Here is a 69,749-nt window from a genome sequence, read left to right as displayed (position 1 = left end):
CGTGTTCTCAAACTTGAGCACCTCTCTGAGTCCAGACCCATGCTCCAACCAACTATTGAAATATAGTGGGGGTCTCAATGGCACCTCGTTCCTAGCAGGTCCAAATCTGAGCTCATGCTCTTTCTCCAAACACAGTCCTTTTCCTCCTTCCCTGTCTCGGTGGAGGGCCCCACTATTCATTCTGATGCTTGGGCCAAACACCTGGCGGTCTGCCTCAACTGTCTCTTCCTTTTAGTCAGATTCTGACCCATCACCACAACCTTTGGGATCTCACTTCCCAAAGAAGTGTTGAGTCCATCCTCTTCTGTCTGTCTCCCCCACAGCCACCTTCCTGCATGAATGGGACTCCTCCTAATTGGTCCCTGCTGCCATGCTGGCCTTGTCATCCTTTCTCCACATGGCTGCTGGAATGATCTTTTCACAGTGCAAATCCGATAGTACCACCTTGCTTCAAACCCGTCTGTAATTTCCCATTGCTCTTAGCATCCAGGTGACAATACTCCTACAGCCCCTGCACCATCTGGTCCCTGACAGCCCAGCACCCACCACCACCTGCCAGCCACAGTGGCCTTCTCCAGCCCTGGCATCACCTGTCCCTCCTGCTGTGGGGACTGTACAGGTGCAGACCCTCTGCCTGCCACATGCTCCTCTCCGGGATCACCCCTGCTCCCTTTCAGATCTTGACAGCTTGTTCTCAGGGCAATTCTGCTCATCTTCCCCTCTGCATCCTGTGGTGCACATTTGAGTAATAGTTTCCCAACTTTTGTTGTGACTATTTGAGTCAAATCTATTTCCTTCACTAGACTGTAACCCACTTGAAGGTAGGAGCGATCTTTGCTCATCGTGGTGTCAACAAAATCCAACCTTCTGCCAGTCACGTAGTGGACACTCAAACCTCGCTCAGTGATGGTGTCTGGAGTGTTGGTGACAGTCGTGATGGCGATGGCAGGGCGGGGGTAGTGTTGGCATGGTTATGAACCATGAGGGTGTGTTGGTGGAGGTGAAGGTGATGGTGGTGGTGGCAACATGCAAGGGCAGTGGGAACAGTGGTGCGGGAGGTGGCTGAGGGGATGACGATGATGATGACAGGGATGATGATGGTGATGCTAGTGACGGTGGTCACCTTCCTCCACACCAGCGTGGCTGACAGACCGTTGAGCAGATTCATGTAAGGAGGGGAAATGGGGGGCTGATCTGTTCCAATGGCAGCAACCTAAGGAGACCATCCTTTAATCCAGTACTGCCTGGCCTCCTGGCCTCACCACACCTGTGTGATTTCTTCTCCTTTTGACTCAGCTTGTACCCATTCAGTAGTGTTCCTCCTCCCGTTTAACTGAAGTTGGCTGGGGTTGAAGTCTGTCCGTTGTAGCCAGAGAATGCTAACTGGCACAGATGAGATGAGGAACCGTGGGGTGAGCTAGATGGGGCCCGTTCCTTCCCACCTCCTGCTGGCCTCTCCTCCTCTCTCTGGCCTCTGAATGTCTGGATTTTTCTTCATCTCTGTTCACTCTCTGGGTAATCTTGTCCACTCTCATCCCCTTAATACCATGCTATAAGCTAATAAGTCTTGAGTATCCCTCCCTGGTCCTGACTTTTCTCCCGAAGCCAAATCCACATGTCTGGCTATTTACTGGGGGCTATTTACCGGGCATTTCTTACATGGCTGCCTGTCACACCTCAAACTCAGCCTGACCCGCGATGCATGGGACTTTCCTCCAGGCACCTGCTCCCTGCACCGTCCTGTGAGCAGCATCTACAACATGTCTTACCAGCAACCTTGCAGCCATCCTTGACTCCTGTCCCTCGCCCCTACATCCGATCCACCAGCAAGCCTCATCAGTTCACTTTCCAGATGTAGCCTCCCAATCTCCGCCTGCATTGCTGTGCCTCCCCACGCCGGGACCCCAGCAGTCTCCTCCATGCAGCAGCCAGAGCAGTCCAGAAAGAACAGAGGCCAGCTCTTCCTCCACCCGCAACCTTCCAATGGCTGCCCATCTCCTCCACAAGGAACACAGCTCTTCAAAGGGCCCATGAGTCTTCTGACGTGGTCTAGCCCCTACCACCTCTTCTATACCTCCTCACCCCGTTCAGCTCAGGGGATGCTTTGCTTTTCGGGAGTGCTCCTGCCCCAGGGCCTTCACACTGGCTGTGCTCTCCACAGGGAATTCTGCCCCGAGCTGCGCCTGCTTCCTCACTGCCTTCAGGTGGGTGATGATGGAGCCTCTGACCAGGGCAGGGGCACAGGGCCTGGAGGGAGAACCCACAGGATGTGGTGTCTGAGAGGGGGCATTCAGGATGACTCCCAGGTGCCTGGGAAGGGACACAAGATGGGATTGGCTTTGGAGAAGAAGATGCCAAGTGCGTGTGAGGCATGGGGAGAGAGGGGCCATCAAGGGTGGAGCACGCAGGACACTGCCTGGTAGACCCATCACCTGGAGCCCAAGGCAGAGACCAGACTGGGAGGCAATGCCCCGCCTGGTGACGGCCGCCTGGGGAGGGCTGACCCCCACCCCGCCACCCCCAGGGCAGCCCCTGCAGTGAGCAGCAGCGACACTCCACTAGTATCCGCCAGCTGCTAGGGAATCCAGCCCATGCTAGGCCGCAAAATCAGTGGCTGAGCTGGTGTGAGCAGAGCTGGCACCGCTGACCCAGTTCAGAGAGAAGCATGGCCACTCTCCTGGGGGACAATTCCACAGCCAGCCCTGCCTAGCTGGCAGCTGACAGCGGATCAATAAGCCCAATTACTGATTACCTTTTTAATCAAATATCAATGTACAGCAAGTATGAGAATCAGCCTCTTGCAATTACGGCTCCTGCCTGCCTTTCCTAGAGGGATGCTTGGAGGGCCCAGCTCCAGGACCACACAGGTTGGGGGGCCATGCCACAGCCACGCTGTGGGAGAGCCGAGGGGACTTGGCAGCACAGCAGGGCCACGCTGGGCTGTTTCCTCCCTCTCCTATGGCCACAGGAATTCTGGGGCCACCAACCCGATCTCCTTTAGCCACAAAGGGCAGAGCTTTCTCCAGTCACCTCCATGCTCATCTGAGCCCCGCTCTGTGCTGGGCAAACTGGGGTCAGATCAGAAACTGTCCCTGCCCTCAAGAGCTGGACCCAGACCCAGCCAACTTGAATGCCAGATGAAGATATTCAGGAACCTGCAGGTGGAGAAGCACTTGTTCCTGGGATCCCAGGGAGGGAGAAACAGGGGAACCACAGGCCGCAGAAAACATGCAGCTCCAGCCGGCCTTGATAGGGAAGCGTTGAAGGGACACTCCCGGGGATGGGAGCCGAGTGGCTGGGGGATGGCTGCGTGGGTATGGCAAGGCTCAAGGTGGTGGGAGGTGGCCAAAGCCAGCAGCGACCCAGGAACCTGAAGGAGACTCGTGCCCTCACCACCACCCCAGAACCCCACGACCCCAGGGGTTTCCTGACCGGCTGCTCGGGTGACCGCAGGCATAACCACGGCGCCCGGGGGCTTGAGTGACTGGCGGTGCCAGGTTCCTGCTTTGGGGTGTGACAGCGCAGTGTGGTTGGCGGGCAGGCGGCCCCAGCCCCGCGCTGCCCAGCACCCGTGCTCCCAAGCCCCATGGAGGGCAGGCCTGTCCCCAGGCCACACCCCACCGAGCCAGGGAGTGCCAGGCCCAGGGACATGGCCCCAGGGATGGGGAGGGACGCTCAGCAATGTCGCCTGAGGTCACACTCAACCTTTGGTGAGTCCTGGACCCCTCTGAGATGCTGATGGAGGCTGTGATCATATCTTTCCTTAAAACAAAACAAAACCACCTGTGGACCCACATCGCCACATGTTCTGCATCCTGGGTCCCCAGGGGCCAGCTGCTCCTCTGTATCCTCTGCTCTGAGCTGTGATCCTGGGCCCTCCTGGGGACCCAGACCCAGACCATTCCCAGGGTTAAAGTGAAGGGTGACTAATGCCTCTAGATAGACGAGATGCCACAGCCAGGGCTCTGGGACAAGGGACACAGCCTTGGGGAGGAACCGCTGGGAGTGTCCCCAGAGCCAAGGGAGAAAGATAGAGAAAGCCAGTCCCAGAGAGAGGCAGGGACAAACCTGAGGTCTCCAGCAGGGGGGCCAAGCGGGTCCTGCACCCTCCCAGCCTTGGCCACATGCAGGCACTGGCTCTTCTGCTCAGGAACCCCCAGCCCTGCCCCCACATCCCACCTCCCAGGTCCTGCTGCCAAGCTCCTGCCACATGGGCCTCCTCCCAGCCCTGCCTCTCAGCCCTAGCCTCCTGATCTCTCCTCCTTTGCTCTGCATCCCAGGCACAATCTACCTCCTCCCCAGGAGGCTCCCCTTCAGGGACGGGCCCTAGGGACAGGTCCTGCCCAGGGATCCAGGCATTCGAGTGCCCCTCCCTGAGCAACCTGGAATATGGTTCCCCCAGGCGGGAGGCCATTTGAGGAGTAGGTGACCTTGAGCCGGCCTCTCAACAGCCCCTCTGTCCAGCCCTGTGGGGAGATCACCTCTCCTCTCTGCATGCTCTGTGGTGGGTGGAACAATGTCCCCTCCCCACAAAGATGTCTTCTTCCTAATCCCCAGAACCTGTGTGTTCCCTTAGATTGCAAAAGGGACTTTGTAGATGTGACTGAGTGAAGGATCTTGAGACAAGAAGACTATACATGATCATCCAGGTGGGCCCTAGATGTAATCCCAAGGGCACTTACAAGAGGAAACAGAAGGGTCAGAGTCAGAAAGGGAGACTGGAGGATGCTGTGCTGTTGGCTTTGAAGATGGGGGAAGGGATCACCAGCCAAGGAATGCAGGTGGCCTCTGGGCTGGAAAAGGCCAGGAGACGGGTCCTCCTTTGGAGACTTCAGGAGGAAGACACCTTGATTTTAGCCCAGGGAGACACATTTGGGACTTCTGGCTTCTAGAACTGTAGGACAATAAATTTGGGTTGCTTTAAACCACAAAGTTTGTAGTAATTTTCTACAGAAGCAATAGAAAATGATTGCAGGCTCCTTTTCTGAAAAACCCAAAAGACAGTGAAAGAGAATTGCAAAGAAGAGGACGCGCTGGGGTGAGGAGAGACCCAAGCAAAGCCCAAGCGTGGCCTCAGAGGCAGCAGGAAGCAGGTGGGCTGCCCACACCCTTGTCCCAGCCCCCAGGCCCCTGAGGTCCCTGGAGTAGTCCACTTCACAGAGACAGAGAGTGGAATGGGGGGCACCAGGAGCTGGGGGGTGCAGAGTTAGAGGTGAGTGAGGACAGCTTCCGTTTGGGAAGAGGAAAGAGTCCTGAGACGGATGGCAGTGAGGGCAACGGAGCAGTGCGAATGTGCTTCATGCCTCTTAGTTGTCCACATAAAAACAATGAAACGGTAAATCGTGTTGTGGGTATTTTACCACAATTAAACAAATACAAAAATAGCCCATTGATGGTAAAAGAGAGAGGTGGGAGGTGGTAAAGGATGAGGCTGGAGAAGAGGTTGGACCCCATGCAAGCCTCTGGGTCCCAACTGGGGTTTGGGCTTTGTCCAGGATCTTGGTGAGGAATGTGGAGGCTTCCACCCGCAGACACAGCGGGCAGTTTGAATTTGTCCTGAAGGCCTTGGAGGGGATTTTATATTTCCCTGTGAGCCACTCTGGGGAGTTTGGACTTCAGACTCATGACAATGAATGATCCATGCCCTCAGCAAGAAGCAGAGCACCTTGGTATTTTCTGAAGGCTGGAGGAGATGTGCCCAGGTTGGAGGATGGCTCGGGCCCTGGGGAGGCCGCCTCTGACAGGCTGGTGCTGGTGCCCAGGGCCCAGGGAGGAGGCTGGGGCAGGGATCGGGTACATTGGAAACTGAGCACCTGCAGAGCCCGGGGGCCACCAGGGAGGCATCCAGTGGACAGTGCTGTGCAGACCTGAAGTCTGAGTCCCAGTCTTATGCTGAGGTTGCCAGTAGAGGTGTAGCCCTGATTCATAGCCTGTATTTTGACGACCACGTTGTGAGCTGGGCACTGGGAACAAAGCTGTGAGCAGCACCCGCCTCCCAGGGCCTCGACCTAGCTCCTGGTGGATGCAAGGCACAGGCAGAATCAGGCTGTGGGGGGGCATAGGCAGGGTGGCAGTGGGGTTAGTGCAGGTGGCAGGGAGTCGCTCCAGGGAGAAACAGCATCTGCAAAGGTAGAAGGGCAGGGCTGAGGCATGCCAGCCCGAGCCTGGTGAAGAGTTCTGAGCAGTGGTGGCTGGCAGAGCAGAGTCCAGACGTCTCGCCTCCTTCTCTGCTGTCTCCTGGCACCTTCCCAAGTCCCAGCACACAGAGGTGATGATAAATGCTTGCTGGGATAAGTTAGATGGGGGCTCTTGTTCCAGGTCCCTGTTCTGGGAGGGATCGGAAGACTCTGTCTTGTGAAATGGGCCTACGGATGCCCACCGGGTAGGGCTCCCTGGAAGGTAGATGACAGTGAGTGGACAAAGCCCAATGCAGGCACTCAGTGCCACCCTCCATTCGCAAGATGAAGTCAGTATTGGCAAATTTCGATGATGTGATTGTTGTAAAAGCCATACCAAGGGCCCTGGGAGTTGTCTGTGGAAGCAGTGGACATCCCAGCTCTGAGCTGAGCTTGGTTCCCTGTCTGGCCAGGGAGGGGTCGTGAGGTCTGTGACCCTGGCATGGCAGAGTGGGCAGACTGGGGAGGCCTGAACTTCCTACCAAGACCCTTCCCCAGCAGACAAGAGGAGAATCTCCTGCTCAGTGGCAGGCTGCCGGGGGAGAGGGGGCAGACGGGCCACCTGGGGCCGGGTAGGCAGCGAGGCGGGAAGGCGGCCGTCTCACACCCTCCCCCAGCCCCCTCCAGGGGCTCTGTCTCCAACCCTCACCTGGGCACCTCGAGCTATCTCCCTGGCTCCTTGGCATCTCTGTGTCTCTATGGTCCCTGGGTCCCCGGAATCCCAGTCTCCCCTTCCTTCTGTGTCTCTCCCTGTCTCTGTCACCGTGTCTTGTTGCTCCCAGTTCTCCTGCCCTCCCCGTCCCGCCCACCACAATCCCCTCCAGCCCACTTGGTGCCCTTATCTGGGTCTGCCCCGCACAATTGCTGGGAGCCCATCCCCATGACAACGGGGCAGATGGCGGCTGCGATTAGCCACTCTCCCTCCCTCCGCAGCTCAATCCGTCTTTGAAATTAAATCAGCTGCGATAACATCGACTGGCCAGAGGGAGGGAAGGCGGGCAGGAGGCTGCCTGCGCCCCACCCACCCCACCCCAGGCCCAGTGCAGAGGGAGAGGAAGAAGGGGGCAGAACTGGTTCCCACTGTGGCCCTGTGACCTTGAGCACTTCTCTCACCCTCTGAGCCTCAGTTTCTGCATCTGCAAAATGGGGGTGAACAGCCATATCTCTTGCTTGGCTTGGTGGAAGGCGTGGGGGAGGTTGTGCAGTAGGCTGAGAACACTGTACCTGCCCACCCAGTCCATGCAAAAGCCTGAGCCCCAGTGGGCAACCCCTGCCTGGCCAGGCCTTAGGGGCCAAGGCCATTTGAGTAAACCAGCTCCTCGTGGCTGAGAGGCCACAGGCCTGGCTCCCCACCTGCTCTGCAAGCCCAGCGCATCTCCCAGGGCCTTGACACTCTAACTTGTAAAATGCTCCAGCGTCATTGAATCCTTGCTTAGATGCCATCTCGTCCACTCCTTCCACCATAGCATTTTGGTCCCTTCAGACAGCCAGGGCCCTCACAGGATGTATGGACCCAGGAGTGGAGGGTGAAGAAGATGGAGACCTGCCCCGGTTTGAGGCCCCCCCCAAGGAAGTAGTAATTGATGGGGTTCGCTGGGCGGGCTGTGGGTCCCAGGCAATGGGGTCAGCATGTTCGAAAGCTGGAGGTGGGAGGCAGGGCGGGGCCAGAGCCCAGAAAGCAGGAGAGAGCGGGGAGGCGCGCCTGGATCTGAGGCGAGGGAGGGCTGCATGAGATCCGGAGCAGGGCTCTGTGTGGAGGTCACAGCCAGCTCAGAGGCCCCATGCAGGAACACGCCAGTGTGAGTAGGAAGGGGAGGAGGCCAGGGGGCTGGAGCAAAGAGTGATGGGGAAGCCGAGGTGGTCACTATGCCAGCTGGGGAAGGGCCTGTGGGCCGCCGTGGGGACTGCAGCTTCCACTCCTGAGTGTTTTGCAAAGCTCAGGCTTTCACAGCATCCTTCTGGCTGCTGGGATAAAAACAGGATGAAAGAGGGAAGGGAGGAGGCCAGGGAGGAGGCTGGCATGATGTCCAGTGGGCGCAATGACCCAACTGTGACACGGCCATCATCTTCGCGGGGAGCTACCCTCTGCAATGTCCCCTGCCCCTCTGCTGAACCCTGCTTGGAGAATCCACGCTGGGATGGGGCCTGGGGCAGCAGAAGAGCCTCAGCAGACTCCGCTTAGTGTGCCACTGCACAAGGCGTGGCCAGCCTCTGCCTGGCTCTGAAAGTAGCTCCCGGACCCCTCGCTGCCCCACCTGGCTCTGAAAGTGGCTCCTGGACCTCTCACTGCCCTGTCTGGCTCTGAAAGTGGCTCCCAGGACAGCTCGCTGCTTCAGACTTGGCCCCCAGACACACAGCCCAGCATAGAAGAGACTCCAGGAAAGGCCAGAATGGCCTGCCACAGCAGTGCAGCTTGGCAAAGCCTCCTCAAGAAAGTGACACAGAGTGGGGGCCTCCTGGGATGACTTTAACAAGCCGAAGGAGATGGGAAGGGCGGCCCATAGGCAACAGCGTGATGCCGCAGCAGAAAGGGCCTGGAGCCGGCAGTGCTGTGGGGCAGGCCCCGGGCCATGAGTGCCGCGTGGGGGTTGGACTTTACCCCAGACGTGCTCCTGAGGAAGTCACTCAAGCTGCCAGGCTTCAGCTTCTCTGTCTATAAAGTGGGGCTAAAGGTGGACACAGGGATTCCACCAGGTTTCACATGCTTGGCTGGGCGGGTCAGTGGCTGGGGTCCCGGAGGCATTTGAGCAGGGGATGCCGTGTCGGGTCTGGTTGGAGAGAGCAGGTGCCAGCTCCAGGTGTGAGGCTGGGCAACAGGAAGGAAGCAGAGAGGGGCGACAAGAAGGAAGCAGAGAGGTGCGACAAGAAGGAAGCAGAGAGCCAGGAGTCCTGGGGTGTTTGGGGACCGGTGCTGTGCAAGCACCCAGATTTCTGCTGTGCAAGCACCCAGATTTCTGCTGTGCACCCAGCGCCAGGACTGTGGCCGCCTGGGCTGCCGGGCTGTAATTGGATTTGCTCAGCAGCTGCCTGTGCTAAGCAGGCCCACTTGACGCAGCCACAGCTGGCCAGTAATTGGTGAAATTAGCAAGTCGGCGGGGACAGAGGTCAGGTGGTTAATGCTGTAGTGGGGGCTTTGATGAAGTTAGTCCCAGGGAAGGACTGGGAGCTGGGGTTTGACCTTCTGCGTGTCACGGGGCTCTCCTGCCCTGCCTGTAACGTGGTTAGGGGACCTCCAGCTGCCGGCTTGTCCCAGGGGCTCTCAGAGGCAGAACCCAGGGAGCCACAACCTGGCCTGAGCCTCAAGATGCAGCCGCAGTGCCAAGTTGCCGACTGTGTCCTCTAGGCCAAGACACATGCAGAAGCCAAGGGGGCTTTTCAAGCCCTAAAGATCTTGGGGTGATGCCCCTTGTCTTCCTGGAAGAGGACTTAAGCAGGTTTCCCTTGGAGAAAAGCAGCAGGCCTGCCTCCCAGCCTCTCCATCTCTCGTGAGTGCCCCTCAGATCAGCTCTGCATCTGGAAATGGGATGAGTTCTTCACTGGATGTTCCCCTTATTCAACCAAGCCTCACCCTCCCCTCTAGGTTAAAGGCCTCCTAGTGTCTTCTCCTGTCCTGAGCTCCAGAGAGTGTCCTCTGAGCAGGCTGCTTGGTCCCCGCTCTTCCCTGGCACAGTGCTCCTCCCTTCTTTCCTTTCATATCATTTATTGGGCACCTACTAGATGCCACAAGCTGGGTTGGGAGTTGGGATGCAGAAGTGAGCAAAATCTGACCAGATCCTAGTCCACTTGGTGCTACACCTTCTGTGGCCATACCACATCCCCTTGCCCCAGCCAGGGAGCCAGAGACCCTGTCACTGACCATCCTTTAACCCCCAAACCTGGAATCACCTCCTTTTTGGCTTCTACTCCAGCCCCAAGGAACAAAGAATTGCCACAAGCACTCAAACGCATCTCCCTGGGCTGTCACTGCCAGCATCATCATCATCATCATCACCACCATTTTAAAGGCAGGTCCTTTGGAGTCAACACCTGGGGTGATATTCTAGCACAGCCACTTGCCAGCTGTGTGACTCTCTCCTCTCCAGACCTCAGTTTCCTCTTGGATAATGTGGGGTCAATGACCCCTGTCTGGGAGGGTCGTGGACAGTTGTGGGCATTAAATGGAACCATGTATAGCCACTTTCCTGGCCTTCTTGCTGTTCTCCAAACAGGGGCAGGTGTGTTCCTGCCCCAGGCTTTTGCACTTGCTGTTCCCTCTGCCCAGAACACTTTTTCCCTAGATGGCCTCATGGTCCAGCACCTCACCTTCATTCTAGTTCCTGATGGATGTCACCCCCTCAGAAATGGAGGCCACTCTGTTTTTTTGTTTTGTTTTGTTTTGTTTTGTCTTTTGTTTTTGTCATTTTTTGTTGTTGTTGTTGTTTTGTTTTGTTTTTCTTGAGACGGAGTCTCGCTCTGTCGCCCAGGCTGGAGTGCAGTGGCGGGATCTCGGCTCACTGCAAGCTCCGCCTCCCGGGTTCATGCCATTCTCCGGCCTCAGCCTCCCGAGTAGCTGGGACTACTACAGGCGCCCGCCGCCATGCCCAGCTAATTTTTTTGTATTTTTAGTAGAGACGGGATTTCACCGTGTTAGCCAGGATGGTCTTGACCTCGTGATCCACCCGCCTCGGCCTCCCAAAGTGCTGGGATTACAGGCGTGAGCCACTGCGCTTGGCAAGGCCACTCTGTTGAGTGTTGAGTGACTCAACACTCCTCTGCCCACTCCCTGAGCCCCCTTCTCAGTCAGCTCACCTGCCCATTTCCTCTCCAGCATTCATTGCTAGTGGGGACCATGTTCTGCACACCTGTTTTTCATGTGTCTCTCTCAACTAGAATACTAACCGCATGAGGGTAAGGGTCTGCCTGTTTTGTTCCTTGCTGTATCCCCAGTGTCTAACAGGAGCTCAGTCAATATTTCTTGAATTGCATCCAATTAATAGTGCCTGACACCTCTGTGAGTTTGAGATTGTTTCACAGGAAAATGTTACTTTTTTTGAGGAGGAGTCTTGCTCTGTTGCCCAGACTGGAGTGCAAGTGGCATGATCTCAGCTCACTGCAACCTCCACCCCCTGGGTTTAAGCAATTCTCCTGTCTCAGCCTCTGGAGTAGCTGTGGTTACAGGCACTCGCCACCATGCCCAGCTAATTTTTGTATTTTTTTTTTATTTTTAGTACAGATGGGTGTTTCACCATGTTGGCCAGGCTGGTCTTGAACTCCTGACCTCATGATCCGCCTGCCTCAGCCTCCCAAAGTGCTGGGATTACAGGCATGAGCCACCGCACTCACCCTCAAAGTAAAATATTACTTTTAAAATACACACTTTTTAAAGATTGGCACTCAGCAGGACTCAGGTCATCAGAACAGAGTCCCCTTTCCTTTTTAGCACCGGCACCCTCCCATGACGGGGAGCTCACTCACCCTCCTAGGGGGTCAGCCTGGCTCTGACTTGGGGAAACCTCTGGCTCCACATGGCTGAGACCTGCTCCCTGGGATCCTGCCCCCACCCATGGATGCCAGGCCTGAAGACAAGTGGGCACTCGCCAGGGAGCATGGCCTGTACAAAGGCCCTGGGGCTGCAGGGTGTGTGGTGCAGTGGAACAACTGGGGAGGCCAGCATGGTGGGAGGTCAGAGACGGAAGGCCAGGGGCAGGTGGGTGGGCCCAGGCCACCAGGCCCTCGTGGTGAGGATGAGATGTGCAGTCCTTATGCTTAGAGCAGGGGGAGCCTGGTTTAAAGCTACCAGGCAATGCGATTGAACGTGGGTTTGGCACAGCTGTCCCAGGAAGAACCTATGCGGGTGGGTAGAAAGGGGAAGGCTGAGAACTGGAGCAGCAAGGCCTGTGCAGATGGCAGGGGCCAGCAGTAGAGAGTGGATGGGGGTCAGGGTTGGGTTTGAGGTAATCAGGACAGGGCAGCCACCTTATTTGTCAATCCAGATGGTGGACACGGGAGAGATGACAGGCCCCCTGCAGAACCACCCCTGGCTTCCTGATGGAAACAGCCCAGGCCCTGGAGGCAGCACCCACGCCCTCTTTCATGTCCACTAGGCTGGGAAAGCTATTCTCCCACAAAACATGTCCTCACAAAGCTGGGAAAGCTATTCCATGAACTCACTTGGCACATTTATTAACCATCGGGCTGTGTCTGTGGCCCCATGTGTTTGCTGCCCTGTGCACGGTGCTGGCTGTGGGAAGGCAGGGCCGGGTGGCCGGCGCCTACTTGCTGTCCATCCATTTGAGCTGCTCCTTGCCGTTCACAGTCACCGACTTGAGCTGCCCGTCCTCCTCCACCTCCACGCGCTCCTGCCCGTTCTCCACGATGCGCTTGGTGGTGATCTTGTGGCCATTGGTCATCTCGGTGGATGACATCACCGACTTGAACCCCGAGCTGCCAGAGCTGGATCCCCCGAAGGAGGTGGATGAGAAGGTGGTGTGACTGCCCCTGCTGCGGCCCAGCATGTTGAAGGATGAGAAGGCCTCCATGAAGGCCGGAAATTCTCCAAAGCCCACCGAGAAGGCCCCCCTCAGGCCATGGCCCCGGCCCCCACGGTCACTATTGAATGGGCTGTCCCAGAACTCAAAGGAGAAGGGATCCAGGCCACCGAAAAACTCCCGGAAGATGTCCTCAGGGTTACGGAAGGTGTAGCCGGTGTCGAAGGGGCTGTGGTAGGGCATGCTGGCCCCTCCACCAGCCCGCCAGCTGTCACAGCCGGCGTGGTCATACAGGGAGCGCTTCTTGGAGTCAGACAGGACCTCGTAGGCCTCAGACACCTGCTTGAACTTCTTCTCCGCCTCCTCCTTATTGTCAGGGTTCTTGTCGGGGTGCCAACGAAGGGCCAGCTTGCGGTAGGCTTTCTTGATGTCCTCCGGGGAAGCGCTGGCCTTCACACCCAGCACTTCGTAGTAGTTAGCCATGGCCAGGGGTGTGGGTAAGAGGAGAGGGGATGTGGAGGCCAGGTGGGCGCAGGGGCCCAGCTGGTCAGATGGACAGGGGAGAAGTGGCTGGTGGTCTGGGACCCTTCAGCAGGGGCCTGGCTGGACTCCGCAAGCTCCAGGCAAGATTCTGCCCAGGAGTTCACCTTTTCATAGTACCAGTTCTCAGGGACTGGAGGAGCCCCCACTGAGAGGAGTGGGGGGAGGGGAGGGACACTGCTGCTGTGGGGCCAGGCCAGGGTGGGCTGCCCTCCAGAGCTCCTTTTATGACATCAGCTCCCGGGGCGGGGCATACCCCCACCCCCAGCTCTGCACCAGGCAAAGCTGGGCATATGGGCCTGCCCCTGCCGGTGAGGCGGCCGCAGTGGTGCATGGGAATGGGATGCTCTGTGACCCAGGTGGTGTGGGCTGAGTCCCGGGAGCCAAAAGGCAGAGGCAGGATCAGCCATGGGATTCCAGCCTTGGTGAGTGACAAAGGTCTGTGGCCGTGGTGGGGGAGGTGGGCAAGGGCCTCCTGGGTATGTCCACTCGGCCGATGGCTGGGCAGTGGCTGAGGCAAGAGGAGGCCAAGGTGGGGTTCAGGCAGGCTGGGGTGGGGAAAAGAGCCTGCTTTTTTTGTGCCCATTATCTGGCCAGGTCTTCCGTGGTAAGCTCCACAAAGGCAGGAAAGTCTGTCCCTGTCTAGGACAGTGGCTGGCACACGAGGGCCATCGGTAAACACTTGGATGAACCAGGCTCAGAGACACACAGTGCTCAAGGTCACACAGCAAGTAAGTGAGGGAGGGGGTGTGAAACCAGGGCCAAGGCTGCAGCAGACAGCAAATCCAAAGAAGTGTTCCACTCAATTCTGGTAAGAAAAATAAGGATTGATGATAAATATTGATTACTGAGTGTAGTGGGTTGAATGGTGGCCCCCAAAAAGGTATGTTCCTGTCCTAATCCTTGGAACCTCTGAATGTGAGCTTATTTGGAAAAAGGATCTTTTCGGATGTAATTAAATTAAGGATGTCGAGATGAGATCATCCTGGATTATCTGAGTGGGCCCTAAATCCAGTGACACATGTCCTTATAGGAGATGGACACTGACGCACCCAGAAGCTGGGGGCCAGGAGGGTTCTCCCTGCAGCCTCCAGAGGGAGTGCGGCCCCACTAACACCTCGATTTCAGACCTCTGGCCTCCAGAACTGGGGGAAGAGATTTCTTTTGTATTGAGCTACCCAGTTTGTAATAATTTGTAACAGCCCTAGAAAACGAATCAGGTGAGTGAGGTAACCAAATATTCTTGGCATTTATATTCCTTTAATTCTTGTTCTGGTGTTGGATCATATATAGAAACAGCAATTCACAATACTGATTTTTATCTGTTCCTGCCTTCACCTCACCCCATTCCAATTAAGATCAAAAGCACGCTAAACCACCTACTAACCACACCAGTAAAGAGCCTAGATGTTTGGGTCACCAAGTCTTAACTAAGATAGCCTGCCTGCCTGCCTACCTGCCTTCTTTCCTTCCTCCCTTCCTCCCTCCCTCCCTCCTTCTTTCCCTTCCCTTCCCTTCTGTTCCCTGCCTTCCTTCCCTCCTCCCTCCCTCCCTTTCCCACTCCTTCCCTCCTTTCTTTCTTCCTCCCTCCCTCCCTTTCCCCCTCCTTCCTTCATTCCCTCCTTCCTTCCTTCCTTTCTCCTTCCTTCCTTCCTTTCTCCTTCCTTCCCTCCTTCCTTCTTTCTCCCCTTCCTCCCTCCCCTTCCCCCTTCTCCCTTCCCTCCCTTCTTCACTCCTGGCTTCTTTCCTTCCTCCTTCCTTCCTTCATTCCTCACTTCTTCCTCCTCTTCCTTTTTCTAGTCTTTATCCCTTTGTATTATCCTCCTTCTCTCTCTTTTCTTTCAGTGCTCATGGGTGCTAGGTTTCAGGCTCCTAGCAGGGGACAGTGTGTGTTCTAACCAATCCCAAATGCCAGGAGGAATGGAGACAGACTGTAGAGACACTTTGTAAACCCAGCCTCCAGTGACCATCGCTGTCTCTCTATGCAGCTTATCAAAAGCATGACTCGCACCCACGTGCCGGGCATCCACCCACCTACACCTGCTGACACATGTGGCTTAGCAGAGGAGTTGAAGAGCAGAACTTCTCCGCTGGATATAGCTACAGATGAACCTGATTCTTTATCTCTGTGGCTGGATTTTTGTCACTATGTCTCTGTTAGCATTTAGCACCTGCTGTCCCTTGCAGGCTTGTCCCTGGGGCGGGAGAAAGATGCTTGCCCTGCACAGTTCTCCATGATGGCGGTGGCAGTGGGAGAGGCACTGCTGTTGACTGTGGTGCCGGTGGGGAGAGGCACGGTGGGTGTCCATGGAGATGGATAAGATGTCATTAAATAGTAGAGGTGACCATGGGAGTAGTGTTGATGTAGAGGTAATGGTCATGGTGGGGGTGAGGGGGAGAGTAATTATGGGTGATGGTGGAGTTGATCATGATGGTGGTGACAGCAGCAAGGCTTGTGCTTGAGAGTAATTGATGATGGTAGTGGTGGTGGTGATGGTCATGCCAGAGGAGATGGTAATAGTGAGCCTGTGTTGTAGTTGGCAGTGATGGTGCAGGTATGATGAGGAGGGGATGGGAATGGCTCCTAGTGAGCCATTGGTGTGGTTGGCAGTGGTGACAGTAATGGTGATGATGAAGGTGAAGGTGTTGGAGGTAGCAGAGGTTGTATCTTGTTCGGCTGTACCACAGTGACAGCTTCCACCTCTCAGTGGCTCACGACAAACATCTAGTTCCCCCTACTTCACTCGCTGGTGCCTACAGGCAGCTGCCAGGACCCCGCCTCCCGTAGCTTCTCACTGTGGGTCCCAGGCTGGAGGAGAAACTCTGACCCGCACACCCCTCTGTCATGACGGTGCCACTCAGAGCCAGCAGGAACCTGGGCTGCCTCTGAAAGCTTCTGTTGGGCAATGATGTGTGACAATCTCGCTGCATCCCATGATCAAGGCCAGTATCCATGGGGCAAAGAATGTTTCCTTCAGGAAGGTTCTGCAAATCTCAGGGCAATAGGAATAGAGGCCTGAGATTCCCATGGGGAAGAGGGAGTGAGCAGTTCTCCGACATATGCCAGATGCTCATGGTGGGACTGACAGTGGGGGTGGTAAAGATGGCTCTGCTGGGAGCAGTGTCGGTGCTGCTGGTGCCGGGGACGCCAGTGGTGGTGATGGGGTAGGAGGCAGGAATTGTGCTATTAATGGAGGATGGTGGTGAGGGTGGTTGTGGAAGAGGCAGTGGTAGAGGGGGGTGCTGAGTGGTGAGAAGGACACGGTGGTGGACATGCTGGTGTGAGTGCCGATGGTGATGGTAATGGCACCGAGGTGTGGGGCTCTGTATTTTCTGTTGCTAACTTGGCATTACACCAACCTCTTCCATGGTCTCCTTGCATCCTGGAGAAATCTGAGGGATTTTCCAGAATCCTGTCACCAGTATAATTCCAGATTAGAGCCTGCCAATACAAGGGATCTGGAGAGTGGAAAAGAGAGGCCGTTGCAGGCAGGTGACAATGATGAGCTTTGTAACAGCTCGGGGCAATCTTCTGCGAAGACCCTGCTTCCGAGCCACAGGCTGAGGCATGGATGGGGAGCTTCCTGGAATACTGTGAGCTCCTCAGCAACTCCCAGGCAAGCTCTAGAGAGCCGCTTACCTGGGAGCTGCAGGTGAGCATCTCGATTCCTTGTTCCCTGACCGCTGGTCCCAGACTGTTCAGGGTGCAGCATGTAGTAAATGTCCTCCTTGGTACACGTTCAAGGGCTGTGTACTGTGAGGGTGATGGCGGCTCAGATGAAGGTGGTTGTTGTGATGGAGGTGGGTGTGAGGATAGCAGAGAGGAAGCAGATGGTGACATCAGGAAAGCATTGGAGGGGTAGTGGTGGTGGCAGTGATGATGGTGGCAGTCTAATCAGAGGCAGTGGTGGGTCTGGCTGAGGCAGACCTGGTGGTGGTGATGGTGGTGGTAGTAGAGGGGACAATGACAGTGGTGATGGCGAAGGCGGTGGGAGTGGTGATACTCGTGGCAGAGCTGATAAGGTGATGTCACAGATGGGATGGTGGGTGGAGATGGAGGTGGAGGAAGTGTGGTGACAGTGATGTGGTGGTGATACAATGCTGACACGGGTGGAGAGCACCTTGGTGACGGTGATGGAGATGATAGTGATAGTGGGGCTGGTGGTGGTGGTAGAGGAGACGGGGATGGGACGCTGGGGTGTTGATGGTGATGGTGACACTGCTGAGGGTGTTGGTGGCCTGACATTGTAAAGGTGAAGCCCAAAGTTTCCATGACGATGGAATCAGGACAGTGGAGGGGGGGTGGTGACAACAATGTTAAGAGACAAGGGACCTAGTATGACGAGGCATCCGAGAATCCTGTGGCCGCCTCCCAGTCCCGGCCCTCCTTGCCTTGTTGGAGACCCTGGCTCTGGTCTGCATTGTACTCCCGGGGATCTTTCTTCCAGCCACTGCCCTGCTCCGACCCTTGTTCCTGGGATGGGTCTGTGGGAGTCAGCCAGGATGGAGACAGGGCTGGAGACCCCCTCACTACCACCCATTCAGGGCTGTCTTAGGGCACACAGAACAGACCACTCAGTAGGACTTACAGGAACAGGTGTGTCACCTGGGAGCAGGTCCCGCACCTCAGCATCAATGGCATCCTGAGACGGAGGCCCCTGTGGGGAGCTCCCCATGAAGGGAGCTGTGGACCGTGGAGCCGGGCAATGTGCAGAGGAGTTTCCCTTCTGCAAAGGGTTCAAGCTAGTCTCCTTCCACGCCAGTTTTTGGGGAGCCAATGGGGAGCAACAGGGGCTCTGAGGCCTCCATAGGGCCTGCTGGAGGGACAGGGACACACAGACAGGCATGAGCGCACACTTAGGCCCCACACGCTCCACCCTCAATTCTGTTAGGCCACCTTCCCTCTTCAAGCCTCTCTGTCCTCATTCACCAGTGGGTGCTTTTGGGGCTTTGCCCTCTCTGGGGAGCCAACCTAGCCTTCCTGGCTACTGATGTCCCATGTCCCTCGTCTCAGGCCCACCCTAAAGCCAACCCCAAGCCATGGCCAGGGAGAGAAGGACCTTCAGTGACCAAGCGAGGCCCAGAGAGGGCAGGGCACACCCAAGGTCACACAGCAGTACCAGGAAGGTCTCCCCAGGGCGAGCTGATGGAGCCGATTAAGCAGCCAATTGGTATTCGGAGCAGCCAGAGGCCCCTCTCTGTCTCTGTAATTAATGGAGTGGCTTTTTAAAAGGATTCTAATCACCCCCGATCCTATCTGCTTATCACTAGAGTTCCTAATTAGATGATCCTGGCAGTCACTCAGCTAATTCCCTCCAGCCCCCTGCAGCCCTGCCTGGCCTGGGCAGCCCACCCCACCCCCGGCCACCCTGGCCCGGCCAGATGGGCAGTTTGGGGCCTTCTCTCCCCTCAGGGCCCCTGGTCCTCTAACTGCATTAGCTCCAGGATGGATGGGCGACAGCGATGGATGGATGGACGGGCGGCTGGATGGACAGAGTGGCAGGCGAGTGAAGGGGCTGAACAGTGGGCAGTCACAGAGTGGATGGGCGGATGGACAGACAGACGGGCCAAGGGGCAGATCCCACAGTGGGGAAGAGCTCAGCCTGTCAGGTGACACAGGCTGGGTTCCAACCCCAGCACTGCCACTCCCCAGCCATGTGTCCTTGGGGAAGTCACATAACCTGGCTGTGCCCCAGTGTCCTCATCTCATCTGTAAAAGGGAAGTAATGATGCTCCCCTCTCACAGGGTTACTGTGAGGAGCTCAGAATGGAGAAGGAGCTGTGTGTGCGTGTGCTGGCATCCTGGCAGTGTCGATAACGGGTGGCCAGAGACAGATGAAAGGGCAGCCTGCCTGGTGAGCCAGTGGAAGGCATGGTAGGCAGACAGACCCATGACAGGCTTACATGCAGATTGGTGGCTGATGGGGTGGGAAGGCGGTGGACTACACAACCGTAGAAGGGCCAGTGAGCTCACGTCCTCCCCAGTGGTGCCAGGGCGATCTCAGCTCTGCTCTCAGACCTCTTCAGGCAGCCTTCCTGCCCAGTCCTCCAAGCCAGTGATGACAGGTGCCCACTGGGTTCCCCAGATCCCTTCCCTGCCATCCCAACCCAGGCACATCCTTCCTGGTGGTGGCTCATGTGGTCTCTGGAGGCTCAGATCTAGCCCCAAGTAGGGGTTTACTGCCTGAGTGAAGGCATCATTTGTGGGGCCCTCTGAGTTCCAAGTTGCTTCAGCCAATTAGGGCAGCTCTCCTCCTCCAGGGTCCCAGCACCCAGACCCCTTGGCATGGAGCAACCGTAGGCAGGGCTGTGACCCTGAGTTCCTCAGTTACTCGAAGCCTCCAGGAGGATCCAACCCCAGAGCCTCTCCATTTACCCACGGGGCTCTGCAGTTTCTGGGGTGTGGAGTTTCCGGGGTCTTTCTGGAAAGAGTATAGAACAAAAGAGCCTGAAGTATCTTCCAGAATAAAGGCATGCATGCATATGCACACATCTACACCAGCAGATAGCCACCCATCTCCCCATGCACACACCCATCAATCCACCCACCGAGCCACACACATACCCAGCCACCCACCCACCCAGCACCCACACACCCAGCCACCCACCCACCCAGCCACCCACCCACCCAGCCACCCAGCCACCCACCCACCCAGCCAATCACCCACCCAGCCACCCCCCCACCCAGCCACCCAAACACCCAGCCACCCACCCACCCAGCCACCCACACACCCAGCCACCCAGCCACTCATACACCTAGCCACCCACCCGCCCAGCCACCCAGCCACCCATACACCCAGCCACCCACACAACCACACACCCAGCCATTCACACACCCAGCCACCCACACAACCACACACCCAGCCATTCACACACCCAGCCACCCACCCACCCAGCCACCCAGCCACCCACCCACCCAGCCACTCATCCACCCAGCCACCCACACACCCAGCCACCCACCCACCCAGCCACCCACCCACCCAGCCACCCAGCCACCCAGCCACCCACACACCCAGCCACCCAGCCACCCACCCACCCAGCCACCCAGCCACCCATACACCCAGCCACCCACACACCCACACACCCAGCCATTCACCCACCCAGCCACCCACCCACCCAGCCACACACACCCAGCCACCCACACACTCAGCCACCCACCCACCCAGCCACCTGCACACCCAGCCACCCAGCCACCCAGCCACCTGCACACCCAGCCACCCAGCCACCCAGCCACCCACACACCCAGCCACCCACATACCCAGCCACCCACACGTTTCCTGAGCACTTGTCCATACACGTGCCATGTACCAGGCACTCCCCTGGGTCTGGGGTCCATATGTCAGTGAAGGCACCAGACAAAGCCTTGCCCTTATGATGCTGACATGCAGTTGGGGAGATAGGAGAAACTGATAATGCATGAACATTTAACATGATGGCAGGTGTCATAGATGCCGTGAGAGAAAACAAAGCAAGACGGGGGCTTACAGGAAGCTGGGGCTCTTAGGGAGGTCAGATTGGGTGCCCCACACTTCCACAGGTATTCTCAGGCACCCATGCCTGAGAATGGTCACACATGTGCACACAGGCCCTCCTTGAGGCCTGTAGCCCTGCTGTGTTTCCAAAAGCATAGGCCCTGCCGTCCCTCACTGGGAGGTCTGGCTGCCTCATGCCTCTCTCAGCCTGGGCCCTCCCATGACCCAAGCCAGGCCTGCTCCCTGGAGTCCAGGGCACATCTGGGTTTTACTAGGTCTGCCAGCAAAGGGCCTGGGGGGCTCCTATGCAGTCAACAATTCAGATTCACAATTCTTCCCTGCGCTGGTCTGAGTGGGGGCTGGAAACAGTTGAATTCAGCAGCATCAACCCTGTCCTCCCACGCAGGGAACTCCCAACCCCAGGCTCTGGGAGAAGGAGCAGACACACACCAGTGTGCGAATGCAGCTGCAACACTCGCTGGAAGGAGAGGTGACACTGTCTGGGGCATCTGGGAAGGCTGGTCAGAGGAGGTGACGCCTTGGCAGGGCTTGGAGAGGGAGGTTCCAGCAGGGTCGGCCTCACACACATGAAGGGTCTTGGATGTCAACACTGGACATCCTTCCCCAGGGAGGTAGTTCATTCAGTCATGGAACATTTCAAGGCGGGAAGAAGGTGTTCATCACAGGGCTATGATCATGTGCCCATTGCAGACCACCCTGTCCTGGGCGCATGAGGAGTTCGTCTCCTAAATCAGTGGTTCTCAACAGGGACAGTCCTCCCTCCCCAGGGGACACTTGGCAATGACTGGAGGAGTTGCTACTGGCATCTCCTGGGTGGAGGCCAGGCAGGGCTGCTGCTGAACATCCCTGTCTAGTGCACAGGACAGCCTCCACCACAAAGAATCATCCAGCCCCAAATGTCAACAGCACCAAGGTTGAGAACTCTGTTCTAAGCCCTGAAATTATCATTTGACAAGCGCAATTACAATTCAATGTCTTTTTGATGCACCAAAGCCATTAATGTCTTCAATGTGAATATTTAAAACACACAGGTGACCTGTTTCGTGATTTATTTCTTAATAAAGCAGGAGGAGCCTTGTAACATGGGAGTGGTTCCATGCAAAGGGAACAGCATGCACCAGGCTCAGTGGCTCTGTGGAAAGAGAGCAGGCATCTGTAGTCGACTGCACCTGGGACAGAAGGGATGATGGGAATAGAGCCCAGAGAGGGGCAGGGGCTGCACAAGGCAGGGCTCAGACCCCAGGCCACAGAGCATGGATTGTGTCCTGGGAGGGGGAGACCTTGAGAACATTTAAAGCAAGGGGAGAATGGGATCTATAGCATACCCTATAAAGATCCCTCAACAGCAATGAGATTCAGTTTCATATCCACAAAATTGGTAAAAATGTCAGTTTGACATTGCCAAGTGTTGGCAAGGAAACGGAGCAACTGAAATTCCCACACCCTGCTGGCGGGAACATACATTGGAACAACCAATATGGAAAATCCTTCTAAGGCTTATGCCCCCAGGGAAACCCTCACATGTGGGAATAGGGACAAGAACACTCATTGCTGCACTGTTTATGGTAGTGACAGACAGAAGTGACTGAAATGTCCATCTTAAGGAGAATGAGCAAATACATTGTGTTACAGCTGCACAGGGGACTATGACACTGCAGTGAGAACAAAGAAACCAACTCCATACATGAGCATGGGAGGAGCAGCCCCAGCACGGCAGTGAGCAACACAAACCAGTCACTGAAAGCATCATTGTGACACCATTTATAGAAAACGTACAAACATGCAGAATAATGCGTTAAGGATTTATACATATAGAGTAAAACTATAACAACATGCATGGGAAAATGACGTCCTGGCTACCTCTGGAGGCGGGGAAAGGGGACAACAAGGTCAGGAGAGTTCCTTGATCTCTGTAGTGTTTCCCTCAAGCTGGACTGGGGAGGGTATCAGAGGGACTTGACGCTGCCTCCACTCTCCTAACTCCTGGAGCTTGTGCCCTGGAGAGTGAGCAGGAACGTGACCTACATGCAGCCAATAGCATACGCAAGGCAGGGGAATGTTATCGGGGCCGTGCTTCACCAGCTCTCTTGACGCTTCCGTCAGCTGTGCACTGTGCAGGAGTGAGCTGCCGAGACTCCTGCAGCTGCAGGGAGGTGAGCTCTGCCAGTAAGCTGGGGGGGTGCTGAGATGCAGATCCTTTCCTAGTTGAGCCTCTGATGAGAAGCCAGCCCAGGTCAGCAGGTGGACTGCAGCCTGGTGAGGGCCTGGGCAGAGGCCGTGGCTGAGCTATGCCTGGGATCCTGGCCCATGGAAACCATGAGATACTAAACACATGTGGTTTCAAGGGGCTAGGTGTGTGGCAGTTTGTGATGCAGCATAGAAAATCAATACCAAGGCTACCATGGTGTTGCTTATATTATTAGCTATATTTTTAGATAACTGAAATATTTCATAATTAAGAGGTTAAGAAAAGCCCCTGGTGGCCTCAGCTGCAGGAAGAAGAGACAGAGTGCAGGGCATGAGCCTGGAGGCTGGGAGGCCCAGGAGGAGGCTGGCACAACGGAGAGGGGACAGACAATGCAGTCCAAGGTGAGGAAGCAGTATGAGCTGGTGTCAGGGCTGGTGGTGTGTGTGTGTGTGTGTGTGTGTGTGTGTGTGTGTGTGTAGAAAATCCCCTTCATCCCTAGATTCTGAGGAAAGGGAGGGGCCCATGCCAGCATCCCCTCAAAGCCTGGGAAACCTGGATCCCAGCCTCACAGCATCAGAACATCAGAACAGCCAGACCTGGCAGGGGAGGGGCCGGGGAGAAGGAGCAGAGGCAGTATTTTCCCAGGGTCCCCTGGGGAGCCTGGCAGTGTGGACTGGGGGTGGGGCTGAGGAGGACAGATGGGGATGTGGGAGGGAGCAGCTGCCGCTCCCCTCTCCAGGGATGCCCGCTCCCCAACTCCAGTCCGCATACCAGTGGGAGAGATCGTGAGACCCTCCTCCTATCCTTGCTCCCACCAGTCCTCAGTTTCCCTAGTGATACCGGAGAGACGATCTGTGAGGACCCCCCTGAGTTGGGTGGGATAGAGAAAGACATGAGAACACCTACAAATAGCCTAGGGCACCCCACTGGCACTCCCGCCAGCCCTGGCAGCCTTTGGTTCTGTGGGAGAAGGAGGAACAGAACAGGCAGGCAGTTTGTCCAGGGTCCCCAAACACCCTGGTCTTCTAAGATTGGAGGTGGGTTTTGGGGGCTCAGTCTGAAGCCCATTGGGCTACACAGGATGAGCCTAGAGTGGAGGAATAAAATGGCATTAGAAGGGTCTCCTTGCTGGCTGGCCTCTCCAAGACCTTCCATCTTCCTTGTATGATCCTTCCAACAACCTGCAAGATGTGGTCTTGTTTGACTGATGAGGAGCCCGGGTTCAGAGAACCCAAGCCACTTGCTCGAAGCTGCACAGCAAGGGGGAGTCAGGTCTGTCCTTCGGACGGGGCTTTACCCTGAGTAACCTTGGTTAGGGACCAGGGAGGCCCTGAAGTGCCCCAGGGAAAGAACTCAGGTAAAGCTTCCCTAGGATCCTTGATCAGGGTTTTGAAGCATGAAGAAAATTCTCCAGGCTGATCTGAAGGACAGAACATCCCAGGGAGAGAGACCAGCTAGGAACAAGGCAGAGAAGACAGATTTTTTGAATGACTATGTTTTAAATTACACAAGTGGCATATACTCAGAACATATCAAAACAACAGCCCACAGTTATAAAGGGAAAAGTGCCCCCTCCGCACCCCGGGTCTGCAGCACACTCCTGGGAACTAACAACTATCATCATCCAGGTACATGTCTCCCCAGGTGTTTTTCAATCTCTACACAAATATTTTAAAAACAAAAACGGAGTCCGCTTTACATGTTGTTTTCCAGCTTGCTTATTTTCACGTATCCTAGTGTTTCTGTGAGATGTACGGGAAGAGGCTCGCTGGGCCAGAGAGCATGCAAAACCTAGATCATTTCTGCCCATACAGGCATCTCCAGGCTGCTTCTCCACACCTGCCCAGTCTTTTCCGTTTCTGCTGAGAGGGGGAAGTGGTGTCCTATGTGGAATGGGCATGGATCTGATCATTTGTGAGACTCAACACCTGTCGGGATGTCTGGTGGCTGTGGATTCACATTGCTATTGGGGATGACCTCTTGTGTATCCTTCTGCCTGTTTCCTTCCACAGCTTGTTATGTGAATCTCCTAATTTGAAATCATTTGCAACTCATTCACACTTTGTAAAGTCTCACACCGCCCACACACACTTGCCTGCTGTCTGGACAGAACAGTCAGTGTTCACCAAATGAGATGCTAACCAGCTAGTTGTTCCAACATCACTGGATTGGGTAACCCTCCACCTTTGCATTGATTCAGGACACCTCCTTTATCACCCATTATCTCGTAAATAATAGGGTCTGTTGCGGGTTTACTGAGTCTGTACCATTGATCTGTTTATTCTTACAGCGGAACCACAGGGTTTGAACGATTTTGATAATAGAATCTTGTTTGATATCGGAAAGCATTTCTCTCTCACACACACGCACACACACACACCCCTCACTTTATTTTTCCTAATTTTTGACTTCTTCTGCTGATCTTATTAGTTTTTCCAGATAAAGTTTGGAATCATTTGTCATTTTGCCTTTAAAAAAAAAAACCCAGCAGAGTTTTGATCAAACCATCCTGTATGATAACTCATTTAGGATCTACCCACCTCCTCCCCTGCTGCTCCTCATCTTTCCCGCTGCTCGGGTGATTCTGTCCCTGCGTCAAGCGGATGGCAGGCATTCCCCAAGGGCAGTGTCCATTTCTGTGGCCCTGAGGGCCCTTCCCCATCCTAGCACTGGGTCACCGGGGGGCAGGAGGTGCTGTGGGGAAGAACAGCACTGCTCCCTAAGAGTTGCAAAGGGCACTTGGTTTCTTCCTACAAATGGGTGTCAAAGCCAGGCCTGGAAGTGTCGCTGTGCAAGGCAGGGAAGAAGGGGCTGGGCAAGCTGAGCTGAGTCCATGGCCGGCAGCCCCACCGGGGTGCAAACAGAGGGAAGAAGGCCGACCCACCTTGCCACCCTGGCACCAGGCCGTGGGGAATCATCAAGGCTACCCTGACCCACTCAAGATGGCCACTTGCAGCTCCTGGCCTGCATGCCTGGCCATGCCTGGGCACTTTGTGGCCACAAAATTCAAACTGTTTACCATACACAGTGACTTGAGGAGGCAGGAGTCACTGTTAGAAGTGAATTGTTTTATGAAGGAGGGAAGAGAAGCTGTAAACTGTAGCCCCTGAGCTCGGTTCTTTGCTCTGAAGTGACTTGCTGGGACTTGAATCTGAGGCCCTCACCCCCATCTCTACTCAACACCACCCCCCAGCCTCCCCCAGCTCTGGCTGCTGCCTCCTTGTGAGAAACAGCCTCTGCAATTCAGGCACGGTGGCTCATGCCTGTAATCCCAGCACTTTAGGAGGCCAAGGCAGGCGGTTCACTTGAGCCCAGGAGTTTAAGACTAGCTGAGGCAACATAGTAAGATCCTGTCTCTACAAAAAAAATATACATTTTTTTTTAATTAGCTGAGCATGACAGTACGCACCTATAGTCCTAGCTATGTGGGAAGATGGCTTGAGCCCAGAAATTTGAGGCCGCAGTGAGCTATGATTGCACCTCTGCACTCCAGCCTGGGTGACAGAGTGAGACCCTGTCTCCAAAAAGGAAGAAAGAAAAAAGAAACAGCTCCTGCTTTCCGAGAGTTTCCTGGTAGTGAGTAGAGAGAGCTTGTCATAGGATCAAGAGTCTCTGTGTGTGTTATTCCCCACCCAACACCAAGAACAAACGAGGCTGATGAACATTTGTGGGAAAGTGAATAGATCTAGTCTACAGAGGACTGGGGAGCACCTGACACCAGCCATTGGGGGCACAGGGGACACAAGAGTGACCAGACACAGCCCCTGTTCTCTTGCAGCTGACGTCACGAGACGAGGGGATCCTCTCTGCTTGTTTCTGCTGGCTAGCCATCTCTCAGCACTCATGACAGCACCTGGCACTGTGTGCTCCAAAAATGCTAGTTGACAGGAGGAAGGACATAAGCCAGGGGCACAACAGAGAAACAAGGAGGCCTCATTTGATGGCTATTCTGGGTTATGGGTCTGGATTCTGGCCTCTAAGTCCTGAGCGAAGTTCTAGGTTCGGATATGGGGTTCTAGGTTCTGGGACTAGATTCTAGGCCCAAGGCTGCATGTTCTTAATGCTGAGTCATGGGTTCTGAGCTCCAAGCTCTATGTTGTAGATTTGGGGTTCCACACTCAGGGCCCCAGATTCTGGGCTTTGTGTTCTGAGAACTCGATTCTGAGGTCTGGGCTCTGGGCCCCCGTCTTAGAGATCTTTGTAAGTTCTGAGCTCTCAGCCCCAAGCTGCAGGTTCTGGGTTGAAGGGTCCATGCTCTGGGCTGTATGTTTTGGGCTCTGGTTCCTGAGTTCTGGGGCCTAGGGCTATGGCTCCTGGTTTGGGGATCTAGGCTGCAGGTTCTCGACTCTAAGCTCTGCAGTCCAGGGCTGGCTCTGGATTCTGGACTTTGGGCCAAGCAAGTAGGATGGTTCGCCAGAGGCCAAGTAGAGTTATTATTTATGCTTCATGCCTGGAATGTAAGCTCCTTGAGGACAGATTCTTGTTTGTTTTATTCCCTGCTGTAGCCCCATGCCTACAACAGTGCGTGGCATACAGGAAATGTTCAACAGGCTGTGCACACGTGAACACCCGACCCCAGAAACACGCAATCCTGCCATCACGATCCAGGGGCATAGGAGAGAGAACCAACCCTGCCCTCACTGTGGCAACAGCTGGCAAGAGGAGAGGAGGCCTCCTGCTCTGGAGCTGTAGGGGGTGGAGGCCAGGGGGACCCAGGGCCACTATGCATCAGGTAGGAGGCACGTGCCTACCCTGCCAAGCCCCAGGCTGGCTCCTTTCTGTACTCAGTGTCAACTTCACAGGGAAGGACAGGAGGGGGTACTAGTGGCACACCAGGGCAGAGTCTGGAGGTCAGAGTCTATCCTGATGGGCTGGGGCAGCTGGGACAAGGTGCTGACCTTCCCGGTACTTTGGCCCACTCAGCTCTAAGCGAGGGACCTCCCAGTGTCAGCAGCCTGCTAATGGAAAGAATTAAAGGAAAATCTCCTGGACCAGGTGGACATCAGGGCTGTCAAGGAACAAGGATGGTGACAATCAGAAATACCAGTCCTCAGGGCCCCTGGTGAATAAAGATCCTGGTGGTCAAAGATGATGACAACTAAGGTGAAGAGAAGCCATGGCTGACCAGGGACGTACAATCAGAGTGATTTTTCATTAGGGACGGTGAAGTCAGCCAGAGATGATGTCCATCAAACACAACCTGATCAGGGAGGGGTGTGTCACACGCTGGCCATCAGGAGCCAGTGTTCAGGGGTCTTGGCAACCAGAATTATCATTGAACAAATATGTCATCAATCATTGATCAGGGGCATGGGTGGCTTTGGCTCTGAGTGACCGGGAGCATTAGTGGGGAAAGCATTGGGTGTCCATGTCCTTGGTGGCCAAAGGTATATGAGATATTAGTGACCAGATTCAATGACTGGAGACATGGGGTCCAGAGATCTTGGTGAAGAGAACCAAATGCAGACCATTAGGGATCAAGGGCACTGGTGAGCAGAGGCATCAATGATTAGAGAATTTGGTGATCAGACATTGGTGACTGGGTATTCTGATGACCAGGGATATCAATGACCAGGGAGGTCAGTGATCAGAGGTATAAGGGACTTTGGAAAACGGGGACATTGGTCAGCAGAGACTTTGAAGACGATTCAGCAATCACTGATGTTGGGCATCAGAAACATTGGTGATAAGAGATCTTGATGATCAGTGTTGAGCAATCAGGGGTATTGAGAACCAGAAACACTAGTGACTATATTGGTAGGAAATTTGATGGGGAGAGGATCCTATGATCAGGAACATTGGTCATCAGGCACATTGCTGGTTAGAAATAATGGTGATCAGAAACAACTGACCAAGGACATTGTTAAAGAAACACTGGTGATAAGAAACAGTGTGATCAGAGATGCTGGAGATTACATGTGAGTGATCGGTCTATCACTAGAAAAAACACTGATCGATTACATTGGTGGTCATACTTATTGATGGCCTAGAACATTAGTGACAAAGCGCATTGGCGATCAACACATTGGTGAGAAGAGATACTATGATCAGGCATACTACTGGTGAGCAAAGATGGTCACTGGAGACATTCGTGATCACATTTGGTGGGTGTCAGTGATCAAACTCATGGTTGAGCAGAGGCATTGATGAAATATTGGTGATCAGTTGTTAGTCATCAGGTGTCTCTGATGGCAGGTTCTCATGATTTGACATGTCATTGATCTGGAATATCAGTCATGGTGCCTATCATTGATGACCAACATCACTGATCAAAGATTACAGCATTCAATGACATCAGTGATCACAGACACTGCTGGTGAAGTTTGCCAATGAACAGGAATATTGATGACCAAATATCTCAGAAACCAGAGCTGAGAGGAAGCTCAGCACCTGGAAGGAAGCAAATGGAGATGGGGTTTGCAGGAGCCTCATTGAGCCCTCAGGGGTGGACCACAGGCTGGAGAAACCACAGCCTCCCTGCACCTCCCCAGTATCTTCCCATTCACTAGGACCCCTGGTGCAGTGACAGGAAATCCAGATGGGAGCAGTTCAGGGGAGGAGCCTCAGGACGTCAGTGGCAAAATCAGACCCAGGCCCAACAGAGGCCCCATCCTGGATTCCAGGGGCTTTCCCCTCGCAGCCACCCCAGCGACAAGAGCAATGCAATCTGGCTGCCCAAATTCACACCCGGGACTCAGCACCCTGGGAGCCCACAAGACAGGCCAGGGGCATTCACAAAAAGTATTTTATTATTCTTAACAGTACTCACTTTAAAGGAATAAGAGGATAGCATACATTTTTTACAGACAATACATAAATGTTGTACATAATTAACAATAACTTAGTTCACTAATCCAAAATGAAACAAGCCAAATAAAACATAAAAACAGAAAATACTGCCGATTCTTTTTCTTATGCGGACACTAGTACAAAATAAGTTACTTCTGGCCATGGTGCTCCCCGCAGCGACTGCCCGCCCATATTGCACTTGGTCACTACATCAGCACAATCCTCCTCCTGGGCCAGGGGCCCCTCACAGGCCACCACGCCCCACCATCACCGCATACAGAATCTAAGCTCGGGACACGTTTATATACAGCTGTACCTTGGGAAGGATCCAGACAGCCACAGTAAAGTTGGACCTGAGACCCCAGCAGGGACACAGCCTCTCCCTGGGTCCTGGTCCTGACCTGCCCCCCACTCCTGCCTTCACCCCCTGCCAGGCCAGCAAATGCCAACCAGCCCCCAGAAACCAAGGGCAGCAAAGGCCCCTCCCCACCCCCAGCTTTCATACTAGGGCTGTGGGATCCCAGCTCTTTTCCAAAAAGAATTGCAAAGCTCCAACCTTGTGTGTAGGTTTTATTCCTTTCATAGCAGGGCTTCTGTGGCTATGTACAATCGACTGGACCCAAAAAGAGTTTAAAAATAAAACAATTAACTCATCAGCGAGTTAAGCTTATGCATTTTTTTAATATTTTTTCTTTTGTCTCAGAGTAGGAGGGGAGAGGGTTGAAGGGTTAGCAGAAAAAGGATGTATTTACAGGGTCCACCTGACAAACAAGACAGGCTGTGGCTTGCGCTCAGTAAGGGGACACAGTCACAGCAGCTTCGGCCTCAAAGCCAAGGGAGCGATCTGGGAGACGTTTCCCCTTTCAAGAAAATGTTGTTTCCTTCCTGTGACCCAGCCCTGGCCTGGGAATCTGTGCAGGACCGCCCGTGATTGTCTCTGCCCTCCAGGGCCTGGCCCGTCAAAGCAGGCACCAGCTCACCCTCCCTGGGCCGTGGCCACTCTGGCTTTGGCTCAGCCCAGCCTGGAGTTCAGCTATTTCAGAGAGGGAAGCCAGAGGAGAAGAGGGTGCAGGCTGAGGTCCCCACAAATCTGCCCCCAGAGCCCTGGCAAGTGGACCCGCCAATCCCGAGGAAGAACCGGAGGACCTGGGACAGCTCAGACCACCAAGTCTCCAAGTCCTTGTTAGAAACAAGAGCAAAATAAATTATTTTTGCCTAATCCTTTTTCCTTCTAAAAATGGTTGCCTTCGTCTGTCCCATCCCCTCCTTTTCTCTCCATAAAGTTGTCCTTGTTGTTCTGCAAACAACTGTCCATGCAGGAAACCCCACCTGGGCAGCGGCTGGGTGCGGAGGCAGCCTCTCAGCGGTGGGGAACATTCACAGTAACTGCTGGCAGGCTGCTGGGCGCCCTCCAGGAGAGGGGGTGCTGGGCCGAGCCGGGCTGGCAGGAGTGGTGTCGGCCTTCGGGAAATGCTGGGCAGCTAAGGGTTTGGTCCACCCATCCCGGGAGTGCCCGGTCCTCGACGTCCATCTGTTCCCTAGCCCATGGCGGTCACCATGCTGGACGGGTGGGGGTGGCCGAAGGAGAGGCTGGAGGAGGGGTGGATGGGCGTCGGAGTGGGCAGGATGTGTCCAGAGTGGCTGAAGGGCGGGAGGTGGCCCACAGGTGCCATGTGTCCAGCCAGGGCAGCTGCACTGAAGGGGGACGACTTCTCCTGCATGCACTTTGACAGCTCCTCGAAGCACTCCGCCCCTTTCTTGCTCTTCTTGGACTTGTTGGACATCTTCCGGTTCCGAGTCTGGATCCCTTCCTTTTTCATGGTCAGTGGCCTGTTAACCTAGAGGCAACCACCAGTTTTCAGAGGGCCAGTTCCTTCCTCCAGCAACATTCCTCCCACCCCGCCACAGCGTGGACCAGAGGCAGGTCAAGCTGAGGGTCCCAGGAAGCCAGGAATTGTGCCCGACCTTCATAGTCACATCACCAGATGGCTACCGTTCCAGGAAGGGCGGGTTCTGGCGTATGGGGCTGACCCACACCCTCCCTGGCTCTGCCCACCGCATGCCAGCACTGCCCAGCCAACTGAAGTCCTCCCCTCCACCCTGACCTTTTTTAAGCAGAGAAACCACTTCCCTAGCCCCTGAGACCCTGTCCTAGCCAGCTCCACCTCCTGAGCAGAGGCAAGGCGCCCCCTCTTACGGGAAGCCCTTCTGGCGCTCACTCAGGGCAGCGGCTTCCCAAGCCAAGCCAAGCTGGATATTGTGGCTGAGGCCTCTTGCCTGGCAGCACAAAGCGCAGAGGTCCCCTGGGAGGGGTGGGGTGGCCGGGGCGGGGCGCACTCACATTGTGCAGCTTGTAGTAGAGGCCACAGGCGTTGCAGACAGGGTCCCCGTTGGCGTTTCGGCGCCATAAGGTGGTGGTTGTCGTCTGACAATTTGCACAACAGGTGCCAGCTCTTCTGGCGGCCGACTGGGAGGGCAAGGCAGCGTCAGCAGGCTGGACTCCCACGCCCACCTCGACCCCCCTCCCTGATCCTCGCTCCACCCCCAGTCCCCACCAACTCAGTCAAGGAGGGCTAAATCTCACATGGGATTCAAAGCATCTCAGAACCATGGAATTTTAGAATTTGAGAACGAAATAAGTCAAGACTCACAGAACTTTGGAATAAAGAACTCTCAGAAGCCTGATGTTAGAATCAACGGGATTGCAAGAGCTACAGGGGAGAATTAGCCACCTCCCCCAACTACCCTGCACTCTAACTCCACAAATGGGGAAACTGAGGCCCTGAGAAGGGCTCTCTAGTAGCACAGGCATCCTGAGGCTGAGCCGGCTTGGTACCCCTTGAGCCCCTGGATCTGGGGCCGATTCTGTGTCTCCTTTAGCACGACTCCGCTCAAAATCCATAATCCTGGGTGAGTCAGTGTCGCTGAGGCCAGCGCAGGTTTACAGAGTGCAGAGCTGCACCATCCAACACTGTAGCAGCTGGCCACAGGCAGCCATTTAAATAAGATCTAACTACAAATTAACAAAATTAAAAACCCAGTTCCTTCAATTGCACTAGCCACATTTCAAGTGATCAATGTTCACATGTGGCCAGGGGCTACCACAGTGGGCAGTGCAGACATAGAACTTTTCCATCTCTCCAGCTGATCTGAGTGCTGATCCCCCCCTATCCAGCCCCCCGTACCCCAACCCTTAGAGCTTTAACCACCCCCCAGCCCCTCTGAGTCCTAGTCCCTCAGGAAATGCCTGGCAGAGGTAGGGTCTGGAAATGAGTGCCTGGTCCCTGCAGAGAGAAGCTAGAGGGAGGCTTTACCCAAGAAAACAGATCCCCTCTCCCGGTTCCACCAACGCCAGCCCCACAGTGACAGAGGGGGTCCCCGAACACTTCCCAGAGAACCGCAGGCAGGAGTGCGCCAGGTGGCGAGTGTGGGGGGCTGGGGGCTGAGGCCTGCAGAGCCTGGAACAGCCCCAGGCCCAAGCCTGGTCACAGAAGGGACAGAGGGACTGCAGCCGCGGGGGCAGGGAGGGGTGAGTAAGCAGCCTGAAGCTGGAATTCTGACTCAGGGGCCAACGCCGCGTCCTCCACCTCTACCCCCACCCGGGCCTCACCCCGCCCTCGCTCCAGGGGAAAAAAAGGCCCCCAAAGCAGGGAACGATTTAAGCCTCATAAATCACTTCGCCCTGAAAAAATATATTTATTATTCTTAGCATTTTACGCATTATTTGCAGAGTGCAGGGTATTAGAAATTTCAAAACAGCCCAGCGAGAGGCAGGACTGAGCTGAGGAGACTCTAAAAACTCGCAGAGTCCGGAAACAGATACACGAAGTTTCCTTATCTTCAGGCTGCAGATGTCCGGATAGGAAACTCCGGCAGGAGATCCGAAAGGGCATTTTTTTAAAATCACTCAAATGAAAATACACAGTATAGGTGACTCCATGGAAAAATAATAAAGGGCAGATTTTTTTAGTGGCCGGTGTGAGTTTGTGTTTTATTTAAATAAGCACGAGGAGCTTGTGAGCGGGGCTGTCGGGGAGGGCTGAGCCACAAGGAAAAGTACTTCATGGCCCTATTTTTAAAAAAGAGCTAAGCAGAGGCCAGAGGACAGTCCAGCCCATGGACACTCAACTTTGGGGATCCCGGAGCAGAGTGGGGTGGCGCAAGGGTGCCCGGTGGGCTCCCTATACCCGAGGAGGAAATCTGGCCCGAAAGAATCTGGCCAGAAAGAGACGACCCCAACTGACATCCCAGTGCTTTTCATGATAAAAGAGGATTTCAAGCGGCAAAGCGTCTGCATTTGAAGGAGTTTTTTTCCCCTGTAATTAACCGCCAGCTCCTGCCCAGCAGCCCCCTCCCAGCCACCTGTGCCCGCTCCTACCAGTCTTCGCTTGGGCTTGATGAGTGGCCGGTTCTGCCCATTCATCTTGTGGTAGAGGCCACAGGCATTGCACAGGTAGTGGCCGGTGCCGTCCCGCCGCCAGAGAGGGGTGGCTGTGGCCCCACAGTTGACACACTCCCGGCCTTCTGCAGGGGAACAGGGAGAGACACGGGGCCTGCTTAACCAGCAAGTTCTCGGGAGGGAGTCCAGCGCAGGAAAGCGGCCCGCCGAGCAGTGCCGGTGCCTCTCAGGCACGCGGTTGGCCTGGGCCTGGCTGCAACAGCCTGGGCAGGAAGAGGGACCAGAGGGTCTCCCACATGGGAGCGGGCGCAGGGCCAGAGTCGTTGAAGGCCAAATCCCCTGCTTCCAATCCTCACGGGGAGGGATGGAAACGAAGGAGGAGGGGAGGAGGGGCCCAGGGCCCCAGGCGTTCTGGAGCAACCAGGAGGGTATTTACTGCAAACTTTGCCGAAGGTAGGGTGGTGGCAGGAGTCACCCAGCTCAACCTGGCTGGGCCCAGGAGGCTCTCTCCTTCCCGCTCTGGCACGTCTCTTCCCCTCTCCTCTTTTGTCCCTCTTCTTTCTACCCAACTGTGTCTGCCCCACCCCGTCTTTCTGCTCTAAGTCCGGAATCATTTCCCTCTTTCTCCCCAACTTTTCTCCTCTTCCACCGAAGCTCTAGAATTTTTCTGAGTCCTGGAAATAATGGATCGAAGTTGTTGTTCTTTAAAATAAAATAAATAATAAGCTCTTTTTTAGATAAGTGGCCTTGTTTTTTTTTTATTTGTTTGTTTGTATTTTTTTTCAATTAAAAGACCATCTGGAATTCAAATAAAATGCAAAACAAACAGGAGAAAGGACCAAGAAAAGGCAAGCTGATGGGCCTGAGCAGAACTAGGACCCTGAGCCGGGGCTCAGCGGGTGCTGGGGCCAGCGGGGGCTGGGGCTGGGGCTGGGGACCAAGTTGAGCAGGATCACTGACTGGCATGGTGTTCCCCAGGAAGTTGTTCTTGATTTAGTTTAAACTAAATGAGGAGTACAGACTGGCGAGAGAAGGTGGTTCCTGCACTCAGGAGTAACTGTTTTAAAAACCGTCCACCTCTGTGGCTCAAAGGGATTCGGGAAAGAGACATGGACGCAGGAACTCCACACTAGCCACCAGTTTCTGGGTTTATGCTCTGTGGCCAGATTCTTGGACAAACCCAGTTTGGCCCCAGCCAGCTGCGGGAAAAGGGGCGGGGGCACTGCAGCTTCATCCCCTCACTCCAGCCCTCAGGGAGGGAGAGCGAAGGGCCTGGGGAGGGCAGGGAGCAGGAGCAGGTCCTGGGAATTTTGCTCTGGGGGAAATCTCCCGAGGAGATCAGGGAGCCATCGAAATCCCAAGATCAGACTGATTGAGTTAGAGACCCAGATTCCTTAAGGGTCTGGAACCTCCGGAGTGCCCGAAACATGCACACACAACATTCACACAGACACACGTACACACATGCACACACACTCCCAAACACATGCACATACAGACTCGCTTCCCTCGCTTCACATGCTAAGTCCTGAGGTGGCTTGAATTTTCACTTAAGATTCAGGGAGGGGAAGGGGGAATTCCCGTTCTGTGTTCTGGTCAGGCAGTGACCAACCCTGGTGCAAGGAACTGAACTTTGGGGGTACACCGGAAGTACTTAAGAAAATGGCAAAAGTTTTAGAGTCTCCTCTCCCTGACCCGGGGGTCTCAAACATCTGTTGGGGGCTATTAGAGAGAGACATCACCCATCCCCAGATCTGGGAAACCGACACTGCCCCCTCTCCCAAGTCACAGCCCCCCACCACAAAAACGCAAATGCTCCCCTCTTCCACGAAGTCCCCAGCACCTGCCTTTACCTGAACAGGAACGCGCCTTGCTGCGCTGCTTAGGGGTGAAGCTAGAGGCCGGTCCCCCCAGGAAGCCTCCGGGGTGGAAGAGTCCGCTGCTGTAGTCGTGGGCAGCCGCCGGCACATAGGAGGGGTAGGTGGGGATGGGGTGGTGTGTAGCAGGCTGGGTGCCCATAGTGGCTAGGCCTGGGCGCAGGGGACTGCCACTTTCCATCTTCATGCTCTCCGTCAGTGACACCTGGTACTTGACACCATCCTTGTCCTCTCCTCGGGCTGCACTACCCCCCGCGGAAGATGAGGCTGGAGAAGCAGCCCCCGTGGTGCTAGGGTCAGGAGACACTTCTTTGGGTGGCGTGGGTGGGAAGCCGAAAAGGTGGGAGCCAGAGTGGGCTGCTGTGGGGGTGAGGGAGGCCACTGAGCTCCCGCTGCCTCCCCCGCTCCCACCCCCAGCCCCTGGGTACACAGAGAGTGGGCCTCCAGGGCCTCCAGCAGCTGAGGGGTGCAGTGGCGTCTTGGAGAAGGGGCTCACGGTCCAGGGGTTGTGGTGGTGGGCCGCAGCGGCAGAGAGGGCTGCTTTGCCCCCGTCCAGCCAGGGCAAACCCGGGCTGTGCAACAAGTGTGGGCGGCACATCTGGCCTCCGGTCAGGCGGGCTGCGGGCAGAGAGAGAGAGGATCAGGGTGGGCAGAAAGATCAGGGCAGGCAGAGCTAGGGACGCCCCTGACAGACATGAGAACACGACTCCCAGAACCAGCAGTCATCCCCTCCCCAAAGAAAACCAGAAACATAATACCCCACCGGTAATAATCAGGAATGTCAGTCCAAGCTGAAGGACAAGTGGCATAGAAGGAACCCCACCGGACAGACCGTACAGGGAACCCTCACGGGCCAGCTGGAAGTGGGCAGAAACCCTGTGGGTCCCAGACCCTCCGCAATCGGCCGCTGCTCCCACCTCTCCCGCCCCGATTTTTCAGCAGCTCGATTCCTGCGAATCCTACATCCGGGAAGCAAGCCGACCGGCCCTCCTCCCCTCCCTCGCCTGGCGCGCGGCGCCTGGGTTCTCATCACCACGGGCCCAGTGCTCACCGTGCGCGGGGCTGTAGGAGACGCGCGCCCGCGCGTGAGCGGGGTTGGCGTAGTAGGGGTTGCCCTGCGAGTCGAGGTGATTGAAGAAGACGTCCACCTCGTCTGGAGGCAGCAGCTGCGCGGGTTCCATGTAGTTGTGCGCCAGGCCCGGGTGGTGCGAGTCGGGGTGCTGCGCATTCAGCACGGCCGGGTGCGCCATCCAGCGCGGCTGCTCCGGCGCCACCTCCATGGCCGGCGGCGGCGGCTCAGGGTCTGGGTGGAGAGGGCAACGGCCCTGCGCGAGGAAAGGGGCATGAGGCGTGCCGCCAGAGCCTGACACCCCACAACGTCCCACCACGAGGTGTCCCGCGCGCCACGGAGCCCCAGCCCAGATCCGGCGAGAAAGAGCACCAGTCCCGGGTGGGAGGAAAGCCCAAGGCTCAAAACGAAAGGAAGGCGGGGGAGGGGGTTCAGCCACGCACACTCACGTGGTGACCCGCGGCTCCAGAATCACACACCCGTGCACATGGGGTCACACCCGGGGACGGGTCCCGACACCAGTGACCCCAACAAAAGCACAGAGCAGCACTTCAGTCGGACACTCACACTGAGCCCCCCCGCCCGGTAGACAAACACATGAACACAGACTCAAAAGTTGGAGACAGGCGCCCGGGCACCCAGTGTGGCACTTGATCCCAGCGACACGCACACACCCACACTTGGCGCCAGATACACATACTGATCTCAACCCCCAAAACACGCACACGCAGCCCCCTGAGCGCAGTACTAAGCGGCACAATCAGGACCTCTCAACAAAGCACACCAAAGCAGTCGCCCGCAGCCTGGCCCCCCGCCCTAAGTCCCCCCAGAGTCCCCTCAAAGCTAGGAGCGCCCCAGGCCCCCAGCCAGCTCTCAAACCCCAAACTTACACACGCAGCCGTGGGGAGGGGAGGGACTCGGCCTCAGAGTGAAGGAGCTCCGCCGGGAGCCCCGGGGGGGACGGGCCCAGGGACAGCACGTCCGGAGGCTGGCGGGGCTTACAGGGTAGGAGCGGGGGGTAGCGTGCGCCTCGGCCTCGGGCCCGCCCGGCTGCGGCCCCTCGGCATCCTCCGGCCGCCCTGGCGCCAGCTGCCGACTCCTGCACAGACATGAAGCGGGGGCCGCGCACGCCTAAGAAGCCCACGCCAGCCAATCAGCGCCGCGCGCCTCCCAGCCTCCGCCTCCCATTGGCTGCGTCCGCAATTCCCGAACCGCTGGACTCCAGGACTGACCCTCGGGCCGGCCCCCTTCAGCCGGCGGGCCCCCTCCCTGCGCGCTCCTGGCGGCCTCTGCTGCCAACGCGCCCCACCACTAAGGGACCCTCACCCCAAGGCCCGACCCCTGCAGCCCCTCTTGCGAACACTCCGGGATCCCTCGATGCTCTGGGCCTCCCTAGCAGTAACTAACAACCAACTGCCCCCTCCCCAGGAGCCCGGGCCGCGCACCCTCTGGATGGCCTCTCCCCGAGTCCCTAACCCCGCCACGCTCCTTCACCGCTGAACGTGGTCAGTCCGAGCGCAGTTACCTACCCAGACCATTCCCTCCCCTAGCTCGGGCGCTGTCTGGGCGGACTGGGGGTTGGGAGGGTTCGGAGGACAGCGGCGGAACAGCAGGAGCCGAGAGGGGCAGAGAGGGGCAGGAACTACAGGGCTCTAGAGGGCACCTGGGCCTCGGACACGCGGCTGCTCAGGGCTGTGCTTGACCCAGTGGAGGTGGCCGGGCCGGTGGCTCCAGAAAGGGGGAGGGGGCATCCCCTCCCCGGGCGTGGCCTTCGCAGGCCAACGGGCCCAATTGCCTGGGGCGAGGCCGTGGAGACCCGGGCTGGCGCCGGCGCCAGCTGAAGGGAGACGCCCCCGGGCAAGAGGTGGCTTTTTTTTCCTCCGGGGGGGGTCCCCGAGGTGGCCTCTGGTGAGGGGGAGGCGGTGGTCTGAGGTCTCCGTCTTCTAAGTCACCTGGAACTGCTCCCCACTCACTTCTAGCCCGGAGATCGGCTCTATGGGTCGAGTGGGCCGGGCGCACAAGTCTTCCTCCCTCCCATTGTACAGACTGGGGAGACGGAGGCTCGAAGGGAGCCCCGGGCCGAGGAGGGAGGTCCAGGACAAAGACATTTTGGGGGACCTAGACAGGTGCCGAGTACTGGGGGGACTCAACAGCGTCCTCCAGCCCTCTTCCCTGTTGGGCCCGAGGCTCCTGGGGTAGATGTCCAGAGGGCCCCCAGGTGGGTCGGGGGCAGGAGGAGGGCTGGGGTCCCGGCCACCCCCGGGAGAGTGGGGGAGGGGCGGCGGGATTGACAGTCGGTAATTGGGTAACTGGAGGCGGCTTCTCCGGCCGGGCGGCCCCGCCACCGCGACGCCGAGCCCCTGACGTCACCCGATTCGCCAGGAAATGAACTTTTTAATAATCCGAGGAGGGAGGAAAGCCCTCGGTCCCCTCGGCTCCGGGGGCGCCCAGCTGGGCCCAGCTCCGCGGACGCGCCCCCGTCACCCCCTCCCAGGCCAGTTCAGGGCAGCGCCAAGGGGGCGCGGGCTCAGGCTGAGGCCTCCTCCTGCCTAGGCGTCTGGCGTCCGTTTGTCTGTCCGAGGCCTCAGCGCAGGTAAAGCGCGGGGCTGGGGGGCGCAGAGCTCCATTGGGCTGGGAACCAGCGCGTCTCGTGCCCTTGGGGGACCCGCCTGCCCGAGCCGCCTGCTGAGCCTCCCGCTCCCCTCCACGCTGGAGCGCGCGGAGCCCAGTCTGCTCGGAACTCCACTCTACGGGAGCGGAGGCCGGCGCCAGCCCGGGAAGGCGAGCAGGGGGCGGGAGGCCGAGCGCGAGGCCCTTGGCGCCGGGCCTCCGCGGCCAGGCCGGGCAGGTGAGCAGTCTCCGTGCCTCTCGGTTCGCGCTCCCCTCAACGCGTGCGGTCCCGCCGGGGCCCACTGTCTCTCCGTCCGTCTGTCTCTCGACTTCTCCCATCCTTTAGCTTACGATTCTTCATCAACTCGTAAAATGAGATCGCCGCGGAGCTCGAGCCTATTTGGCGTCTCCGGAGACTAGCAAGACCCTCTGAAAGACACCGCGTCCCCAGGGATAATCGCCCGTGTCCGGCAAAGCTGCCCCGCTCGAGCGCGAACCCTGGGACCCAGCGCGGGAGGCAGACCAGCAGCTGGCGGCTGGGCTGTGAACGCCAGGACCGAGCGGAAGCTTCCAGCCCGGCCGCGATCGGTGCCGCGGCTCTCAGGGAAATGGCTACGCGCGGCCCTCGGGAAAGCAGGTAATTCACCTTTTTCTCCCACCGGCGCGGTAAAAATTACCCGCCCCCCCCCCCCCCCCCCGTTCTGTGTGTATTCCCAGTTTCAGCGCAGCGAGCTCGGCGTCTAACCCCTCCGCGGCAGGGTCCCGGCCACTGCGGTAGTGGAGGTGGCCAGCCTGGCTGAGTCCCCTTCCCAAACGTCAGCCCTGCGCTGCCGCCTGCTTGGCGCAGAGCGGAGCAAGGGAGGGGATTTAATTACCCCGCTCGGCAGCTCAGAAAATCGCCGCACAGAGGGGCTTAGCAGGACGGTTAAGGAGTGCTTGAGCAGGGGCCTCGGGAGACCCGAACCAGCCTCCTTGCCTGCAATCCGGTGTAGAGGAAAAAAAGGAAAGAGGAGTTCTGCCAGGTCCTTTCAGGCCTTGGGGTTGCCTTCCTCGACAACGCAGGCAGAGGCCGGCTTGACCGAAGCCTCCACCTCAGTTGAAGGTCCTGCGTAGGATGCGGGACTGCTGCATTCTCTGGCGGAAACGAACCCGCCTGGGAGAGAGAAATGCGACGCCAGGTAGCAGGGCGCCCAGCTGGCCAATAAAGGGGGACCCGCGCTCGACAGTGTCTGTGTGAGCCAGGCAGACCGAGGGACACCAACCGGGCCCCTCCTCACTAGGCCGAAGACATGGTCCTCCCACCTCGGGCCCCAAACAAACTCCCGGGGAGGGTCAACGCAGCCCCCAGAATCGGCTGGGGTCTTGAGGCGCTGTTCCAGGCCTGGTGAGAGCAGATTTACTCCAATTTATGGGCTGGAACTTTGGGGTCCCCAAAACACCTTTAGAGGGACACGTTCCCTTTTTCAGTATTTTGTTCGTTCGGGAGCATAGTTGGAAATGCTGGCGCTGCCTTTGATCACATTAAGAAGCTGTCACTTTCCTTACTTGGGAACAAGATTTCTCTGAGGACTGGAGAAGGTCAGTCAGGAAGCAGAATTTTCGAAGGACTCTTTTCAAGTGGCCCGAGAACTCACAGCGGCGATCGCCACAATTTGACCTGGGTGCTTTTGCCTGGGAGCTGGGGAGGTAGCAGATCTGGTGCCCGGTTCTAGAGTGCTTCTCAGGCCTCTACTAAGCCACTGGTCCCAGGTGGGATACAGAGCTGCCCAGGTCTCCCCGGCCGTCCAGCCCTCCCCTATGAGCCCTTTGTTTAAACTTAGCTCATCCGAGGCGGCCCCTTTGGGACCATAAGTTTGCCCTCCCTTTGTAACCTAATTCTTCTCGCCTTTTCCTTATGGGCAGCTAATTGGCCCGCGGTGTGGGGCTGGGGGTGGGGTGTCAAGGAAACCCATTTGCTAAGGGACTACCTTCCATAGAGAAATTTAATTCGCAGCCCAGCGGCCTCCCAGCCCCACATTGGCAATAAACCTTAAGGGGTACGGGGAGGAAGTGGGGTGCCTTAGCAGATGGGTTCAGAAGTTCCCTTAAAGCCGGGGCATTAGATCTCAGGCCAGCAGCCATCCCTCCAGGGGGGGTTTCCAAGGGGGGGACTACTGCTATAACGGCCCCTCCTGCTCTTTGAGGTTCAATTCCAGCCCCTTAAAGCAGAAGGCTCCCTCCCTCGGCATCAGTGCAGGCTCTCCCACCTCATTCCTGTTCTGTGTCTTTGGGAATCGTAGAGTCTGTGGCCCCCACGTCCTAGGTGTCTCGGCACCCTGGACCCAGGCGCCTCCGAGATTCTATATCGCTTCTGACCCCTACCTTCAAGCCTGGCAGGCTCCCCGCGGGACCCTGCTGAGACCCGGAGACAATCGGGCCGTGCTTCTCCCTCCTCCACGAACAGCCACGGTTTACTCGGAGCGGCCGGGGCCGGCGGCCTGACAACTGGTAAATCCGTATCGTTAGACACAATTTGTCTGCAATTTGTCATCCCGGCTGGGAAACGCTCTCCAGACGCCTCGGCTGCCGCACGGGCCCTACCTCGTTCTCGAATCCTGCCTGCTCATAAACGAATCCTAGCACGCGGTGCCTGCGTAGACCTGGAGCTCACCACCAGATGTTCCCGACCTCGGGAGAGGAGGCTTTTTCCAAAACAACGAATTTCCTTCCTTGTTTTCCGGTAAAGGAGCGGCCGCCACACACGGGGTCCCTGAACGCGGGGCCTTTCCCCTCGTGGTTGGAGCAACCCGGAGTTCAAGCCTGGCCGCCACCGAATAATTTTAAATGCCCCGTTTTCAGACAGATCCAGAACGCCGTCTACGCCTACCGGCGGCAGATCTTCAAGCCCGCGGCGGCCCCATTCTTATTGAAATCCCACTAAACGGATTCCGACTCCGGCTTGGGGCGGGGGAGACTTCCAGACCCGGCGCTCTCCCCCACACGCACCCCAGTCACACAGGATAAAGGGCTGCGGGGCGCAGCGCGCGGGGGCGCAAGCAGGAGCGAGCTGGGTTAAGCCGCGAAAAGCCGGCGCACGGGACCAGCCGGCAGGTGCAGCCGCCGCTCGGCGGCCCGGCTCGGACGCATCCGCCGCGGCGGCCTGGGGGTTGGGGGCGGCCGAGACAAAGGCCCCAGTTCGGGGGCCGGGAGGCGCGGGTGCTTTGCGAGGCTCTGGGAATGCCAGGGTCTCGTGGCCTGTGGCTCCGAGAAATGGGAAGACAGGAGGCCCGAGGCGGGCCTGCTGTGCCCAGGTAACCAAATACTCCCTCTGGTTGAAGTCCCTATAACCAGGGTTTCCGGTCTCTGGCAGGGCCAAGGAGAGCCCCAAAGGTAGGGGCCACAGGGCAAACGGACCAAGCGATTCGGGTGCCAGGCAGGCCGGGCCGGGGGCGGGAAGGGCCCGGCCCGGGGAGGGTGGAAGTGGAAGGAACTCACCGAGCGAGGCGCGGTGGGCGGCGCCCCCGGGCGGACGGGGCCTGGAGCAGAGCTGGGAGCAGGGCGAGGTGCGCGGCAGGCGGGCTCGCGGGACCTGGGCGCGGGGTGGCGGCGCTCACCAGCAGAGCCTGGGCGGCACGCCGAGCGGCCGCATGGTGTTCAGCGGACCGCTTTTGTCCGCCTGGTGGGCGACGGGGCCCTGCTAGGATGGAGGTGGCGGCAGGCAATAGACAGACTGGAGCAGCGAGTCCCGGGACGACGCTGGCCTCGCTACCTTCCTCGCGCTCACGCTGCCTCTCTCTCCCCCACCGGCCGCAACGCGGCTTTTTATTTCGACATCACTTTGCGGGGGGGCAGGGGGTGGCGACGGGGGCGGGAGCGCCGCAGGGGGCAGGAGGGTACCCGGGGCTCTGCACCCGGCCTACCAGGTCCAGCCGCCTGGCCGGCCAAGGGCCGCTAGGCACTCAGGGCGCGCACACCCTGCGCATCCACACTCCAGGCCGCTCCCGCCCTCTCCGGAGCGCACACGCGCGCCCCTGACCTCAGGGATGCTCGCTCAGAAAGCTTGGGACACGTCTTTACTGAGACTCTCCCCGGGGACCCTCAGGAGCTGTGAGCACACGCACTCACTGATAATGGTGCACAGACGCCCGCTCCTCTGTCTTCAATCCACTTCCAGGAGTGCTCACACGGACACGCACACATCCCTGCACATGTGCACACAGCTGTGGCCGCGAGGACATCCTCAGACGGCCTGGGTCACACCGACACACATGGCCACACAATCAGATGCAACTCGGCACTCGGGCTCACACTCAGGACGCCCTCACTGCCAGGCTGGTTTAGCTAAGTGCAGGCGCAGCCCCTCTCCCTGTCCCACCCCCACTCCAGTTCCTAACTCTGGGGGACCCCTGAGCACTTTAGAAGTCCACTGTCTGGTGTCCCCCTGGCCCATCTCCTTGGGGCAGACTCTCACAATGGTGGAAGCGAGGAAGTCTGCAGAGGGCTTGTTCACAGAAGTGGGGGGCAGGAGGAGGGGAGAAAGTGAGTGTGGGAGTCCTCATCTCCAGAAGGCCCCTGGGTTTGTGGGCAAAGAGAGTCCAGTTCTTGTGCTGCCAAAGTTCTAAGGGATTCAGCCAGTCAGTGTGCCCCCACCCCCACCCCTGATTCCCATTCCAACAGATCAGGGAGAGTGAAAGTGTCCTGGGGACCTTGGACCCAGAGGGAAAGTGCTTGGGCTTGGAAGGACTGGGACTGTGCTCCTGTGCCCAGGTGTACCCCAGAGGAGTGTTTCTGTCCCCTGGTCTTTGTAACCCCTGCTGTCCATAGGTCTTTCTCCAAATCTGGTGGTGACTATTGCATTGTGTGTGTGTTCTATGCATGTGGCTCAGAGTCTATGTCCTGTGTGCCCAGGTGTGTTTGTGTGCACTTAGGAGCACACAGGAGTGTCTGCAAAACTGGGTGTATGAGTATGTTCATTTCTTCTTGTGGGTTCCTGAGAGTTTGTGTATTGGGCAGTAGGTCACAGTGTGGCTATTTCAGAGCATGACCCTGGAATTTGGCACAAGAGAGTGTGTCTGTGGAAATGGTTGTGTGTCCCTTTGGCTCTGTGTCTGTGGGGTCATCATGTCAGAGACTCAAGTAATGAGGGGTGGGGATTTCCAAGTGTTTGCCCATGTGTCTGTAGCAGTATGTGGCATGTCTATGAATTGGTGTTTTGGAGTGTGTGTTTGTGTGTGTATGTGCATGTATCTAGACATGTGTTACTGTGTGTATTGTTGTTGTTGTTGTTTTGTTTTGTTTCTTGAGACAGGGTCTTGATCTGTTACCCAGACTGAAATGCAGCGGTTCAATCAGCGCTCACTGCAGCCTCAACCTCCCAGGCTCAAGCCATCCTCCCATCTCAGCTTCCTGAGTATCTGGGACCACAGGCATGTGCCACCATGCCTGGCTAATTATTTTTATTTTTATTTTTGTAGAAACACAGTCTCACTATGTTGCCCAGACTGGTCCCAAACTCCTGGACTAAAGCAATCCTCCCACCTTGGCCTCCCAAAGTCCTGGGATTATAGGCATGAGCTACTGCGCCTGGCCTGTGTGTGTCTTTAATAGTTTGTACCTGGGTATCTGCATGTGTCCTTGAACTGGTGTATGTGTAGGTGTGTGTGTGTGCATGTGTCTGGATATCCATGTATACTTCTCTTTATTAATTGATGGCTGTTAATTGATGGCGTGTGTTTGTGTTTGTGTATTTGAACATGCATTTGGCTGTGTGCGTGTCCATCTGTCTTTAACAGCATAGGTATCAGTGTATATCATTGTATCTTTGAACTGATGGTGGGGAGGAGGAGATGTATCCGAGTGTGTCTGCATGTCTACATACAGCTCCATCTATGAATTGATGTGTGTTGCAGTGGATGTTTGTGTCTGCGTATCTGGGTTGTGGGCAACTGTGTATATGACTACATCTTTGAAATGCATGTTTCTGTGGCCAGCACTGCCCTGTCCTGTGGACTGTGGAAAAGTGTGTCCTGGGTGACACGCGGGGTGTGCATCCTGCAGGACCACACACCATCCAGACCTTCCTTAACCAGCAGGGCAGGCCGCCAGTGGAGCTCCAGGGTACCATTTGCTCGGGCACTTTCTGTCTGTCTGTGGGAGGGGAGATGAGCTGATAAGGCTTATCTGCTGTCGCCAGCGCCATGCTGAATAACTGCTCTAATGAGGTGTCCTCACTGGGACCACCCGATCCCAAGGCCCCGGGCCTCATTGGGGAGGGGCATGCGTGAGCTTGTCTGAAGCACAGGAGCAGGGCCTGGGTGCCTACGGGGCCTTTTCTACTGTCTTGTTTCCTTGGAAAGGGGGTTCCAGGCCTTGCACCTCTCCACCCCACCTGCCTCCTGCCTACTGGGCGGGGCTGGGCTGGCCAGGCCAGAGCTGGCTGGAGCCTTCCAGTCTCTGGTCTGTCGCCAGGTTCACAGCCTTGAGAGGGCAGGAGGTACGAGGCCTGGAGATGTGGGGCCCTCAGGGTGGGGTGGATGAAGAGAAATGGAGATTCAGTGACAGAAAGATCCAGAGAGACAAGGAGTGGGGAAAGAGATGGGAGGCCCAAGGACAGATTTAAAAAAAAACAATGAGGAAGAGGCACTGGTGGGGACAGGCCTGGGGCTTGGGGACACTTGGAGACAGACAGAAATAAACAACAAAAAAGTGGCAGAAAGGGTCAGAAAGATGGGAATAAAAGCAAATAAGGCGATAACCAGAGAGACATGGACAGAGACATGAGAGAGATAAGAGAGGACAGAGAGATAAGACAAAAATAGAGAGATGGGGCGAGAACCCCAGAGAGGCTCAAAGAGCCAATGCGAGAAGAGGGACAGGGGTGAGAAGGGCCCCAGAGAGAAGAGTGGGGACACAAAGGAAAGATGGGCAGGATGGGATGGACAGACTGAGATGGAAAGACCGACAGGGCTTAGCAGCCAAGCTCCAAGGAAGCGCGGGAGGCCGGGCGCTGGGCGAGGATGGGCTGGGCATGAGCTGCGGGCCGCGGGCAGGGCGGGACACCAAGGCGCGGGCGGTGGTGGCGGGCAGGGGGCTCCGCGAGGGGCTGCGCCGCTGTCCGGGGTAATTTTTCATCTCGGCCGGCTAATCTTTGTTCCCGGCGAAGATAATGAATAGCCAATCGTTATCTGCCCGGCTCCCGGAGGCTGCCCGAGAATGGGGTTGTACAGGGCTGGGAATTGTTTCCAAAGTGCCGCGGAATAAATGGTGTTCCTTATCTCTGCCTTCCAGATTATCGGAGCCCTTTCAGAGAGCGCACAACAAATGCGCCCGCCATCGAATGCATCATTTACCACCGCAGATCCGCGCGCTGATGGGCAGGCAGATAGCCGTCCGCTGGGGGCACGCGGGCTCCCCGTGCCCGTACCACCCGCCTGCCTGCCGGGGCCACTGAGTGTGCGCCCCGGTGTGCCCGGCGTGTTTGGATGGACACGTGGGTGTCCCAGTGCATGGGCTAACGCCGATGCAAGTGTGCGGGTGTGTCAAACAAGTGTACCACAAAAAAGTGCAAGTGTGCAAGCCCATCCATGCACACGCATGGCAGGCGTCTGCTGAGTGCCCGGAGGCGGCCGATGAGGCGGTTGGAGGGTCCACACAGGAGGCGGTGCTGCACTAAGCTTGTGGGCAGGCATGCGGCCCAGGGTGGCTGGACACGTGGTGGAGAAATGGGATTGCAAGCCCGCGTGTCCGAGTGCAGCGGATGAGCATCCTGCGAGTGCCTCACTGTGTCTGCCCAGGAGGTGGCTGTTTAGGGGAGCACGCCGGAGGCCACTAGGGTGGATGTGCTGTGTGCATGCAAGTGCCCACCCTACGTTGTGTTTCGGGGCACACAAGCTTCCTGTGCCTACCGGGATGAGCGTGCAAGTGTCACCGCTCCCGCCGGGCGTGCCTTTGGAGTGTGCTCCGGTCTGCGTGAGGCTGTGTGTGTCCTGCCGTATCTCTGCCCAGGTGTGCCCAGGTGAGCTGCGAGAGGGGCACGGGGAAGGGCAGTCGTCGGGGCCTGTCCGTGTGCCAGCGTGGGTGAACTCCGGGCTGGGGAAGCTACAGGGAATGGTGTGTGCGGGTGTGACAGACGCCAGAGCGGCGGGGTGGAACGTGCTGTGTCACGGGAGACTTTCTTGACCAAAACGGAATGTGCGAGTGTGGAAGGAAGAGGGGCCCTCCGCGGAGTTTGGGGACACCCGGGCGTCCAAGCCCCAGAGCCTCTGCAGCTGAGACGAGGAAGCCCGAGCCCGCCGCCTGAGGTCCCCGCGCCGTGAGTGACACGCGCCACCGACAAAGGCTGTATTTTTCCAGGCTCGCGCCCCGCCCGCGCGCGCGCGCGATGGTCCCCATGGCGACGCAGATAGCGCTGCAGCCATTTTCCCTATCTCCCCGGAGTCTATTATACGGCGGGATTAGCTCATCTCCAGGCAGGTCAAACCCAAAGTCACACAACCTGCGACGCGGGCCCCGCCCCCACTCCCCGGCCGCCCCTCCCCCGCCCCGGCCGCGGCCCGGGCCCCAGCCCGGCGACCCCCGGCCGCTGCCCAAGCGCAGGCGCAGAGCGCCACCTGGCGGCGGCGGGGTCTCGGGTGGGGTCCGCGGAGCCGGCGCCCGTGCAGAAGAGGTGGGGTGAGGGTCTCTACCTCCAGAAGGCGGGCTCTCCGGGAGCAGGGGCTTTGCTTTGTCACTGCTGTTCCCCAGGGCCAGACTAACACACAGTAGGTGCTCCATCAGTGTTTCTTGAAAGGATGTTTGGAGGGATGGATGGATGGATGGATGGATGGGCAGGAAATTATAGACTGGGGCAAACTGCCAAAGGCTACAGTTTAGTTGGCAGCAAAAAAATCGTTTCTGAGAGTGCATCCCACTGAATTTAGAATAAAAGCCAAACTCTTAGAACCTATGTAGTGGCCCTTACTGACCTTTCAGACCTGATTTCCTTCTTCCTCACTGCAGCCACAGTGACTCTCTTCTTGTTCCAGAGTGTTCCCACCCCAGGGCCTTTGAGTCTACTGTCCCCTCCACCCCGAATGCATTCCGCCTCCACTCAAGTGTCACTCTCCGAGAGCCAAGTTGCTCCCCTGTCCCCCGCTCTTCTCTGTCTATGCATTTCTTTTATAGTGCTTAACACAGTCTGAAATAGTCTCGCCCCTGTGAGCATGTTGTCTGACTCCCCGTCTAGAATGCGAGGATCCTTGGAGGTGGGGGCGGGGGGGTCTGTTTTGCTTGTGGCTACAGCTCAGCCGCCGGAATCATATCTGACAATTGGTTGGCATCAGTCGCAACTCTGGGAATGAGGGAATGAGGACTAGAGGGGGCTGGATGGGCCCAGCCACCTGTCTTCATCATTGTCATTTCTCTTTATCACTACGGTAACTCCTCCTTATCCCCATGACTTTGGAAGTCATTCAGCAGCCACTCCAGCCCCACCAACCTGCCCCCATCCCAGAGGGGCCTGGGATGGAGGGAGAGAACCACTGAGGCCCCTCCACATCCCTGCACCCGCTGTGCCCATGGGGGTGGAGAACACTTCTCACCCGGCTCTCAGGGAGCTGTGGCCTCTCTAGGGAGGGCTGGCCTGCTGGTGAGACTTCATTCATAATACAAGATAATTATATCAGAGTTGTCATGAGGCGGTGATGTTTAATTGCTGTGCGTGGGGCACGGACGGACAGCGAGGTATAGAGAGTGGAGAGAACGCCGCAGCCCAACTGGGCTTCCAGATGGGAGCTCAGCCTGCCCATCTCTGCCGTGGAAGGGACTCAGAGGTGTCAGGCCAAGCATGCAGGCAGGCTTGTGACAAACTCCTTGGCCAGGAGCTCTGAGAATTAGCTTCACTTCCCTCAGCCTCCTGGAAGAGGAGCTGTGTGACAGCTCAGGCCAGGGAGTCAGGACTCCCCCCATCTCCTCTGCACACACATACCCCTACCAGCTGGGTGGCTGTACGCAAGTCATTTTTCTACTCTGAGCCTCAGGGTCTTCCTCTGTCCACCTCCCCCCAGGATTACTGGCAGAATTATGTGTGAGCATACATTTAAAAAGAGGTTTGTTTTGTAAACCCAGGCTTTGCAAATTGGCAGCCCAAGTCTCAGGGGTCTGTGCAGTGACTGATCATTACCAACATTTCAAAGTGACAGATTTCACATAAAGAGCGTCATTTTGAGCTTCTCTTGAAAAGTTGTAAGATGAGCTACCCTGGAACTGTATTCCTGAATGGCAATGTAATGGCAGAGTCCTGCAGTATTACCACCTGTGGACTTGTGCACCGGGGTTCCCAACCACCCACTTCAGGCCCTTGGGTCAGGGATGTGCCCCTCATGGAAATACCAGGTGCTGTGGCTCTGCTGGTTTTGGCTTTCCTTCTCTGTAACCTTCCAATATCTTTCTCCTTCCAGGTACTGTAAACCACTTAGTAATTAATTAGTTAATAAATTCATCTCATCAGCACTTTTAAATAATGTGCTAGGCCACACTGTCATGGACCCCAGATATACAGCAGCAAACAAAGCAGCCATGGTACCTTCCCTCAGGGAGCAGTCAGTCCAGTGGAGGAGTCAGATATGACTCACCACACAGATCGAAAAATCTCCACAAATTACGAGAAGAATGCTGAGAGAAGAAAGAACATAGATGGACTTCTGCTGAGTCCAGGCTTACTTGCAGAGATCTATGCTGGCCAGGCCCTATGCTAGGCAGCGGAGGACATGGAATAAAATCAAATAAGGTCACTGTGTGCAGGCAACTCACGGTGTGGTAAAGGAGCAACCCCATCAACAGGTTCTATTAATTCCAGCCTGTGAGAATAGGAACCACAGGGTGAATTTTGGAGGACAGGCACTTACACTAATCTGGAAGCATAATATATAAAGAGTACCTACAATCAATAAAAAAAATTAAAAAAAGCAAAGTATATGAACAGAAAATTCAATGAAAAGGAAATAGAAATGGCTCTTAAATGAATGAAAACATACTCTCACTCAGAGAAATGAAAATTTAACCCATGTCAAGATACTTGGGGTGAAGGAAGTGTTTTAAAATTAGATTGTGGTGATGGTTATAACCCTATAAATTTACTAAAACTTATTGAAGTGTACCTTTAAAACAAATGAACTTTATAGTATGTCAGTTATATCACAATAAGACTGTTTTAAAAATAAAAACACTTTGAGATACCATTTTATACCTGTTGGTATTAGCAAATGTCAAAATAGATAATGCATTATGTTCCTAAGGGCATGGGGGAGACAGCCTGGGGCAAGTGTCCACTGATGCATTCTCGGTTGGGGTGGGCAACAGGACGCTGTCAAACGTACAAATACATTTACCCTTTGAGCTGGGAATTCCACTCATAGGACTTTATCTGATATATATGCTTTACATCTGTAAAATGTATAAGGAAAGTCACCACAGCCTCATAGATTATGGCAAAAGTTTGGAAACAAAAGATGTTTGTCTACAGGTGAAAAGTTATGCCACTGTCAAAAAAAAAAAAACAGAGAGAGAGAGAAAGGATGAGAAAAAGGAAAGAATAGCTCTTTGCATACTGATACGGCATTATCCCAAGATAGAATTTGTGTGAAAATAAAGGTGCAGTACAGTGATGACAGTGATGTGTTACCACTTGATTAAGAACTGGGGTAAGGAGAGAAAATATATACATTTGCTTACATATTTACAGAATTTCTCTGGATGGAAAACAAAAGAAGCTGTTAACAATGGTTGACATCTACCTGGGTTTGGGACCTGGGTTTGGGTGGCTGGGGACAGGGATAGGAGAAAGATTTTCACGGTGTACCCTTTGATTCCTGTTGAAATTACATAGACTGATAGATGATAGATAGATAGATAGATAGATAGATAGATAGATAGATAGATGATAGATAGATAGATAGATAGATAGAGAGATATATACACAGACACAGATACATACACACACACACACATATATATATCCTATATAGGAAAACGAGATTAAAATGCAAAATGAAAACTTTTTGACTGCAAAGTAAAGATGGAAAAAAGTTTGCCAGGAAGAAAAGCTGGGGGAAAATTCCAGCCGCTGGCTAAAACATAAAGAAACAAGAATTCCCTTGCCCTATTACCAGGAATGTAAATTGTTCCAACTATTTTGCAGAGTAATTTGGCTGTTTCTGGCAAATCTGAAGATTGGAATGCCACACGGCCCAGCCATTCCTCTTCCAGGCATATGAGAAGCCCTCACACATGAGCAAGAAAGGGATGTGGCCAAAGACATTCATGGAGCCCTATTTGTTAAAACAGAAAAAAAGAAATTAAGAAATACCCAGCCTGGGCAACATAGGGAGACCCTGTCTCCACTAAAAATAAAAATTTAAAAAACTAGCCGGGCATGGTGATACACACCTGTGGTCCCAGCTACTTGGGAGGCTAAGGCGGGAGGATCACTTGAGCTCAGAAGATCGAAGCTTGCAATCAGCTGTGATCGTGTCACTGCATGCCAGCCTGGGTGACAGAGAGTGAGACCCTGTATCAATAAAGAAAGAAAGAAAAGAAACAGAAATAAACTTAGGACACAGCAGACGGCCCATCCTGAGGGTACCAGATAGCAGATGCTGGGACCTTTTTCAGGTGGACGCCACATGACCTTTCCTTTGCAGGCATCCAAGCTGATGTTCACAAGGCACACAGCATTTCAGCTGAAGAAAGAACTGGCAGGATTTTCATCACGAAAGGGCACTATCTATCGTTTATGAAAATGAAGCATATGAAGTAAAAGTTTGGAAACAGATGGAATTAAATCTTCTGACAGATTTTAAAATAAGATCTAAAAAAGAGCAAGACATGCTCTTGGATGGGGAAACAATACCAGAAAAATGTCCATTTTCGCATTTTTTCCATATAAATTTAATGTAATTCAAATTTCATTACCAACAGGGTGATTTTTTTAAAAACTAGATAAAATGACCTCAAAGATTATGCAGCAGAATAAATGCCCAAAAATTACCAGGGAAGACTGGAAAAAAGACTGCTGTGGGGGTTTTGCCTTCCTGGAAATAAGATCATACTACAAAGTCACTGTAATCAGATCAATATGGCATTGGCAGAGGACTAGACAATGGAAAGGAATGGAGAATACAAAAATAAATTTCAGGATATATGAGAATGAGATATATGCCAAAGGTAGTATTTTGATTCAGTGGGAGAAGGGCAGACTGTGAAGTAAGTGGTACCAGCCACAACTGAATATCCATCTGGGATAAAATAAAATTGCACTCCTCTTAGAGATCCAAATCAACTTCAGATGGATTAAAACTTTGAATGTAAAAAATATAAATGACTAACAGTCCTGCAAAAAATCTTGGAGACAACCTGTGCCATCTGGAGAGTGGGAAGAGCACGTGCAAAGGCCAAGGGGTGGAGCAGCCCAGCATGTTCTGGAAAAGGTAGGGCTCCCCAAGGCTGGGATGATGGTGGAGACCTGGGTGTGTGGGAGCACAGGGGTGGGGGCCCGTGAGCCAGGAATGCACAGAGAGGGGCTGGTGCTCTGCCGCAGGCCCAAGCCCCCAAAGCCCCGTCATTCCCAGCACCGTCTTCACAGGTTTCTGCCCAGGTCTTTCTGCTGCATCTCTTCCTCCCCTGATTCCTTAATCATTTTTTTTAATCACGTCTTTATAAACCAAATTATTTCTAAAAGGCAAATTTATATTACTGCCAAAATCAAGGGTCAGTGAGCTAGTGATGTATGTTCTGAATCACATGGAAATAAATGCATCGACCATTAAGAAGGAAACAGTGTCTGGCATTAGCTACCTTAGTGTGCTGGGCTCAATGTGCATTTTGGAAGTTGCCCTGCCACCTTGTGGGCAGGAGGGACTGGATGGGTAGGGAGTCGGAGTGAGCATGAAGGTGACCAGAAAGTCCATTCCTTAGAAAGTGAGGAGGTAGAAGCCAGTGTCCAGGCCTGGGGCCCTGCCTGTCCCCTCCTCACACACCAGCCTCCCATCTGTCATTCTAGAACCTGACCACTTCCCGCCTCAACAAGCAGCCGGCCTGGTCCTAGCTACCGGTGTCTCTCGCCTGGACTACTGGAATAGCCTCCTTGCTGGAAGTCCTCAACTTCCCCACTGTTTGTTCATAGTACAGTGGCCGGCGGGGGCCCGTGAAGATAGAAGTCAGGCCAGGCACAGTGGCTCACGCCTGTAGCCCCAGCACTTCAAGAGGCCAAGGTGGGTGGATTGCTTGAGCCCAGGAGTTCAAGACCAGCCTAGGCAACACAGCTAAACCCCATCTCTACAGAAGATACAAAAGTTAGCTAGGCGCAGTGGTGCATGCCTGTAGTCCCAGCTACTTGGGAGGCTGAGGCAGGAGGATCACCTGAACCCGGAAGGTCATGGCTTCAGTGAGGCTGATTGCGTCACTGCACTCCATCCTGGGCAACAGAGTGAGACCCTGTCTCAAAAAAAACAAAAACAAAAACAAAAAAAGATGTAAGTCAAACCTGTCCCGTCTGCGCCACACCCTCCCGCAGCACCCGGGTCCCTCTTGGCTTCTTTGGTCTCATTCCCTTTGCTTGCTCCACTCCAGCCCCGGTGGCTTCCTTCTTGTTTCTCAAACAGCTGGCACATGTCCACCCCAGAACATTGGCACTAGCTGTCCCTGTACCCAGATACCACATGGCTTCCTCACACTTTGGGCCTGGTCACCTTCTTGGACCACCTCCTGATGAACTGTGGGTGACAGCTGGGGTGTAGGTGGGTTCTGGACGCCCTGCAGCCTGGGGTCAGGGTGAAGACTACCCAGGGCCAGCAGGCAAGCCTGAGAGGCCGGTCTCCAGGCTTTGCAGCTCCCGGCAAGAGGTCCCAGAGGTCTTGTCCTTCCAGAGATGAATGCTTGAGGCCCAGAACATGGGGCCATCTGGAGCCAAGGCCTGGGATGTTAGAGGAGGGGAACTCGGGAGTCCATGCAAGGACCACAGGTCAGCCCTGTGCCTGTCCAGACCACCTGCATGGGACACAGCAGGGGCCTGGAACTGGGCACCCAGTGGATCACTGCAGCAGCATCTGTGTGTCTATATCCAGGTAGCCGCACCCAGATTTTCCCTCCAGGGACCACCCCCTCCCACTCTCAATTAAAGGTGGTCCATGTGGAGCACCCACCTCTGGCCCAGTCAGTCAGAGCCATCCTGGCTGATTGATTCTGGGCACATGACTCTGGAGGATCCACGGAGAGTCCAACCTGGAAACTTGGCAAATCTTCGGGGACTGCCCTCCTGCTGGGGTCATGGGCTGATCATGTGGCCCTGGGAGCTGCGGTGGCCATCTTTACTGCCACCCAGGAAAGCCTGCCCGAGAGTGAGGCCAGCACAGAGCAGCAGAGACAGAGACAGACTGGCTCCCGAGCGTCTCAGCCCCAGTGCCGGAAGCCAGCTAGAGCCCTGGCCTTTTCAGTGACATGAGCCAATGACAACTCCCAGTTCTCTCCCTCTGGTCAATCTGAAGCCGGGTTTTTGCCTCTTACAACTGAAAGAGTCCTGGTGGTCACAGGCATGGCTGATTAAAGATGCCCACCAGGTCTTTGTTACACCCTTATATACTTGGGGCCTTGAATGTGGGTGTGCTCTGAGATGACTTGACCAGAAGAATACGGTAGCAGTGACACTGCAGTTTCCAGCCCAGGCCTGAAGAGATGATTAGCGCCCACTCCTTGCTTCTTGAAAGTCTCTCCTTGGGAGTCCTGGGCTGCTATGTTAAAAATCCAACTGCCCTGAGGCCGCCATGATGTGAGGAGGCCGGAGCCAGGTGGAGAGGCCATGGTGGCAAAAGAGCTGCCGGACCAGTTCCCATTGCCCCAGCCCCCAGCCATCTGAGTCATCCGCACTGAGGACACAGATATCACAGAGCAGATACGAGCTATCCCTGCACCGCCGGTCTAGATTCTTTACCCAGTTTGTGAGATATAATAATAATGAACTGTTTTAGGCCACTGAGTTTTGGGGTCATTTTTAAAGCAGCAATAGACAGATGGAACAATAGTAATGAGCAAAGGGCCACATATACCTATTGGATTGGGAAGCAAGACAGAGATGGGGCTGCCAACGTGCACAGGATCAACTCACCTCCTTGGGAATTCTTACACACGCCCGTATGAGTGCAGGATGCATGAGTAGGATAGTGGAGCCGAAAGGGTCTTGATAGCAGATGGCCTTGAATTTGAGTCCCTACTCTGCTGTGAGACCAGCTCTGAGTCCCAGGGCTATGTTATTTCCCCTCCTCGAGCCTCTGTTTCTTCACCTATCAAATAAAAATATTAGTACTGTGTTGCTAGGACGAGATTCAGCTCCACGTAACAAGGAGATACAAATTTTTTTTCCTGTCAGGTGAAAATTCACAGGTAGGCAATCCAGGGCTACTATATCACTCCCTGGTGTCAGAAACCAAGGTTGGCTTTCATCACCTCACGTTCCAAGATGGCTGTTACAGCCTCACCATTGTATCTACATTCCAGGGAGCAGGAAGGAGGAAGTGAATAAAAGAACAAAAGGTTCACATCAGCTGTCTCTTAAGGAAGTCCCCTGAAAGCTGACACATCCACTTGTGTCCCATTGGCTAAAGCACAGTCACATGACCACATCTAGCTGCAAAGGAGGCTGGGCAATGTAGTCTTGCTTTGGGAAATCATGTGCTCAGCTAAAATTCTATGGAGGAAGAATAGCTTTTGGAAGATACCTGACAGTCTCTGCCAAAAGTATCTATGTCAAGAGTTTATGTAATGACTGACGTGATTTTGAAGAGCTTTTGTTTTGAACCCCTGCTGCATGCCAGTTTCCACAAAACTAACTGCAAAAGACATAATCAGGTCTTTTGTAGGACATGGCACAGGGGCTGACACATAGTAGGTGCCCAATAAACGAGGCCTCCTTCTTTGCTCTTCTAGCTGCACACCTTGCTGCTCTCCTCAATGGCGTTTCTCTGCCCCAAACCTCTAAGGATGAGCTCCCTCCCCAAGAGGATACCCTGTTTCATTTTCTTCACATCATTTACCATAACTATTTGTTTCTTAATTTGTTCATCATCCATCTCTCTCCACTCTAATATACACAACACAAACAGAGGGAGAGTATCTCTAGGGTCCCACCAGGGAAATAGAAGTCACTTGAAAGTGTAAAGCTTAATTTAAAAGTTAAGATTGTGCAGGTGATGGAATTGCTAAGAACAGGGGACAATGAGGCAGCACAGAAATTAGGAGCAAGAAGCTATTACCTCCCCAGGGCTGGAGGAGCAATGGGAGGAGATGGCATTACCAGAGCCCAAGGCCTGGGTGATACAGGGAGACTCAGCAGGCCTGTCTGGTGGGAGCTGTAGCTGTAGGAAAGACAGAGCCACACCAGAGATGCCACCAGAGATGAAGAGGAAGGGCGAGAATACCCTGGCTCCTCCCTTGTTCACTCCAGGGCCTCTCATTGGCTGCATCCAGCAGGAATCCAGCTGGCTTCACACCTTGGGGCTAAGCTCCCCTCCCTGATGGGTGACACAGAGCCAAGGGATGGGATAACAAGAGCTGAGGGCAAACTAGCCCAGGGCTGGCACTAATGACTTCATCTGTCTTGTTATCCTCTGCATCTGGAGCTTCCAAGGCACAGCCTGGCACACAGTAGGACCTCAGTAAACAGTGGATGAATAGATTGGGGTTCTCAACTCACCTTAGCACCTATAGAAGCTGTTTAGAGTCCACGAAACGACTCTTGTACCTGTGAAGGCTCCTAGGTGCTAGGCCTACAAAGGGAGGCATGTTATGGCTGTGGCATTCTGCTTGGCCAGGATCCGAGAGGAGCCTCCCAATTGGAGGATTTAGCCCAAGTTGCTTCATTCCCTGTCCATTGGAGCCTGGCCTCTCTCTCAGCCTCCATCAACACCCAGAATCCTCCATGATGAGCTCCTATCCCGCCAGGGCAGAGAGTGAGCATGTCCTCATCAGGCAGAGAAAGGACAGAGACAGAGAGACAGGAAGAGAGAAACAACCATGCAGCCAGGGCTGGGGCTCTGCCTGCCATTGCCCTCTATGCACTCTAACTGTGGCAAAACCTGTGCAAAGTACATGGATGCTACCAACCACTGGCAAAGGAATAGGAAGCATACTCCTGTGGCCCAGCAAATGCGTGGGGATGGCTTCATCCACATCCTGCAGGAAGAAATTAAATTAATTGACAGGTCCAAATGTGAGTGGACAGGTGGGGCAGCAGGAGTTCTGCACGCCGCTGGTGGGAGTGTTTTTTGGAAAGTGCGCTTTGTAAGAGAATTTGGCAACACTAATAAGGAGATGTGTACAGGTGAGCTCAGCAGTTCCCTGCACAAGTAAAATCTCAGCAGCATCCATTGATATAAACACAACCACAGTAACAACGCCTGGGAGCCACCCAGGTCCATTCACAGGAGAAAGGATAAATGAACCGTGTCATGCCCACACAATGGAATACTCGACAGCAATGAAGATGAACAACAGTGTCACGCATCAATGCAGATGTACCTCCCAACAATACTGTGAAAGAAAAAAGCAAGTCACCAAAGAACGCATATGTATGAGGCCATTCAAATAGCTCTTCTGGATTTCACTCCTGGGGATGTCAAGGACCCACTACAGTTTCCAAGCCACGTTCACATGTCACGTCCTTGACTAAAGGGACATGACCACTAAATGCAATGTGGAGTCCTGAACTGGATCCTAGAGCAGGACAGAAACAGCTATAAAGGACATTCTTGGGACAATTGATGACGTTTAGATATGGATTGTGGGGTTCGATCATAGTATTATATCAATGCAAATTGTCCTAGCTCTGATAAGCATATGTGTTTATGTAACAGAATGTCCTTGTTTTTAGGGAACAAACACTGAAATATACAATAGTAGAGAGGCATCATGTCTCCATCATACTCTCAGATGGTTCAGGAGAAATATGCGTGTGTCTCCGTACATACTAATAGAGAGAGAATGGTACAGCCAGTGGGACAAGTTGTAAGCAATTGGTGAACCTAGGTAAAGGGTATATGGGAAATTGCATCAAAATTAAAAGTTATGAAAATGGGGGAGAAAACCCAGTTCTTCTATAAAAACAGCCTCCAGCCTCTCCCTCCAGCACAACCTGTCCCCACACATGGGGCACCCAGCACCCGTGCTCTGGCTCTTGTCTCTCTGGGTCTTAGTCCCACTTAGCACCCCACACCCAAAGGTCATGTGTTTTCACAGATGTGTACCCTCAAGACTAAACACACACTTAAGGCATTCACGTGACTATACATATTTATGGAAAAAGAAAATTCTTGGGCTCACAAAACTGAACGCTCCAGTGTGGACTGCCTCAGGTGGCTTTAATCGAGGTGCTGACAACATCCAGATGAGCACACAGGCTTCTCTCCCTGCCACGGCGGTGCCATTCTCCAACAGACTCTGCCACCGTGGCTGCAAGATGGTGGCAGCAGCTCCAGCCCCTGCACCCTTTTGTGGCCAAGTCCAGTGGGAAGAATGTGAGGTCTTCTTCCAGAAGCTTCTGCAGATTCTCATTAGCTTCAGCTGGGTCCTATGTCATCCCTGACCTGGCCTCTGGGGTCAGGAAGGCACTATGGTTAGACTGGCCAGGCCTGAGCCCCAAGCCCCAAGTCCAACCTCTTCACAAATCACAGCTGGCTGGGGCAGAGCGGTGCCCCCAGTGGAAAATCAAGATGCAGTTTCAGAAGGATGGAAATGGATGCTGGGTGGCGAAGCCGCAGAAACCCACCCAGACCCACGCCCTTGCCTGTCCAATATCCATGCACATGCTTCTTCCCGCGCTCCCTCTGGGGTAGGTGTGCTAGGCAGCACAGATATGTGCACAGCTCCCCACAGATGCCACCCTCATCCTTGGAAACTGTCAATGCCCATGAATTTGTTACCTCATGTAGCAAAAGAGACTTTGCAGATGTAATTAAGGCTGCTCATCAGTTGACCTTAAAATAGGGAGAGTGTCTTGGATCATCCACATGGGCTCAGTGGATCACACAAGCCCTTAAAAGCAGAGAACTTTCCATGGCTGGTGGCAGAGGTAGAAAGGACATTGGAAAGAGACAGCATGGGGGAAAGGGAGATTTAAAACTTGGGAAGGAAGGATGGAAAGCACGATTGCTGCTTTGAAAACAAAGGAAGCCTCGGGCCACATAGCAAAGAAATGGAGATCCCAGGCCTGCAATCATAAGCGACTGAATTCTGCTCACAACCCTAATGACCACCTCCAGGAAAGAGCCCAGCCTGCCAACACCTCGATTTTGCCTTGTAAGACCCTAAGCAGAAAATACAGTTGAGGCACTCTCTGCCCAGACTTTCAGTGCACAGAAACTGTGCGATGCTAAATGGATGTTGCTTGAAGCTGCTCAGTTGGTGGCACTTTGTTACGGCAGCAATGGAAAATGAATACTGGAGGTAACACTGTCTCTCCCAGTGACAGGTCCAGCTCCAGGAGCTGGACCCCAGTGACGCAGTGTTACAGTCGAGGCTTAAGGCCCCCCTCACTCCCAACATTACCTGTGCAGAGAGGGAAGGAAAAGTGCCATGTCAACCCCCAGTGAGGAAAAGGAGGATGGGAGATCCCTAGCCTGCAGCACATCCAAAGCCCTGCTAGAAAAATACTGAGAAACGTTAGACATTGAACTACCACAGGACCCAGGATTACAACTCCTGGGTATCTACCCAAGGTAAATGAAAACATGTGTCCCCGGAAAAATTTGCATACAATGTTCATAGCAGCATTATTTATAATAATTGAGAAATGGGAATAGCCCAAATGCCCATCAGCTGATGAATAGATAAACAAAATATGGCATACCTATACAATGGAATATTATATGGCCTTAAAAAGGAATGAAGAAGCCAGACACAAAAGGCTTTGTGTGATTCCATTTCCAGACAGAAAGCAGATTAGTAGTTGCTACAGGCTGTGGGGAGGGAGGAATGGAAAGTGGCTGCTAACAGGAACACGGTTTATTCTGGGGGCAATGAAAATGTTCTAAACTAAGATGTGATGATGGATGTACAACTGTGTGAATATACTAAAAAGCATCGAATGGCATTGAATGGTTCATCTTAAATGGGTGAATTTTATAGTGTGTGAATTATATCGATAAAGATGTAAAAGATTTGTTTAACATCAATAAAGATGTAAGAAAAAAAATATTGAGTTTCTTGGGCAGCCAGTTCAACTGCCCAGCCCTGCCCTCTGAGAGGGAAAGGAGTACCCCATGCCCACCCTTCTCCATTCCCACATCTGAAGTGGGCATTGGGGATCTCAGTTCTCTAGTGGCCAATTCCTAATGGTGCAGATTCTAGACTGCAGAGATTGCTTGGGCTTGGAAATAATGTCACGTAGCCTTTTTCAAAAAAAATTTTGTCTTGTTTTTGTGGGTTTTTTTGTTTTTTTGTTTTTTTGTTTTGCTTTTTGTTTTTTGTGGGGGTTTTTTTGACCAGACTTGAAGTTTTGGGGCAGTACAACTCCATCAAAAAAAATTTTGACCTCAAGTGATCTGCCCATTTCAGCCTCCCAAAGTGCTGGGATTACAGGCATGAGCCACCGCACCCAGCCTCCATCAAAAATTTATTAGGCATTTCCCTGTCTTTATTTTTAAATATATACATATTGTAGGCTGGGCGTGGTGGTTCACACCTGTAATCCTAGCACTTTGGGAGGCTGAAGAGGGAGGCTTGCTTGAGCCCAGGAGTTCAAGACCAGCCTGGGCAATATAGCAAGATCTCATCTCTACTAAAAATAAAAATTAAAAAAAATTAGCCAAGCTATGTGGTACATGCCTGTAGTCCTAGCTACTCAGGAGGCTGAGGCAGGAGGATTGCTTGAGCCCAAGATTTCAAGATTGCAGTGAGCTATGAGTATACCACTGCACTGCAGTCTGGGCAACAGAGCCAAACACTGTCTCAAAAAAAAAATTACATATATATATATATAGAGAGAGAGAGAGAGAGGAGAGAGAGATGTGTGTGTGTGTATATACATATATATACTTCAGGCACACAAAAAATTAGATCGAATAATATAAAAAAACACCTATATACCCAACACCTAGCTTACATATTAAGTATTAAAATGTCACCAATACAGTTGAAGCGGGAATACAGTTGAAATTGAAATTGTAGTTAAAGTACAATTATAGTTGTAGTTGAAATTTACTACATGCTAGATAGAATGTACAACTTTCTTATGACTTTGGGGTGGGAGGTGATTTTCTGAGCATTGCACAGAAAGCAGAAGCTGTAAAAAATGAATGCTTCCTTGGATTCCTTGGACTATATAAAAATTTCAACTTCTGCCTAGTGAAGATACTGTAAACAAGTTTAAAATATAAACAAATAGATAGAGAGAATATTTGCAATGTATACAGTGAATCAATATCTACAATATGCAAAGTGTTCCCAAAAAAAATAAGAAAAAGAAAAAAAAACCAATAGCAAAATAGGCAATTCACACAGGAAGAAATATAGTGGTCAATTAAGGTATGAAAAGTATGCCCTTATTCATAATCAAATAAATGAAAACTTAAAACAATGATGAGATACCATTTTTCAGTTAGCAGACTGGCAAAAAAAAATTCACGCAAATAACAAGAGCAATAATATCCATCCAATGGCAAGCCTACAGGAAAGTAAGCATTCTTCTACACTATTGGCAGGAATATAAATTGAAGCAACCTTTTTGGGAGAGCAATTGCCTGGAATCTATGTTAATGTAAATTGTACATACCCACAATCACACCCTTAGTAATATAGCGTTCAGAAATACTAGCACTTAAGAAAATAAATGAAAAAACAATAAAAGCATCAGAAACTTTTTTTTTTTTTTTTTTTTTTGAGACGGAGTCTCACTCTGTTGCCCAGGCTGGAGTGCAGTGGTGCAATCTCAGCTCACTGCAACCTCTGCCTCCTGGGTTCATGCCATTCTCCTGCCTCAGCCTCCCGAGTAGCTGGGACTACAGGCGCCCACCACCACACCTGGCTAATTTTTTATATTTTTAGTAGAGACGGGGTTTCACCGTGTTAGACAGGATAGTCTGGATCTCCTGACCTCGTGATCCACCTGCCTCGGCTTCCCAAAGTGCTGGGATTACAGGTGCCTGCCACCACGCCTGGGTAATTTTTTATATTTTTAGTAGAGACGGGGTTTCACCATGTTAGACAGGATGGTCTCGATTTCCTGACCTCATGATCCGCCTGCCTCGGCCTCCCAAAGTGCTGGGATTACAGGCGTGAGCCATCAGGCCTGGCCAGAAACATCTTTAAGTCCATAAATATGGACTGATTAAATAGATGTTGATTATAATCACGACGTGGCTTTTCATCCACCTTTTTAAATGATTGATTCATTTTTGTGCTGATAGGGAATGTTTTCCACAATTTCTTTACAAGTCGCTCCACAGCTACGTCTGTGGGGGAGCAGGGGGTGTATATATGGGAATTCTCTGTACCTTCTTCCCAATTTTGCAGGGAACCTAAAACTGCTCTAAAAAAATTAAGTATTTAAAATCAAATTTTAGAATAATAGACATATTATGGCCCCATTCATATTTTAAAACTGTGTATGATTATATATATATATATATGTCCATTCTTTAGGGTTACCTATTTGTCTATAAGTGGCATTGTTTGAATTGTAATAACAAACATTATATTTCTTTTATAACCTAAAAAACACCTTAAAAATCTAATAAATAATGTATTATAAGGCTGGGCACAGTGGCTAACTCCTGTAGTCCCAGCAGTTTGGGAGGCCGAGGCTGGCAGATCACTTGAGGTCAGGAGTTCAAGACCAGCCTGGCCAACATGGCAAAACCTCGTCTCTACTAAAAATCCAAAAATTAGCCAGATGTGGTGGTGCATGCCTATAATCCCAGCTACTTGGGAGGCTGAGGCAAAAGAATTGCTTCAACCCAGGAGGCGGAGGTTGTAGTAAGCCAAGATGGTGCCATTACACTCCAGCCTGGGCAACAGAGAGAGACTTTGTCTAAAAACACAAAAAAAGAATGTATTATAAATATGTGATTAAAATAATAAAAATGAAGTCATTTTATAATTCTTCTTTTATAGATTGTGCCTTTTGTGTCTTATTTTTAAAATCTTTGCTTAACCCAATGTCACTAAGATTTTTTCCTATGTTTTCTCCTAGACTTTGAGAGTTTGAGCGCTTATGTTTAGATCTATAATCTCTTTTGGTTAATTTTTTAGAATGTTGCAAGGTAAAGGTTAGATTTTTTTTTACCATAATGATATTTAATTGTTTGCGCACCATATGTCTAAATAGCAATATTTTCCCTCATTGAAGTACCTTGGTATCTTTGTAAAAAATCAATTGGCCATATAAGTGTGAGTATTTTTGGTTTCTTCTTCATTGATCAGGAGTTTGAGACCAGCCTGATTTATGGTTTATCCTTACACCAATACCACAACATCTCGATTACTATAGCTTTCTAGAAAGGTTTGAAAGCAGATTGTGTTATCCTTCTGACCTTCATCTTTTTCCAAGATTATTTTGGCTCTTCTAGGTCCTTTGCCATTCTATATAAATTTTTAAATTAAGCTGTCCATTTCTCTTCTTAATAAAGATGTGGGATTTTGATTGGGATTGCATTGAATGTATAGATCAATTTGAGGATAATTGTCATCTTAACAATATGGGGGCTTCCAGTTCATGCATGTGGGTATATCTCTCAATTTAGTTAGATCTCCAATTTCCCTTTGTAAGGTTTCATAGTTTTGAGTGTACAGATCTTGCACATCTTTTGCTCAATTTATTCCTAAGTGTTTTATCTTTAGTGATATTGTAAACTGAGTTATTCTTTAAATTCCACTTTCCAATTGCTCATTGATAGTATATAGAAATATGATGGATTTCTATATATTGGTTTTTTATCCTAAAAACTTGCTATATTCACTTGTTAGTTCTAGCTTTCCCTAGCCCCCATTCCTTAAAGTTTTCTGTGCATGCAATCATGCTGTCTAAAAAAGACAATTTTACATCTTTCTTTTCTATACTTATGCCATTTATTTCTTTTTCTTGCCTTATTACATTGGCTAGGACCTTCAGTATAAATGTTGCACAGAAGCTTGAGAGCAGATGTCTGCACCTTGTTCCTAATCTTAGCATTGAGCCTTTCATCATTGAGGATCATGTTAACTGTAGGTTCTTCATGGATGTCCTTCATTATACTGAGGACACTCCCTTCTGTTCCTCTTTTGCTGAGAATTCTTATTGGGAATTAGGGTTAAATCTGATCAAATGCTTTATCTGCATCTTTCAAAATAATCGTATGGTTTCCACCTCTTATTGTGTTAATGCAATGAATTTCTTTGATTTTTAGATATTGAATCAACTTTGCCTCCCTAGAATAAGCCCTACCTGGTAATGATGTTATCTTTTTCATATATTGCTGTATTCAATTTGTTAATGTTTTGTTGAAGACTTTTTCATCTATGTTCATGAGGGATTTGGGCTCCTAGTTTTCTTTTCTTGTGATGCTCTTGTCTGTTTTTGCTATCAGGATAATACTTACCTCATGAAGTTGGTTGAGAGGTATTTCTTCCTCTTATATTTCCTGAAATAGTTCATGTAGGATGGTGATGATGATGATGATGATGATGATGATTATGAGACAGGGTTCATCTCTGTCACCCAGGCTGAAGTACAGTGGCACTAACATGGCTCACTGCAGCCCGGGTGCAAGCGATTACCCTGCCCCAGCCTCCCAAGTAGCTGGGACTGCAGGTGCACACCACCAAGCCTGGCTAATTTTTTATTTTTTTTAGAGATGGGATTTCAACATGTTGCCCAGGCTGGTCTCAAGCTCCTAGGCTCAAGCGATCCTCCCCACTTCAGCCTCCCAAAGTGCTGGGATTATAGGCCTGAGCCACTGCACCTGGCCAGGATTTATATTATTTTTTCCTTAATGTTTTCTTGTGGAAAGGTTTTAAATGACAAAATCAGTTTCTTTAATTGATAGAGAACTATTCAAAAGTTCTATTTCTTCTGGACCAGTTTTGGCAATTCATGTCTTTCAAGGCAATTGTCCATTTTATCTAGGTAGCCAAATTTATTGGCACAAATTTGTTCACATTTTCTTATCATCCTTTAAATGCCTGTAGGATCTCTAATGATGTCTCTTCTTTCATTCTTGATATTGGTAATTTGTATCTTTTTTCTTGAGCAATCAAGTTGTAGGCTTATCAATTTTATTGTTCATTTAGAAGAACAAGATTTTGGATTCACTGATTTTATCTATGATTTATCTATTGTCTATTTGATAGATTTCTGTTCATTTTACTTCTTTTTTTCAACTTATTTTGTTCTCTTTTTCTGATTTCTTAATGTTGGAACTCAGATCAAGCCTCAAACTTGGAAAAAATACTTGAAAAAAATAGATATCTGGTAAGGGCTTGTATCCAGAATTTAGGTTTTCTAAAAACAAATCTCCTACAGTTCAATAATAGGACATGCTATCTGATTTTTTCTTTAGTGGACAGATGATTTGAACAGCCACTTCATAAAAGAAGATGTATGAATGACCAGTAAGAACATGACAAGATACTCAACATCACTTGTCTTTAAGGAAATGCAAATTAAAGGCACTATATACTCACAAAAAATGGCTAAAGTTAAAAAGACTGACAATAACAAGCGTTGAAGACCATGTGGAGCAACTGTAACTTTCATACACTGTGGGAATGCAAACTGGTATAGCTACTTTGGAAAACAGTATGGCAGTGTTTTATAATATTAACCATAATTTATCATGTTACTCAGCAAATCCACTCCTAGCTATAGATACATAAGGGAAATGAAAACATGTCTATGCAAAGACTTGTATGCAAGTGTTTATGGCAGCATTATTCATAATAGCCCCAAACAGGAAGTAGCCCATATGGCCCCCAGCTGGGGGAATGGATAAACAAATTTGTGGTATTTATCCATACTATGAATTATTACTCAGCAATAAAAAGGAATAAAATATTAAATCACAAAATGACAAGAATCAATTTCAAAAACATGCTAAGGAAAAGAAGTCAAACACAAAAGATCATATATTGTATAATTCTTTTTAATGAAGTTCTAGAAAATGCAAAAGTATATAGCAATACAACTGCACTCAATCATCAAAATTCATCCAACACTACAATTTTATTGTATGTAAATTATATCTCAATAAAGTTATTTTAAAAAAATAAATATTTTTAAAACCCAATAAAGGAGTTTTTCTTTTTAAAATTTTTTAATTTTTTAATTTTTTTAGTTCACCTTACAGTGCAGTATGCTTTCCCAGTTTTTGCTGGGAGAAAAGTTGGTTGACTGGAGAATCTCAATGCATGCTCTTTTCCTCCCACTGCTGCAAGCTCATGCTGAGCTATTAGCAGTAATTGCAGCAGGCAGAATAATGGCTGCCCCACAGATGCTCATGTCATATCACCAGAACCTGTGACTATGTCACCTCACATGGCAAAGGGACTTTGCAGATGTGATCAAGTTAAGGATCTTAATATGGGGAGATGATCATGAGTTATCCAGATGGGCACCATGCAATCACAAGTGTTCCCATAAGAGGGAGGCAGAAGTGGGGTCAGAGGAGACAGCCATGTGAGGCTGGAAGCAGAGATTGGAGAGAAGATAGAGGAAGGGGGCATGAGCCAGGCAGGCAGGCAGCTACTAGAAGCTGAAAAAGGCAAGGAGTCAATCTTCCTCTCAGAGCCTGCAGAAGGAACCAGCCCCGCCCCCCACCCCAACACCTTGATTTTAGGACCTCTGGCCTCTAGAACCGTAAGATAATAAATTTGCACTGTTTTAAGCCACCATGGTAATTTGTTAAAGTAAGAAGAGGAAACTAACACAGCAATAAAAGGGAATGAACTACTGATACATGCAACAACATGGATGCACCTCAGTTGCACTGCGTGAAGGAAGCCAGGCTCAAAGGTCACATACTGTGTGGTTCTGTTTATATGACATTCTGGCAAAACTACAGAGACAGAGACAAGATTATCTAGGCCCATCCCAGATCAGTAGAACCACTCAGGTGCTCCTATGGACTCATTAGCAATAACAGATGGCTGTCACTTTAGGCCACCAAGCCTTGGAGTGGTTTCTTACGCAGCAGTAGCTAACTGATACAGCAGGGAGGAAGTCCTGCAATGGTGCCAGGGGCTCGGTGTTGAGACCAACTTTGAAGAGAAGGTTGCAGGAGCAGAGGCAGTGAGAGTGACTGAGGCTCGGGAGTAGGATAGGGTGGGAGCCAGTCTGGTCCTTCTTCCCTTAGCAAAGGTTGCTAGAGGCCACTGTCTCTGTTGCCAGAGTCTCTGTCCTGGGTACTTGCCCAGTTACCTCCACCCACCTGGGCCACACTCCATCCCTGATGCCCCCCAGGGTTCTGCGGCCAGTCCTGCCTCCTGAGAGCCTGCCTTCCCCCCACGGTAGATTTCCTCCTCCATCTCGGCCTCTCCTCATGCCTGGAGCACCTGCTGAGCCCAAGGGGAGCGAGGCTGGGCCAGGCTTCTGTGCCCGCTCCTTGGCAGCGCACAGCCCTATGCAGTGCAGTGCCAAAACCATATGTCTCTGGGGGCTGTCTTGACTGGAGGAGCTGCCTCCACACATCCACCCTCAGGAGGGCAGCCTGCCAGGGAACATGATCAGCAGCTTCCTGATGGGCCGGGGGTTTGCAGGGCAGACAGACAGCCAGCTCTGGGGAAGCCCTGGGGCTGAGCCAGGCAGTTGAGGGAGGGGGCAGTGGGCTATTGGACCAGAATTTTAAAACTGATATTCATTGACTTCTTACTATTCTGAGTGTCTTATGTCTATGATCTCACATAATCCCCACAAAATGAGTCAGGTACTATTTTATGCAGATTTTACATATGAGGAAACTGAGGCACAGAGAGGTTGAGTAACTTGCCCAATAATATCACACAACTATCATGAGCAAAGCCAGAACATGAATCCAGCTGCAGAGCAGGTGCTCCCAGCCACGACATCCACCTGCCTGAAGCCCCCCACATTTTAGGTCTGACGTGCTTCCGGCTCCAGCACATCCATCACACCCCATATGACAAGACAGTGGAAGGCAGCCAGGGACAAGGTTAACTTCCTGACCAGCAAGTGGCTGAGACAGGCAGTGTGGAAGAGGGCTGAGGATCCTTAGGTTCAAGTCCTGGTACTGCCATTTACTCACTGCAAGACCTCAGCAGATGGTCTCACTGCCTTGTGCCTCAGTTTCCCCAGCAGTGATGGTGGTTTTATGTGTCAACTGGGCTAGGCTACAGTCTCAGTTCTTCAATCAAATACAAGTCTGAGTGTTGCTGTGAAGGTATTCCACAGGTAGGATTAAAGTAGTTCATAATCTGTTGACTTTTAAGTAAGGCAGATTAGCCTAAATCACTGGGGTGGGCTGGACTCCATCAGTTGAAAAGCCTTAAGGGCAGAGCTGAGGCTTTCCAGAAGTTCCGCCTGTGGACAGCAACTTCATGCCACCCCTCCCTACTCCCACCCCCATTTCATAAGCCAATTCCTTGCGATAAACATCTTGCTGTAGATTTCCCACTGGTTCTGCTTCTCTGGTTGAACCCTGGCTGAGAGACTGTCTGAAAGTGGTGGACACTACGGCCTGCGCCACAGGATAGCAGTGAAGATGAAATGTGCTCATATAAACAAGGTGTTTAAAATCATGCCTGGTACAAAGTGAGCTCCAAATAACCGTTACAGCACAAAATGGCTACAAAACACATTTTATAATGGCCTTGGTGGCCAGGCCCTGCTCTGTCCCACCAGTACCACAGCAGGCCGGCTCCAGCGGGGTGCAGAACACAGCTCCCTCAGGCAGCCCCATCCTGGAGCGACCCCGGGAGTATGAATAAAGTGAGCTGAGGAGCTTCCAACTGCAAGAAGCTTCCTGTGCCCCATTTCTCAGAGCACAGGGGCTGTCCAGGGCCCCAGGCTGCCCCTTACCCCCAGCCGAGACAACCAGGGAACAGGGCTCTCACGATCCTCCCACCTGTCCCTGCTTCCTGCTTCTCCTCCCTGCGCTGCAGGGGCCACTCATGGAGCACCCAGTGTGCATCGTATCTTAGCTTGGATGTCAC

At 53.3% G+C, this 69,749-nt stretch overlaps 2 protein-coding genes and 2 long non-coding RNA genes across 7 annotated transcripts; 2 read left to right on the top strand and 2 right to left on the bottom strand.

Moving 5' to 3' along the window:
* Positions 1–12,312: 12,312 nt before the first annotated feature.
* DNAJB8 (DnaJ heat shock protein family (Hsp40) member B8) lies at positions 12,313–13,523 on the bottom strand. Its single transcript, XM_009238418.4, has one exon. The coding sequence runs from the start codon at positions 13,124–13,126 to the stop codon at positions 12,428–12,430; it is 699 nt and encodes a 232-aa protein (XP_009236693.1). The 5' UTR covers positions 13,127–13,523; the 3' UTR covers positions 12,313–12,427.
* A 5,403-nt stretch (positions 13,524–18,926) lies between these two features.
* LOC103890076 (uncharacterized) lies at positions 18,927–26,004 on the top strand. Of its 2 annotated transcripts, none has more exons than XR_008523513.2 (4): positions 18,927–19,038; positions 21,062–22,565; positions 23,166–23,265; positions 24,679–26,004. It is a non-coding gene; the product is annotated as an uncharacterized LOC103890076 (long non-coding RNA). The 2 variants fall into 2 exon arrangements; XR_008523512.2 differs by having other exon boundaries at positions 18,927–19,058.
* A 3,591-nt stretch (positions 26,005–29,595) lies between these two features.
* GATA2 (GATA binding protein 2) lies at positions 29,596–43,529 on the bottom strand. Of its 3 annotated transcripts, none has more exons than XM_054551279.2 (6): positions 43,083–43,529; positions 36,981–37,254; positions 35,906–36,547; positions 34,032–34,177; positions 31,995–32,120; positions 29,596–31,491 (listed from the first exon to the last, which is right to left on the bottom strand). In XM_054551279.2, the coding sequence occupies exons 2-6, from the start codon at positions 37,207–37,209 to the stop codon at positions 31,192–31,194; spliced, it is 1,443 nt and encodes a 480-aa protein (XP_054407254.1). In that variant the 5' UTR covers positions 37,210–37,254; positions 43,083–43,529; the 3' UTR covers positions 29,596–31,191. The 3 variants fall into 3 exon arrangements, with proteins under 3 accessions (XP_054407254.1, XP_054407253.1, XP_024100775.1); XM_054551278.2 differs by lacking the exon at positions 43,083–43,529 and adding an exon at positions 41,970–42,762; XM_024245007.3 differs by lacking the exon at positions 43,083–43,529 and adding an exon at positions 37,889–38,705.
* On the top strand, positions 42,775–50,808 carry LOC134760979 (uncharacterized). Its single transcript, XR_010139117.1, has 2 exons — positions 42,775–42,898; positions 46,875–50,808. It is a non-coding gene; the product is annotated as an uncharacterized LOC134760979 (long non-coding RNA).
* The last annotated feature ends 18,941 nt before the right edge of the window (positions 50,809–69,749 follow it).

The sequence above is a fragment of the Pongo abelii genome, chromosome 2 (assembly GCF_028885655.2).
Source record: "Pongo abelii isolate AG06213 chromosome 2, NHGRI_mPonAbe1-v2.0_pri, whole genome shotgun sequence".
Lineage (NCBI taxonomy): Eukaryota > Metazoa > Chordata > Mammalia > Primates > Hominidae > Pongo > Pongo abelii.
The sequence above is the reverse complement of the archived record's forward strand: the minus strand, read 5'-3'. Positions and strand labels throughout refer to the sequence as shown.

Excerpts from the sequence above, each read along its gene's own strand:
- GATA2 (XM_054551279.2), bottom strand. The coding sequence starts at position 37,209 with ATGGAGGTGGCGCCGGAGCAGCCGCGCTGGATGGCGCACCCGGCCGTG. Across the intron at positions 34,178-35,905 it reads CAAGGCGCGTTCCTGTTCAG|AAGGCCGGGAGTGTGTCAAC; the intron begins GTAAAGGCAGGT and ends GTTCCCCTGCAG. Across the intron at positions 32,121-34,031 it reads TCAAGCCCAAGCGAAGACTG|TCGGCCGCCAGAAGAGCTGG; the intron begins GTAGGAGCGGGC and ends TTGCCCTCCCAG.
- DNAJB8 (XM_009238418.4), bottom strand. The coding sequence starts at position 13,126 with ATGGCTAACTACTACGAAGTGCTGGGTGTGAAGGCCAGCGCTTCCCCG.